Source organism: Lepus europaeus, chromosome 1, assembly GCF_033115175.1.
Source record: "Lepus europaeus isolate LE1 chromosome 1, mLepTim1.pri, whole genome shotgun sequence".
Taxonomy (NCBI): Eukaryota; Metazoa; Chordata; class Mammalia; order Lagomorpha; family Leporidae; genus Lepus; species Lepus europaeus.
The window spans coordinates 93,278,580-93,350,668 of NC_084827.1; the positions used below are offsets into that span (position 1 = coordinate 93,278,580).

The 72,089-nt window shown below is 40.0% G+C and overlaps 1 pseudogene; it reads left to right on the top strand.

Annotated features, from left to right (window-relative positions):
* Positions 1–11,387: 11,387 nt before the first annotated feature.
* Positions 11,388–39,514, top strand: LOC133762942 (zinc finger protein 596-like; annotated as a pseudogene).
* Positions 39,515–72,089: the final 32,575 nt, after the last annotated feature.

Sequence of the window (72,089 nt, forward strand, 5' to 3'; positions counted from 1 at the left end):
GAGAGGCAGACACACACACACTCACACAGAGGTCGAGAGAGAGAGGTCGAGAGAGAGGTCTAGAGAGAGAGGGAGATTTTCCATCCACTGGCTCACTCTCCAAAAGGCTGCAATGACTGGAGCTGGACCAATCCAAAACCTGAAGCTTCTGGATCTTCCAAACAAGTGCAGGGACCCAAGGACCTGGGCCATCCTCTACTGCTTTCCCAGGTGCATTAGCAGTGAGCTGGATTGGAAGTGGAGCAGCCAGAACTCAAACTGGTGCCCATGTGGGATGTCAGCACAGCAGGTGACGGCTTTACCTGCTACGCCACTGCACTGGCCCCTTGAATATTTCTAAGGTTCCTGCCAGTCATTTCCCAAAAATATCCTGACTTAGGCTCCTGCCAGCAACGTGACAGTGGTCACTGGAAATGGGCTTCAATCTGCCTATGATAATGGGCCAAGAAACCTTCAGAGGAGAAGACAGAAGAATGGCTGGGTCCATCCACCTGGTTTTTAATTTTGCTTGCCTGACCCCCAAACTCATTGTGTTCTGTTTTGTACTTTATTCTCAGCGACTTTGGGTTTATCTCTCCACAGCAAACCTATCCTTTGGCTCTGCTACAATCCCTCCACATAATTATAATTAGCTTTATAGTTAGCTTTGGTGGTTAGCTTGAATTGGTTTCTTTACTGATAACCTTTCTCCATCGTTCTTTCTCAGGTCTTGATTTTAAAAATTACAAAGTGGAGGTAGGCATTTGGCACATGGGTTAACACTTGGGAAACTTGCATCTTATATTAGAGTACCTGGGTTTGAGTCTCAGTTCTGCTTCTGATTCCAGGTTCCTGCTAATGCATACCCTTGGAGGCAACAGGTGATGACTCAAGTAGTTGGGTACCTGCTGTCTATGTGGGAGACCTGGACTGATTTCTGTGCTCTTGACTTTGGCCTGATCCAACCCTAGTTGCTTTGGGCACTGGGGGAGTGGACTATCAATGGAGGATCTCTTTCTGTCTGTCTTTTTCTCTCTGTCTTTCAAATAAATAAAAGTAAATTAAAAATAAAAATCATGTTACACATAGGCCGGCTCCGTGGCTCAACAGGCTAATCCTCCGCCTTGCGGTGCTGGCACACCGGGTTCTAGTCCCGGTTGGGGCGCCGAATTCTATCCCGGTTGCCCCTCTTCCAGGCCAGCTCTCTGCTATGGCCCGGGAAGGCAGTGGAGGATGGCCCAAGTGCTTGGGCCCTGCACCCCATGAGAGACCAGGAGAAGCACCTGGCTCCTGCCATCGGATCAGCGCAGTGCGCCGGCCTTGGCGGCCATTGGAGGGTGAACCAACGGCAAAGGAAGACCTTTCTGTCTCTCTCTCTCACTGTCCACTCTGCCTGTCAAAAAAAAAAAAAAAAACAGCACAACTGTGAAAAACAGTATGGAGGTCTCTCAAAATTAAAAAAAAAAAAAACAGACTCATTATATAATCCAGTAATTCCATTTCTGGGTGTGCATCCCAAATAACTGAGCAAAGGCTGAGATATGCCTGTGTTCATAGTACCGCAAAGCTGCAGAGTGTCTGTTGACAGGTGAATGGAGAAAACAAAACATGGTACAAATATATAACAGGATGGTATTTAGCTTTGCAAAAGAGAGTTCTATCATATGAAACATCATGGATGAAACTTGAGAACATTATATTAAATGAAATAAACCAGTCACAAAGAGACAAATACTGTATGGAGTATGGAGTTTTACCATTACAAGATGAAGAGAGTTCTGGAGATTGACTGCATAACCATATATGTAACACTGCTGAACTCTTCTCCACAAAATGGCTAAGATAATAAATTTTATGTCCTGTGCATTTCACCACACTTTTTTTAAGGAGACAAAAGGAAGAAAAATGTTTCCCTGGGGGAATCAAAACCTCCCACTGCTGTTCTCCAGAGCCTCTTGAAACTTCCTAACATTGCAGGCCCAGGTGGGCAGGCTTCCAACACAGCCCTGAGAGGAATGTGCCAGGACACTGTGCAAATCAATTGGGAGAGCCTGGCTTCAGATAGCAGAGAAGAGTCTTCATTTAGTGTCACTTGATGAGGTGCCACTACAAGGGATAGGCAGGTTGGATTCGGTGGTGTCCAATTCTATAGAAAGAACTACATTTCAAAAGTCTAAATCAGGGCTTTCAACCGACATAATGACTCGCACACATCATAGCAAAGTCCATATTATCAGATGTACCTCTCAGGGCAAAAGAATGTGACGATATAGGCACACTGTTAGGCTAAACAAATGCATCAATAACTATAACCAGATGGCTGCTTCCTGCTGCAAAGCCATCCGTCATACTCCTTACCCACAGATGTACTCAATAGCAATGGAAAGCCAACCACTGGATACAACTTTAGAATTCTAGAGCCAAAAGAGCCAGCAGAGGTCATCCATCTCAAGGAAAGAGACTAAGTTTTAGCTTTCTGGCAGGCCAATCACTTGGTAATAGCTTCCTTATATGCAGTGCTGAGAAAGCCACAGCTGGCCTCAGTGGGAAGCAAGCCTTGATGGGTTGGTTGTATCTGTCCAAGATTACTCAGAGAGACTGAAACAGAACTACAGAGCTGGAACTAAAACTACCAGTCCAGAGTATGCCCAATGGAAGAGTGTAATGACTACCCAAGTATAAAAAAGTGAATTGGGGGGCTGGCATTGTGGCATAGAGGGTAAAGCCACTGCCTGTAGTGCTGGCATCCCACAAGGGTGCCAGTTCAAGTCCTGGCTGCTCCACTTCCAATCCAGCTCTCTGCTGTGGCCTGGGAAAGTAGTAGAAGATGGTCCAAGTCCTTGGGCCCCTGCACCCACATGGGAGACCCGGAAAAAGATCCTGGATCCTGGCTCAGATCGGCACAGCTCTGGCTGTCGCAGCCAATTTGGGAGTGAACCAACATATGGAAGACCTCTTTCTCTTTCTGTCTCTCCTCTCTCTGTATAACTCAGTTTCAAATAAATAAATAAATAAACCTTTATAAAATGTGAACTGGGGAGCTATAAGATGAAATTTGTTTTGTGTATCACTGCTAAATGACAAATGGCAGAAAATAAGAAATATTCCAAGGAATAACTAAGCTATTAGATGGGATTTGAGATCTTTACATATCCCTGCCTTGTTCCTGCCCAGGGAAATAGAAATTACCAGGAGTAAGGGGGTTGTGTGGAAGAGGTGAGTTTCAAAGTATCTTCTTCAATGTAGCTAGAATTTGCACGAGTAGGGAGAGCCTCCAGTTATAGGTGAGCCCACCATAAAGGAGCCAGTAGGGAATCACAGAAGCAGTAAGTCACCACTAAGAAAACCAAAATAAAAGCAAGAGAAAGACATCTATAATAAGATATGGTCTTTAAGAACCAGAAGAGATCTTAGAATCTTCTAATCTAACATATTTGTTTTGGATTTTTTTAAGATTTTTTTTTAAAGATGTATTTTTTTCACATGAAAGGCAGAGTTACAGAAACAGAGAAATCTTCCATCCACTGGTTTGTTCCCCAAATGGCCACAACAGTCATACCTGGGCCAGGTCACAGCCTTGGAGCCTGAAACTCGATCCAGGTCTCCAACATGGGTTGCAGGGGCCCAAGCACTTGGGCCATCTAATGAGGCTTTCCTTGGTGCGTTAGGACGGAGCTGGCTCAGAAGTAAAGCAGCCATGACTCAAACCAGTGCTTATATGGGATGCCAGTGTTGCAGACAGCTTAAACAGCTATACCACAATGCCAATCCCTCATATAATTTTTATAGAGATTAAATATCTCATTATCTCTGATCTTGCATATATCATCCACTGTCATTTTAAAGTATCTATCTAATAGCTCTGATATCTGGATCACCATGGATTTATTTCTATAATCTATTTTTCTTTGGGCTTCTAAGCACATGGCCCTATCTTGTGGCATCCCAGTTAACTCCTAAATATCATACTTGGATATGGGAATTTATACAGGTTATGTTAGCTTACTCTAAAGAGTAATTTTCTTCTCAAAAGAGTTAGACCAAAGGCAGATCCAATTAGAAGTTGAGACACATTGAGCAGAGGTTTCAGCCTCTGAGAAAATTGAGCTATTCTTCATTTACACTTTATCCTATGGTCTAGTCTTCTTCTTTTTTTTTTTTTTAAGAATTATTTATTTGAAAGGCATAGTGACAGAGAGGGAGAGACAGAGAGAGACAGAGATCTTCCATCTGCTGGTTTACTCCCTAAATGGCCACAATAGCCAGGGTTGGGCCAGGTGGAAGCCAGGGACCAAGAACCCTGTCCTGGAATTCAAGAGTCCAAGCACTTGGGCTATCCTCAGGTGCCTACCCAAGTGCATTAGCAGAAGGGTAAAATGGAAATGGAGCAGGCATCACTCCAATATGAGATGCCAGCAACACAATTGCAGTTTAACCTTCTGTGCCACACCAGCCCCTAGGGTCTAGTCTTAAAGTCTCAGGTATTCATCATGAACCTTTCTCCTTAGTTTCTGAACTCAAGTTTTTTTGTTTGTTTGTTTGGAATTTTGTTTGCTTGTTTGCTTTGGAGATTTTTGTTTCTTTTGTTTTGGGTTTGGTGGTAGTGGTAGTGGTAGTGGTAGTGGTAGTGGTAGTGGTCTCCCTAGCTGCAAAAGAAAGCTGAAAACACTGAGCATCACTTCTTACCCAGCTTCTCATCCCTGCTTACAAAGCAGCAACAAATGTGGAGGAGGAAAGTAGCAGAGAATTCCAAGCTCATCTCAGTGTGTTGCCTCTTTCTCTGTCTTGGCTCTTCAAATCCATGTTTTCCGATTGCCTCAAGCAGTTATCTGTATATTTCTAGCTGTTCTGGCGGAGAGAATTGATTTGGCACAAGCCTTCCATAATAGTCAGTAGCAGAAATAGAACTTAATTTTATTAGATCAATTTTTATTGTACTGTATGGTTCAAAAAAATAATAAAAATGGAAAAATAGAAAAAGAAAAATATCTTTAATCCTATCATCTTGACATACTTAATTCAATATTTTGGTATTTCCTTAAATTTCTTTTTCCTATGCATTTGTGTTGGTATTTTTACTTCATTTTATTAGTAGTGTAAATAAACTTTACATCCTAGCAAAAGCTCTAGAAACAAGTATGCAAATTTTTAAAAATGTAAATCTCTTGACAATTCTTTAGCAGGTTGTGTCAGAACTCAGAGTAAGGTGTGGTCTTGAATACTAAAGAATTTGTAATCTCATTAAGCATATAAAAATGCAGGACATTTTACACAGATTTTCAACTCAGTGCTAAGGCAAAAGACCATTATCTATTTGATATATCAATAAATAGTGAAATTATCTTCAATTTTTTCATAAACAAATGGCCCAGAGGAACTTTAAACATAAATTGATAGCTCAAAACAAATAAAAATCCATGGGTTTTCTAGGACTGTTGCTTAACTTTATTTTGCTTTAAAAAAATCTATAAAAATTGTTTTCCTTTACCTTTTATTCATTGTCTCCTCCAAACTGTAAAAACTCTACATGTATTTGTGAGTCAGCAAGCTTTTGGCCAGCCTTTATATTTAGTTAGTTTAAGTCACAAAGGTACTTGCAGACCTCAATTCCTACTGATTAGCTGTAACCCTGTGAAGTTGATACTCTGAGGACAGAATTTCACAGTAGGGATTGCCACGTCTATGTTGCAGAAGACATTATTTGTGATATAATGGATTTTTTGCTAGGCCATCTAAGTCAGCACTTTGTAGTGTCAATGTTTAATCCCTCTTCCCTCTTAGATTTTAGATTCACACTCATTCTGCAATCAGGGCAGTCCAGCGTGACACCCTGTGAGTCATTCTTCAGACCAGAGAGACCAGGTCGTACTCATGACATTTCTAATTCTTTCACTGCCAGCCCTGATGAGCAGCTATCTTCAGAAGGGTCTCCCCTTCCACGGTAGTTAAACTGCTTAGCCTACAAATCTGTACAACATTTTACATCCATTGTAACCTAGACAGTACACACAAATCTAAAGATTCCCCAAAAGTCAAGTGTAAAATTACAAACATATTTAAAGCTAATTTCCTTCTAAATAAAGTGACAGCCATATATTTGCAGATCTAAATTGAAATTTCTTTACAAATAAAGCATGATGTGATAGGAAGTTTATGTTTCAAAGAAAAAAATTATCACTAACACCTTGAGTTTTATAAATATATCACAGCCAACATAAGCAAATGAACAAGCACATCAAGACAAATAAATAATTTATCATGAACCAGATATTTCATGTATGTCACAGAAGATTCTGCAGGAGAATAGCACTTTCACTCTCATTTTGCACGATGCCTTAATTTCTACAAAATGTCTATAAAGTCACCCTTTTACACAAGCACGTGTTCCTAGGCATTTGTGAATTCATATCCAAATTTCTGATAACTCCTGGCTCTTTTCCAAAGCATATTTTCGTGAAGAACCCCGTGTCTGGGATAGATCTTCACATCACTAAAATGTTATCCTTTTTCACACAATGGCTATTTTCACACACACACACAGAGATACACACACACACACTGTTAATGTGCTATAAAAATTAGCAGACAATGCAAAGCTAAAAGACTATGTGAATATGCAGGAGCCACGCAGCTGTCTAGACTTACTGGGAAACAAATACTGAGTTGTCATCTCTCAGCCTTCACCCAACCCCGAATCACATCTTTTCAAAACTGCAATTAAATATTTATCACGGACCTTGAAATCCAAGAGAAATCATGGCAAACCACAAATATCAAATCCTTGGAGGACAAAGGTAAATTGTCATTGACTGTTTGATAGTGATGCAGAGCTCATAGTGTGATATATAAATATTCCTATAAAGGCTTTTAAAAGGCTTCAAAGGGACTCTGACAGCTTAAACTGAAAAGATTTGCCATTCAGAAAACATAACACTGTAATTATCATAAGGTCCACTGTTAAAAATGGCTTGTACAAGTATATAGGATTAACTAAACAAGCACAGAGATTCTAAATCAAATCTCCTCCTGTGCAGGTTGTATCTTCAAGAACTCATTAAAGATGGGTGGTCCACTTAATATTAGTATAATTCTGACTTTAGAATAACCATCTTTTGTTTTCTACTCACATCTGGCCAACTCTTTCCATAAGTATATATATATTTTTTAGTATAATAATATTTTACGTGCTTTGAAGACCTTTTTATTGCTTCAGCACCAAAGGAAAAATATTCCAATGCTTTTTAAATGGATATACAATAAATTCAAATAGAAAAACACAGAAATATAACAATACTCATAGTTTACTATACAAATAAACAAGCTTTAGTTTTCACCACTAAAATCAAGAGTATATGGAAGGAAAAAGCTTCAAGGAAAATGTCTCTTTTTTGAAATAGCTCTTCCTATTCCTTTAAAATTTTCAAAGGATCACTATAGTAATCCAAGTAAACCACTGGGGAAAAAATAGGTGGCAAATGACAGTGACAAGATTATAGCATAGTTGTGCTAGACAATATAATGAAATGCAATTTTACTCCAAGGGATGGCAGTAATATAGGAACTGCTAAAGGGTAGTATTGGGTTTTTCTCACTGGCTCAAAGACAGCAAAATATCTGAATCTGAGAAACTTGTTTTGCACCTAGAATGTATTAAATCCTTAAATCTGATTCTAAGATATCAGAATAGGGAGGGAGCTTACTGCTCTAATCTAGGGGAAGATAGTTTTTAAAAAATGAAAAGACAGCACTCTCAGGGAAGAGTTAGGCAGAAAACCTCAGAGGAAATTCTATGCAAATTAGAGGGACACACGACTCAGGACCTTAGCAGCCAAGAGACTCAGGACCAGCTTTGGAGTGAGGCGAGACCTGACTGCAGCAGCCCAAGCCACTGCCAATAAAGCTGCGGGAAAGGCCTGGCCAGAGACCAGCTTGGAGCCCTGTGGGGAACAGTCTATCTACTAACCTAGAAGAAAAAATTGGGGGTAGATTTCTTTCTCCCCAGTCACCCAGCACCAGCATCCTGTAACTAGCTGGGGAGGGTGGGTGCCATTTTGGAAATATGTAACAGCTGTGCCAGATTGTGTCCATGCCCAGCCACCAGCCAAGAGGAGACACCTGAGACTGGCTAAGAGCACTGACAGCAGACTGGGTGCTCATGACTGTGGGAGCCTTGTGTGCTGGAACTGTGAAACTGTGGCTGCATGGGAGGGCACAGGGTGTGGCTGGCAGTCACTGTGGGAGGCTCTACACACTTGAGGCTCCCTGATTCCCTGATGGTGGTCACTGCTGCAGGATCCATGCTCACACCAAGGACTGCACAGATCCTTCGTGTGATTCTTGTGATGGTGTAGATGAATACTGTACCCACTGGGGCTAATGCCCAAGTATTGGTGTCCTTGGAGAAGAGGAGGTGAGCGTGAGAACACCAACAGAGGTGACCAAACCTCCCCTCGATAAACAACAACAACAAAAAAAGAGAGATTTACCACGCCCAACTTGAGTGTCATAGTGGACACTCCCCTCACCCTAGAGCACTGAACAGAGCTCCCCGGCCACAACCAGCACACACCTCAGGGTATTCACTGAGAAAGTGGATACTCCACTAAGCCACAGAGGCATAGTCCAAAGATAAAAGCCATCACAGGGAAAGATAAACAACAACAGCCAGTAGCTCCACAAGTGCCTAAAAATAGACACAGCAACTCAAGAAACAAGAATAAGGAAGACAATATGATTCCCCCAAAGAAACACAACAGCACTTAATATTTTATTTTTTATTTATTTGAAAGACAGACTTACAGAGATAGGTAGAGACAGAGAGAGAGGTCTTCCATCTGCTGGATCACTCCCCAATTGGCTGCAGTGGCCGCAGCTGGGCCAATCCAAAGCAAGGAGCAAGGATCCTCCTCCGGGTCTCCCACGTGGGTGCAGGGGCCCACGGATTTGGGCCACCCTCCACTGCTTTCCCAGGCCATAGCAGAGAGCTGTATTGGAAGAGGAGCAGCCTGGACTAGGGATGCTGGTGCTTCAGGCCAGGCTTTAACCCATTGCACCACAGCACTGGCCCCACAACAGCACTTTAATACTAGAATGTGAAGATGAATAGATTGAAGAAAGGCCAGAAACAGAATTCAAAAAATTGGTCATAGGATTACTTAGAAGTAATCAGAGGCAAATCCACGAATTAAAGAAACCCATACATGACATGAAAGAAAATTTTTTCCATGAAATTGAAATTATAAAGAGAAATCAAAATGAAATATTGGCAATGAAGATTTCAATAGATACAATTAAAAATATGGTGGAAAGCCTTAACAGACTCAGTGAAGCAGAAGAAAGAATATGCAAGTTAGAAGACAGATTGCTGGAAAATTTACAGTCATACCAAAAGAAAAAAAAAAAAAGAAATTAGAAAACTAAAAAGCAGTGTCTGAGATTTATAGGACTGTCAAGTGACCCAACATGTGAGACTTAGGAAAGACTCAGGGTGTGGAAAGAGAGAAAGGAGTGGAAGGCCTATTTAGTGAATAATTATAGGAAAATTCCCCAATTTAGAGAAAGAAAGTAGAGGAAGCATATAGAACTCCTAATGCACATGACCAGAAAAGATCTTCATCATGACACATTATGGTCAAACCCTCCACAGTAAAGCATAAAGAAAAGATTCTAAAATGTGCACTAAAGAAATGCCAGTTTAATTTCAGAGGATCTCCAATTAGAGTCACAGCTGACTTTTCATCAGAAACCCTATAGGTTAGGAGAGACAGGCAAGATATATTTAAAACCTTAAGAGAAAAAACAGTCAACCCAGAATACTGTACCCTGCAAAGCTCTCAATATGAATGAAGGTGAAATAAAGACCTTTCATAACAAACAGAAATTGAAAGAATGTGTGACCACCCATCTGGCCTTACAAAAGACGCTTAAGGATGTGCTACACACAGAAACACAGAAAGATAGTTATCACTATGAAAGAATGTGAAGGCAGAAAATCCCCCAGTAGAAATATGAAAGAAATCCAAAGTACAAAATTAGGAATATTTATGGAAAAAATGGCAGGGCCAAGTCATTACTTATCAGTAGTCACCTTGAATATAAATGGCTTCAACTTTCCAGTTAAAAGATACAGACCCAAGTGGGTACTATGTTGCAGTAGCACGCTGGCATCCCATATGGGCAACTGGTTCATGTCTCAGCTTCTCCTCTTCTAATCCAGCTCTCTGTAATGGCCTGGGAAAGCCATAGAAGATGGCCCAAGTAGTTAGGCCCCTGCACCCGCATGGCAGACCCAAAAGAAGCTCCTGGCTCCTAGCTTCAGATGAGCCCAGCTCTGGCCCTTCTAGCCATTTGGGGAGTGAACCAGTGCATAGAGGACCTTTCTCTCTGTTTCTCCCTATAACTGTCTCTCTGACTCTAACTCTACCTCTTGAATAGATAAACAAAATCTTTGTAAAAAAAAAAAAAAAAAATATATATATATATATATACACACACACACAGAGATGGGCTGAATGGATTCAAAAACAAAATCCATCTATTTTCTGCCTACAAGAAACACATCTCACCAACAAAGATATACCAAAGAAATACACAGACTGAAAATGAAAGGATGGAAAAACATATTCCATGCTAACAGAAACCAAAAAAGAGCTAGTGTAACCACCCTAATAATATCAGACAAAATAGACTTTCACACAAAAATTGCTAAAAGAGACATAGAAAGGCACTATGTAATGATTAATGGATCAATTCAACAGAAAGATGTGACTTTAATAAATGTCTATGCACCTAATTTCAGGGCGATCTATAGAAGTGAAATTGACACTCTGAGATGCGAAGACTTTGAACAGCCTTTTTCTTGACTGTTGAGGAACAATTTTTTTTCCCAGACTATTTGTTGAACTCTTTACTTAGTGTAGAGTTAATCTTATGTGTATACAGTTCTTTGAAAATAGATTTTAGTAAAAAATAAGAATGGGAATAGGAGAGGAAGGAGGAAAAAAGGTGGGAGTGTAGATGGGAGGGTGGGTACAGTGGAAAGAATCACTGTGTTCCTAAGGTTGTATTTATGAAATGCATGAAGTTTGCAAACCTTAAATAAAATGCTTCTGGGAAAAAATGTTAGACATAACAAATGAATACAGCAAAATTTCAGAATACAATAACAAATAAATCTTTATATCCATAGACACATAAAGGGGAAAAAAAGTCCTCTATGTAGATTGAAAAAAAAAATCTGGACACTTGAAATATGAAGAAAACGAAGCTTTCCTTTAGTAATTATTTGCAAGATTATGATATTTTGAAGAAACACCCAAATATGAGCAAGGAAGCTCTAACAGAGTGACAAAGCCTTTAACTCCCACTCTGCTGCTTTTTTGCATTTGACATCTGTCAACAATCAACGAATGAAGGAGGAAAAAAAAGGAGATGAAGAAACAGACCCCAGCAATTTGTCTAGGATTTGCCTGTGTCTGACACTCACAGATTCTTCATGGGGACCTCTGTCTTTCTCTGAGTGGATGGGAGTCCAGTATGTGAAAGAGAAGAAGGAGGATTTCTGTAGACTTGGAGACTTTTATGTGGTTGCTGGTTAGTTTTGATAAATCAAGGGGTCTAATAATGAGTTTCCCGATTTTTTTACAATACATTGCATCCCAGAGACTGAATTGAGGCAAGGTAGTTCAGCTCTCTGAGCTTCCACCATGCATCTATGTGATGATGAAAAGATCATAATGCCTGCTCTAAAGGAACTTCAACCTATAAACAGGAAAAGAACCTTTCATATGAATAGATGAGGCTTGTTTTTACTATTGTCTCCCTTCTAGGTCAAAGCCATTGCTTGGATTCATGTCCTCCACAGCCTAACATAGTAACATATGCAATTCATTTATTATTCTCATAAGTGAAGTAGGCTAGGTGGGAAATTATACACTAGGATTACACGGATAATTAACTAGCTTTGTCAATTGAAGTAGTGACAGCTGTTAATCATATCTTCTAATTCTTCCCTATTTTTAATCTGTTATTATTACTCTTATAACAATTGTCTGATCTCTTTACTTTCATCTTTTTTTTCCTTCAGCAAATCCTAACTGAACTCTTCCTGACCTTCTGTTGTGCTGGATAATTTTCCTCCTGGAAATGCTCATTTCTTTTCATTTCAGCCTTTTAGTTTCCTGATTCTAGCTCCCTCTGCTGATTGTAACCAATTTGCTTTCAAGGGTCTACAGAAAAATCAAATGAAGGCACTAACTCCTCTCCCGCTTTGTAACCTCCAAGGATGGGAGAGAATAACATGTTATGTGGTTGAATCTGGAGGCTTCTTTCAGACAATACAGTCTGGACTCTTATAAGAAAATTGAATTTTCCTAAATATTCCACACTGAAAATAACTGAAGTATGTGATTTTAACATTCCTTTGGTCATTAACCATTGCCACATGACGTCTGGAGGACCCTCTGAGTTCTTTCTCTGATTTTAAGTTCACAGCTCCAAGCAAACCTCATTGTCATTATCATCACTACTCCTTGAAAACTCAGGCCAAGAGAAGTTGTTTCAAGAACAGCTCTGATATCCAGGGTTTTCAGTGGAAAACAGTTTCCTCCAGGACTGATTCAAGCAGAAAAAAAGATCATTAAGGCATATTAGGTAACTTACAAATCAGAGGAAGATTTGATGTTCTCCTTCCAAGAAATGCTCTAAAGTATGCCACAGAACTAACCTAACAAAGCCAGTGATGCTAGTATTGCTGCTGTCTTCATAAATTAAAATCCAGGACAGGAGTCTTCTGTACAGGGCAAATGCTGCTGCTTCTTGCTGTCCCTGCTGTACCAAAAAGTCAGCTGCCTGCATTGCCCTGCAGGCCAGAGAATGGAAGTCAACACTGTCTGTTTCCTTAGATTCTTTCAAACCAAAGCTTCATCAAGGCCCGCCTTGATGGGAACCCAGCATTCCATGTTAATGTCCTAACTACAAGGGACACTGAGACTTCTACTATGGGAACTGCCCCAAATGTGCAAAAGCTATTCAAATGCTGATGGGCAGCCAAATATCTCACAAATGTTGATTTCAGTTAGTAAACAGAAACGGAGTCCCAGCACTCTTCTGCTCCATCTCCCTGGTCTTGGCCATTTTATTACAGCACAATGACATTCACAACTGACTCTAGCTCTGCTGTCAACAGCAAACAGACATGCTCTTTATCCACATGAACATCCAGAGCAATACTGGGCACACAGGAAGTGCTCAGCCAAACTCATCTAAAAACTGCATATGTAGCCTATGTTTATATTTACTCCAACAAATATCAAGCACCTGCTCTGTTCAGGGCTTGTTTGGGGTGCAGAGGAATGATATGCACTTGAATAATACACAGCATGACCCTGGATGAATTTATAACTTTGCTATAGGAGAACTATTTAAGAACTAAATTTAACAGATCATGTCACAAATGCTATGCAGTGATAGAAATATGTGAAATGTGTCAGGAAAATATCAGAACATGCAATTAATTCTGCCCTAGGTGAGAAATCTGGGAAAGTAGGGTTGCAACATTTGATCCAGAGTTAAAAAGAGTTGTATAGAGGGGGAGAAAGTGCATGTTTTAATTTGTAAGGCAGAGAGATATTCCATTCACTGATTCACTCCCCAAATGCCAGCAATACCAGCCAGGATCTCAACTGGGGCTCTCACGTGGGTAACAGGGACCCAAGCACTTGAGCCATCACCTGCTGTTTCCCAGTATGTGCATTAGCAAGAAGCTAGAATTGAGAATGGAGCTAGGACTCAACCCCAGGCACTCTGAGGCACTATGTGGTGGTCCCAAACAGCAGCTTAGCAGTGTCTTAACTGCTGTGCAAGTCATCCACCTGAAAAAAGTGCATTCCAGACAGAGGAATAAGTGAGAGCTAAAGCTTACAAGCCCTTAAGGATGACAGGCACTCTTCCAGTTTACATTCAACAAACTCATAGAGTAGCTCCAATTAACGTTTCCTGTTTCATATATCGGATTTCAACATTGGTGTCCTAATTCTGGCATCTGGGCTCTCCATCATGACCCCAGCAATCATTCTGCTCTCTTGCACTAGCACAGCCCAGTGACAGAGGTATGGAAAAGTCTAGTGTATCCAACAAATAGAAGACAGCTAGAGCATTCTAAGAGCACTTGTTGTATATGAAGAGATTGCAAAAAGCTTGTGGAAACAGAATTGAAAAGATAAGTTTATTTAGGTGCAAAATTTTTTTTTGAAATCCATATATTTTAGTATAATGGTTTGGGGTAAAGAAAGGGCTTAGAAATCTAATCATTAACCACTTTAAATGTCACTCATAATCAGTATGTGTGGCTTATCTTTACCAGGACAATAGTGACAACACAAAGAGTGAATGAACCTTGTGTTGAGTGATGGGGGTCCTTCTCTGTGCTTCTGTGTTGAGCGATGGGGGTCTTTCTCTGTGCTTCACTACTTCCTAAGTTAAAGTTAACCTTGGGGCCCACCTGAGTGCACTCTGCATGAGGCCACCCTCCCCATCTAACAATGTTTCTGGCCAAAGTGACCTGGGTAGATGGCTCTGTGCTTTATCCCTTACACCCCATCTCTGGGAACATCGGTCCCTTAAGATAGAACCACAGCAAATATTCTACTAAAGGCAAGTTCAGAAACCTGGTCACTTGAGGCACTTAAATTTAAACCAACCTACTTATTAGAAGGCCTCCTCAACAGAATTAATTCCTGATTAGAAAAGAAGGATCAGCTGGCTTACTTATGTGACTCATCCATCCCTGACATCTGTGACCCTGTGATAGGATTCCAGTTTGCCTTCATTGAGGGCTGTCTGCTGAGTTAATTGTATGCACTCCTTTGTGCTTGTCTCTTATGTTTATTTCATTACAATATTTACAAAGGGACTTGAGAAGTAAGTCACTATGCAAATTGAAGTATGAATACAAGATGCAGAGAAATATTAAAATTCATTAACCTTATTTACATTTAAACTATTATCATGTATATTTGAGCACAGTGCACCTGCCAGAATGGATGCTGAGCCACACAGCAACCCATTGAATAATCTATTCACTGTCTTTATTTCCTTGTCAAGTCAAGTAAAAACTTCCTCATCTTAGACACACTGAAAGTCACTACCAAGCAGATTTATTCATTGACGGTTCTTATTTCTAGAGAGTCTAGTACAAATTTCAAGTTGTCCTTTGGCATTTATTGTCCTATTCCTTTATAGAATTTTTTCCATTTTTGTTCATTTTGAAGTACAGTGTTTCTCTTCTCATCCACTTGGATATGAAGTAGACCAAGCTCATAATTTTGGAAGCTGACAAATGGCTATGCCTGCCTGTCACCCTTCCCCACTCCCCCAAAAATACCCGGTTTCATGAGAAAAGGAAAATTTGAAAGAACAGTCAAGTTGGTGGCTATGCTATTATTTAGACAAAGCTATCAGCTGGTTGGAATTTTCATTTTTCAGTCATTTCTTTGAAACTTTCTTGATCCAGTGATTGCCTAGCATCAGGTAGCAGGTAGCAGGTCAAAACAGTGAAGAGAAGCCATGATTATGTATAATGGTCTCTGTAACCATGAAAACTGAATCTCCTTTAGACAGTTCACTTGGCTTTGGGTTATATGGAGGAAAAAACAACAGAAAAAAAAAATATTATGTAACCTATAGCTGCTGCCTGCCAGAATAAAGACAATTAAAGGGCAGTATTTTTGCTCACCTATAACCTTCATGAGCAAGATGGCACATGGTAGCTGATGAGAGATAACCACAATGGCAAAATAATGCTATACTTTGTGTTTGACCCCCAAATTATCCAGACATTTAAACCCCAAAATCATACATTAATGGAAGTAAGAGGTGAAACACTTAATTTAATTGTGGTATTCAGGAAGTGGATCTAGTGGGAGGCCCCTAAGTCACTTGATGCATTCGCTCCAAAGGTACTTATCACAAGAGGGCTGGTCATAAAAGCCTAAGTCAGGTCCAGCCACTCTTTCTGCTTCCTGGCTCATCAAGTGATCCACCATTTCCATCCGCCGCCTTCACCAAAGACCAAACCAATGGGACTACCCAATCTTGGACTTGAATATCTAGAATCAAGAGTCAAAAGTAAACCTCCTTCTTTCATAAGTAGCTTTTCTCAAGTATTTTATTGGAAAAATGAAAATGTGATTTGGATAATATTCTGAAGATTCAAAGGAGCTAATGAGAAGGGAAGATTCTGAGTGGTGTATGGTGCAAAGGTCAAAATTATAGCCCCAAAACACCACCACTGAAAGGAGAGAACAGAAATTTCTTATTTTTATTTATTTATTTATTTATTTTTGAGAGGCAGAGTGGACAGTGAGAGAGAGAGAAACAGAGAGAAAGGTCTTCCTTTGCCGTTGGTTCACCCTCCAATGGCCACCAAGGCCGGCGCACTGCGGCCAGCGCACCACGCTGATCTGAAGGCAGGAGCCAAGTGCTTCTCCTGGTCTCCCATGCGGGTGCAGGGCCCAAGCACTTGGGCCATCCTCTGCTGCACTCCCAGGCCACAGCAGAGAGCTGGACTGGAAGAGGGGCAACCGGGACCAAATCCGGTGCCCCAACCGGGACTAGAACCCGGTGTGCCGGTGCTGCAGGCAGAGGATTAGCCTATTGAGCCACGGCACCAGCAGAAATTTCTAATAGACCACTGCTAACAGGTTTCCTCTGAGGTGTGTGATGTAAATACCCCTTATCATTCCTCCACATGCTCTTCTGTAAAGTCTGCTTGTTCACAAAGCCTCCACTGAGTGGCTTTTTCAGAGGGGTGTAGTCAGCCACAAGGACCTGAAGCCTGAAAGCAGAGGCCTCAGAGAAAATAGAAGACCTGGAGGATGTGTGGAAACATAGGAGATGCCATGAGCATCTCCTATGGATGTTCAAGGAAAATGTGAGTTTGCACAGCGGTTCACAATTTTTTGAAAAAGATTTATTTATTTGAAAGGCAGAGTAGGAGGGAAAGAGGGCAAGGGTGAGAGAGAGAAAGACAAAGAAAGAGAGAGGGAGGGAGAGAGAGAGAGAGATCTTCCACCTGCTGATTCATTCCCCAAATGACTACAACAGGCAGATCTAGGCCAAGCCAAAGCCAGGAACTAGGAACTCCATTCAGGTCTCCCTTGTGGTGGCAGGGGCCCAAGCACTTGGGCCTTCTGCTGCTGCTTTCTTAGCACATTAGCAACATTATCAGAGAGCTGAATCAGAAGTGAAGCTGTTAGGAATGGAACTGGCTCTCCAATACGGGATGTCAATGTGGCAGACAGTGACTTAACCTACTGCAGCACAACGCCAGCCCCAGGTCTCAATTTTTAACTTGCATCAGAATCATAAATCCCTGTGCTCACCCCCAGAGTTTCTCACTCAGTAGGTCTGAGATGGGCTGAGGAACTCAAAGTTCTTGAAAGCTGCCAGGTGATGCTGATGCTGCTGGAATGGGGGAAAACATCTCTTGACATTACTTGGGCAGTTAACGCCTGAAAGCCCAACTAAACATAAGGCAGTGATTCTCAGTTCAGGACACATATTGTAATCAACTGGGGAGCTTTTTGAAAACGTTGATGCCCAGGCCCCCTCTATCAGTTAAAACATAATTCTTACAGGTGGGAAACCAGGCCTCAATGTTCTGTGATACTCTCCAGACAGTTCCCTATAATATATGGATCAGGAGACACTGTCATGAAGAAACGATGAAGGGCAAATTCCTAGAGAGCAGGAGGTGTGCTTTCTAGCAGAGTTCAGAGGTAGAGAATAGACAGATCCAGGCAATGGAAAGAGAGGCAGCATCTCAACCATGGCACCATAGCTGCCCACTGCAAGGGGCAGCAGCCAGCACAAGGGAAATCTCTTCTGAGGAAAGGCTGGGAGCTTAGCATGGGTTACAGTAAGAGTAGGGAGCAATACAAAATGCAGGAAACTGCAATATCTACAATATCAACTAGAGAGGGAATAGTTCACAAGTCTTTGCATTAGATCTGTAGAAAAAAAAAAAGAAATCAATCTCTTTAACTAGATCTATATGTAACACTAACAACCATACTCCTAACACCATGCATACACTTTGGAAAATGAGAGCTATCAAAAGACAGTGCTATGGGGAGAAGACAGTTTGACAATTCAGAGAAGCTAATGTTCATTGTTTACGTGTGTGCATGTTTGAGCAGGGTTACAGCTAAAGCCTAAAAATATCTGGTTTGAGGAATGACATGGCAGCCCCCACCTCATGTGTCTACAACCTCAGATGAGCATGGAGCCAACAAGTCTCCTACTAAGGACATGCAGGGTATGCATACTTGTGGGAAACAATGGAGTGGAGGATGGAGAGAAGATGCCTGGCTACCAAGAACTGACTTCACAAAAGTATCCAATCATCTGGGGAAAGTAGCCATCCTAGATACTATATGAGACTTTATTTGAATCACTTTATATATATTAGAAATTCCTTTCTAAAGCAAATAATCAAGATTCCCACATTTTATTTTAGCATGGGAACATAGTCATCAAACAAAATCATATTGGAAACTAAATTATAAGGCAGATTAAAGACACAGCTGCTCCGAAGGGAAAAGTGGTAAGGTCTGCCCCTCTGGCCATCAAGTGGAGGCTCATCTTATTCCCTGCTGCAGTTCCCGCAGATCATGGATTGAAAACCACTGGATAAGTTCATTAGTGCTCTGAATCTGCATTCTTCCCTCAACAATCTGATCTTACTCTATACAAGATAAAAACAGTACTGTGGTATTTTTGTTGAACACAGGCAAATAAGAGGTTAGTATTTTGGTTTCCAAATTAGGAGAGGTATGAAAAGAAGAACCATCAGCATAGTTCAGGATGCCACAAAGAGCAATACCAGCATTGATATCCAATGAACATTGATATCAACAAGTTGGCAAACCAGTTAATGTGTCTGCATATTATATCTTCACTCTACATAAAAGGTTGCAGAAGCCCAGTTAATCTCTGTCTCAGGCTTTTCTTCTCTGTGACTTTATTATTGTTGTAAGGCCAAAGAAAGGTGGTAATACTTTTATTCTTGCACTTCAAAACCAACCTGGAACTGGATCCTGTGGTATAAGCATTTTTACAGCAGCGTAGTTTGATTTTTAGACTTAAAACCAAGTATCACCAATCAACAGACGGTCTCTATAAAATAGGAGGCATAGCAATGAAGGAAGGCAGTTGAGAACAGGAAAAAGTGTAGGGAAACATCTGGCCCACCGGATAGGTAAAATGTACAGGAGATGCCCTTTTGGAATTACGTTGATACCCTGAACATTCCTGCTTGCATCACTCTGCCCTAGTATTTCTTAAACTAAATCTTTAAGCTACCTCTACTCACTTTCTCCACTTAACACTTTTCTGTCCCCTCTACTTTCATTTTCAGGCCTCCCAGCCTGCAATCAAAATGTTATATCCAACTGGGTATGTCCAATAGTGAAAATACTTCCAGGCTCCAAGAAAATTTGGAGAAACTATATTCACTCATTTTCTTAGCCCTGGTTTCCTGGTTATACACTGTTCACATTGTGCTTATTTACAGTTGAAGGTTAAAATATTGAATGACAAGAATAGACTGGGCATCCATGACCCTACTGGTACCTGCCAACCTATTGTCAGCCTGCCATTTATGACATACACTGCTGCAGTTTTCACATAAACTTGTTGACTCCTCAATAAAATGATAGCTTTCGAGTCCAAGTGCACCACGTTAGTATTGACTATAACACTCATGTTGTACATTAAATCTCTACACTTATTCATCCTATGTATCAGTTACTTTGTTTCTTTTGACTTATATATTCCCATGCCTTCAATCATCTACCCCAATCCTGTCCCCACTGAAAGTAATCACTGTTTTTTGTTGTTGTTGTTTTAATTTTTGACAGGCAGAGTGGACAGTGAGAGAGAGAGAAACAGAGAGAAAGGTCTTCCTTTGCCGTTGGTTCACCCTCCAATGGCCGCCAAGGACAGCACATTGCAGCCGGCGCACCACGCTGATCCGAAGGCAGGAGCCAGGTGCTTCTCCTGGTCTCCCATGGGGTGCAGGGCCCAAGGACCTGGGCCATCCTCCACTGCACTCCCAGGCCATAGTAGAGAGCTGGCCTAGAAGAGGGGCAACTGGGACAGAATCCGGTGCCCCGACCGGGGCTAGAACCCAGTGTGCCAGCGCCACAAGGTGGAGGATTAGCCTATTGAGCCACGGCGCCGGCCAGTAATCACTGTTTTATTCTCTGTGTATTTAACTTTTTAGTTTTTGAAAAATTGCCAATATGTTTGTGGCAAAGCTACAGTTAAAAAGGAACAAGTAGACTTGTGCTCTTTTAAATGCATTGTTAAAGCAGATTTTCTTACAATAATGATTCAATATATATTTAATCAGCACTTACATCTCTGTATTTTTGTTGTCATATTGTTCTCCCACACCTCATCACACCAGTACATACACATAAATATACACCAGAAGAAAATTCATGATATATCATAAATTAATTTTGTTCCTAAAGTCAAACATGCTTATTTCATTTTTTTTTTAAGATTTATTTCTTTATTTGAAAGGCAGAGTTATGGGGGAGGGGTAGACAGAGAGAGATCTTCCATCCACTGGTTCACTCTCCAAGTGGCTGCAAGAACCAGAACTGGGCCCATCAGAAGAAACTTCTTCTGGGCTCCCACATGGGTACAAGGGTCCAAGATCTTTGGCCATCCTCTGTTGCTTTTCCAGGAGCATTAGCAGGGAGCTGGATGAGAAATGGAACAGCCAGGACTCAAACTGGTGCCCATATGCTACGCAAGCACCACAGACAGCAGCTTTACCCACTATGCCACAGTGCCAACCCCAAAGTCAAACATCTTAAATGAAAGATTGATTGACTCTTACTCAACATGGGTCTCAATCAGGCATTAGTTTATGTAATGGAAGCTGCATCATCAGATTCTTCTTTTGCATATACTTGCTTTCATCTTTTGTTTTAAAGAAGTCTTGAAACAGAGAGCACTTAAGATAGAATTAATCAAATAAATAAAATCAGACAATTTAAAGGTATGGACATCTCCTTTTAAAGGGTTTTTTATGAGGGTAGAAACAGATCATTAATTTTTATAGCTTCTAATAGAAGTAGATAAACAAAACTCACTATATGTTGCTTACCTTGTTAAAAAAAAAAAGTGTTGAATTTGGCTGTAGTGGTAACCTTTTATAAAGTGTTGAAGCCAACAAATCATTAACTTGCCAGAATGATTTATTGACTGTATTTTTCCTCTTATCCACCTAATAACCAATTGGTTGATGGTGGGTTTTTCACGTTCTTGATTATTGGTAGCAAATCCTATGTTTTGGCTTTGATTAGTTCTTTGAAATTAAAAAGAAAATCGACTTGCTCATGACTTGGATTGCTCTTAGCGAAAATACATAAAGAGAGATCAGTTGCTCTGTACTGAGGCCCCACTTGGTTACGTAGATTAACCCAAATTTGGAAATGTAATATTAGTGGTTCACCTAAGGCTCCTAGGAGGAAAGGACCACATCTTAGATGACAGATTAATTTGAAAAGCAGAATACCAACTTATTAATTTGCCATTACAGCATATTCTCTTTGGAGATGATCAGCAAGAGCCACAAATCAGAAAGCTATTAAGGAACATAAAATTAGGGGAGAGGAGAAACAGCCTTGGTTAGCCTTACATATGAAATTAATCTAAAGCAGGGATTCTCAATCTTCGGCTTGCATCAGAATTACCTAGAGGGCTTGTTAAAACATAGATTACTGGAACCCAACTCTGGCATTTCCAAATCAGTGGTCTGTATAAGACCTAGGAATTTTAATTTTTTTTTACAAATTCTTAGGTAAGGCTGATGCTGTTGATACCAAGAACACAAAGGTGAACATTCTTGTCCATTGATGGGCATTTTACCTGAATCACTAATATTGGTATTTAAAACCAAAGTCCATCCTCACCTGAACAATGGTGGAGTCACACATTTTTTTACTGTCCATATGAAAAATTCCTTGTCATAGTTCACAATAACCTGTTATAGCTTTTATGAATAAATAGAAGATTTCAAAGGGTCCAACATAGAGAAATGACAAGCAGAAGAAAATGTTCATTACTTTGACGTTATCAATATGTACTGTATACATGTTTTAAAATATCACATTGTGCCCCATAGATAAGTGCAAATATCACTAATCAAAAAATGTTTAAGGAGATGGAAATATAAACTGAATTATCACACATTGAATACAAACACTAAAATATCAAACCATACTCTGAATATGCACAATTAAAGTAATTTTAATTTTTTAATAAATAAACATTATCAGTTAATTGTGGAACAGATTTAGTTTGTGCTATAATTCTCAAAACTTAATGAATACTACTTATGCTTTAGGAGAAAACTTCTGTGGTGAAATTATTTGGAAACATGCTATTCTCTCATTATGAAAGCATGTTTACAATTAAAGGTGCTACATTAGCAGAATGTTACTTCCACACAATGAAAAATGAATATCAGTAGCTTCTACTTCAATATTTTGCTAATTTCAAGGCCTAAAGATACCACTTAGATGAGTAAGGATTGCATTCATCCATAATTAACAAAAACTTGATTTGCAAAAGTTCTAACCTGCATGTTTATTTCTCATATATAAGAAATCTAAACTGAAGTGTTCCAGAGCTACTGCAGCTTGCAACTATGCTGTCAGGGGCCCAGACTGTTGCTTCCTGCTCCATTGCTCCTTGAATGTTGAATTCAGTTCTCTTACTTAATTGCCTCTTTGTATCAAGATGGATGCTGCATCCCCAGATACAGCAACAGAATAAGGAGTAAGAGTACCTAGATGAGCAACTCCAAGTCTACCATGAAACCCTCAATTTAAATCCAGTAGTCTGGCACTATTAAAAATGGCCACCTAATTTTTCATAGGGTGATAATTTTTGGTGCATATAGAGTTATCCCTCTCCTGCCTAAAACTGGCATTCCACTGGGGAAGCTGAAAGGAAGAGTTCACTTAATGTATGCTCCACTGCTATATATGAATATTGCATCACACAACAGACCTCAGCTTTCACTACAATACAGGATGTCAGGTTAGTCCTGCGAGTCTTTATCTTAGGCTCAAGATAATCAGAGCATGTCACAAAGCATACACACACTCATTCTTTTGCAAGCCCTGAAAATTCCACCAAATCATTAGCATGAAATATTATTACCACCAATGATGCCAAAAATCCTACATAGCTGTGAACACTACTGTAAATAAGAAAATTCCCATCAAATATTCCTAAAGAAGCCTAAGATCCTGTTCTCCAGGTAGGCAAGACTCCAGGAAGGAGTTTCAGTCATTCTCTTAATATATTGCATGCCATAGCATTGCACTGGCTGCTGAAGCACTACAAGCTGAATATGATATCACCCATACTGTCAACGAACTTAGAAACCAATGTGAGAATAACCAGGGTATGAAGGAAGGGTGAGAAGGTTTTTGGAGTGCTTGGGTTCAAGTCCTGGCTCCACTCTCCATTCCAGCCTTCTGTTAATGCATACTCCAGAAGATGTCATGTGATGGTTCAAGTACTTGCATACCAGTGACATGGGATACCTTACACTGAGTTCCAGACTCTTGGCTTCTGTCAGGCCCAGTCCTAGATGTTGCAGGAATTTAGGGAGTGTACCAGCAGAGAGAAGATCTCTCACTCTCATTCTCGCTCTCATGCTGTCTTTCTGCCCCTGCCTTCCAAATTAATGAAATTTTTAAAAACTTTTTTAAAAGAATGAGGGACAATGGACTTTGCTCTTTCCACATCCATTACTTCCCCAACTACACAGAACAGTTGATATCTGTTAGAGAAACCAAAACGTGGTGTGATCATAATGAACAGAATTCTTCTTCCATGGCAGCAAAGAGTCCCTGTTCAATCATTGTTTCTCCTCTGTCCCCAAGAGCGAACCACCCCCAAACTCAAGGTGGTCTTGTGATGCAAGGCACAAATTCTCAGTTGACTCCAACTCTCCTGCCTACCTGTCTGAAGCCTGGGTATGTGCTTAACCTCTGAACCTCAGTCTTTTCATCTGAATATAAGAGTACTGATAAGTACTCAACCTCATAGAAATTGTCATAGATATCCAGTAGATGGGCTCTTAGAACTATACATGGCAGAGAACCACTAGAGAAGTACTGGCTGGCACTTGTACACACCATCCTGTATGAGCAGCTAGAGTTTCATCACACACAGCACCATATACTCAGACCCTGCCTCATGCATTGCCTGGACCCTTTTAATCCAAACCTGCAAAATTTTTCCTCAAGAACTTTCTCTGTAGAAAGAAGATTCTGTTCCACATCCCAAGGCCTGTGCCTGAGATCAGTCTCAATGGGCAACAAAGCTTTTGTTTTCCAGAGTAGAAAGCCAGAGGGATGGCTTTTTTTTTCTTTCTTTTTTTTTTCTTTTACAATAAAAGTGTTGGTGGGACCCAGGGAAAACAGTTTCTCTATTTAGGGGAGAATCTCAGATACAAAGCAATTGAAGTAGAAACTTGACTTCATTAGAATTCTTATGACCACCTGAGCTCATTTCTCTACGTACTTAACCAAGGCAAAATAAGCCACCAGGGAATCAGCCTGGCAGAGGTTGAAACACAAAGAGTATTGTGTTAACCTTAAACTGGCAACCAAAATCTCTCATACAGGCTGTCCTGAGTAAATCTAGCATTCACACCCAGAGATTTGGGATTTGGCTGGAGCTAGTTCCAGGAGATTGAGCTGAGGCTTGGGAGCCTGAAATACCCTCACTAACCATGCCCAACAGGTCCAGCACTCATCAGCTCACTCCCAGGCATAACCAGCTCCCAGAGGAGGAAGGTTCTCACAGTCCAGGGAAGTCCAAGACAAACACAGAAACATTTTCATTTTTCACTAATGCACCACAGAGTCCCTTCCAGTCTGCGTTTCATGTCATGTGTTCATCCATCCTCCCCTTTCATCCTCCTGAGTCCAGGGTGGCCTGTTGCACTCTCGCTCTCTTTTACTCTCTCTCTCTCTCTCACCACTGTGGAACCTAACCCTGCATCTTGAACACTGTGGGTGTTCAATAAATATTTGCTAAACATATAAATAGCTCATAATCCAAAGGCCACCTTGGGTGTGCTAACTGCTTGCTGATTATCTCTCATTGAGATCTTCCCTACTGCATTCTGTTCCAAAAAAGGATTAGAGACAGCCTCCATGGGCACATGAAGGGACCAGGGCCAAAAAATCTTGGCCCTGACTTCAGCATTTAGCATCACAGAGAGCAAGCCTTGGAAGCCTGACAAAGAATCTATACCAAGAATGGTGCCAAACCATTGTCTGATGAAGCCCTCAAGGATGCAGGAGGAAGAAGTGCCAGATTGGCTCAGCTGTTTGGATCCCTTCAAATCATCCTCTCCTTGATTTGTCAGGTTAATCACAGCTGCCTAAATCCTGCTAAAATTGGGAAACTAAAGCACTGTAGCACTGTTCCATTATCCCATTAGGGATACATCCCATTCCTGTTTCTAATCCAGCAGGAAGATGGGAGTGCTCATTCATCACCCTTAAAAGGTGATCATTAAGGCCAGACACCCATCTCAGTTTTTTGCTTTCCCTTGATAAAAAGTATAAAACTGCACATCCCAGCTATCACCTGGTGGAATCCCTCCAGCTCTGGAGGCTTCTGTGGTTTGCTTCCCTCCAAACTCAGGACAGGGATCTTCTTAATCCTCCATCCCAGACCTATTCTATTCACTTGGGTACCTATCACATAGCATTCCTGCACTTTGTGGTGGCCTTAGTATGGGGGCTTTGCACCTCTATGGACATTTGACATTCATTTTGGCTGCTCAGAGTTTAACTCCCTTCTAATATTTAATGTATTCCTATCTGAAAAACTCACTATCAATGCCAAAAATGCTAGGTATTTGCTCTCCTAACATAATTTATAACTCGACTCCAGCTTGTAACCAAGACTTCAGCAAAAGGAGACCCATTCCACACTGGACTTAACTCAGGATCTAGGCACTCAAGCAGAAAGGACAGGGAGTCTCTCCCCCCCCCCCCCCATAGCAGTGACTACAAATCCGAGTTCTTCACACTGCAGTGGTAGTGGAAATGGCGGTGTCAGCATTGGTTAAGTTAAAATCACATTCTGGGGCGGAGTGGTGCAAACATTCTTTTTCTATATTCTGGCAGCTGAACACTAGTTCTGATGCAGGGTAGATGTTGATTCTGGCTGCTTTATTTCTTGTTTTTCACTGCAGCCCTCTCAAAGATTCTGTAAATAATCTTTCTCCTGAATCACATGGAGTTGATGTCAATTATTTGCAAATAGGAGTACTAAAGAATACAGTAAATCTATCAAAAACTCACTTTTTCTAAATTCCCCCTCCCAAAAGATTAACAGTTTTGATCCACATGGGTCTAAAATCGTCATTCAGATATTGCTTTCAATCACCCAGAGGGCACACTGAAATGGTCCAGGGGAGGCCCAAGTTCACTCACATTGTAGGTGGAAGAGCTGAGACTTGGATTCAGGTTTTCTGCCTCCTGATGGTGTGCTCTTTACACTTGTCTGTTTCTTGCAGCACAAAAGAAAGTCCCTCTCAAGTTGTCAAGTCTGCTTAATCAAGTGCTGCATTTTACATTCACTTGAAATAACTTTCTTATTATATTAAAGGATGAGCTGGACAACCCCACCTCATGAAAACCTCATGTTTTGTTTCTCATGGTTGCACAATGCAGGTCATTATTACACCACAGCTTTGCAGGCCATCCAAGGCACAGCTTGCACAAAAACTGCAAAAAACCAGTAAACTTAAGCACAACCATATAAAGTGTTTTTAGTTTCTTTCTACTAACAAGTTTAAAACATATGATACAGAGATTCAGGTCACACAAATTAAAATGTATCTTTGATTAAATCTAGCAGCTTAAATTTACGGGCAATCTAATCATAAGCCAATTAAAATAAAACTCTTAATAAAATTTTCCCATGTGGACATACAATATATACACACATATAACATAGCATAATAGTCCAATATAGCAATTTTAAAATAGCTTTTAAAATCTTTAACTCTTTTTGTAGATTGCCAATTGATTTGAATTGCTTTTTGTTTTTAGTAACCTCAGTTAACCATACTTTCTCTCAGTTGGTACTGTCAATACATTATTGGCTTCATCTGTTTACAGATCCATCCCAAAGTACTGAATACAATAGAAGTGGCTGGAACTACAAACTAAACAAATTACACCATGTTAGATATTTAAGAGGTGTTTCCAAATACATGATTCTTAAAATTTATAGAAGGCATTGGACCTTCTGGTAAATGTTTTCTTAAGTTGTTATCTAATGGCTGAAACCGTTTGCTAAGTATTCATGTGATATTGCTATTGTCAGCAAGCGATCTAGGACTTGCTCCCTCATTTCTCTATTCTAAGCCCAACTTGTTCTTTCATTTCTCTATTCTCTTCAAGGTAGGAAACTAATTCTATTATGAAGGAATCTGTAGGACGCACAATTTAATCTTTAGACCTTATAAAAGAGATGGCTAACATTTTTCTGTAATAGCATAGCCAAAATAAGAACTTAAATAATAATCTCATAGCTAGATTGACTTCGCCATCAGTGAAGTATACAGTAAGTAGAAAAAAAACCTCCCTTTCAGACCAAAGGGAAAGAAAGTTTTAAAGTGAGAATATAATTTTCCTCATGGGCATTGTCTACCTTAGAAAAACTACTACAGTACATGCCTGTGACTATAGACTCGTAGTTCAGGCCACCAAAGATTAGAGATGGGAAACGGGCACTCCCTTGACTTGCATCCTCTGGTCTGCTTTAACACAAACCAGGAGGAAAAGAAAGCTAGGCATCAGAAGCAATGGGTGGCAGGCCTATTACTGGCTGATCTGTACAGTGATCTGCCCTCAAGGAGACCCAACAGGCCAGTCCACTGCAGTGGCTTTCAATGTAGTAAGCCTGGGCTTCAGCAGAAATCAGCTTGTGAAGAGCCCTGGCAGCTCTGCCAAGAGTTGGATCACTGGAAATGGACCTGCCCTGGAGTCGAAGGATGCCCAGGTCAGAGCCACAGACCTTATTGGCTCTAAGCTGAAAAGCCCTTCACTCAGCCCAACTTCCAAAGTGACCACTGCAGCTGAGGGGACAGCCAAGTAGGGCCAGCAACATTGAAGGCAGAACTGTAAATTTCCTGTTAGAGATGCCACCTGCCTTTACCTGGCCAGCTCTCCTCCCAGGCCAGCCAAGTAATGAAAGTCAACAGAGTGCCTTCCCCTAGGAGGTTCACACCTCCCTTAGGATATACCCCAAGTGAAGAGATAGGTAGGTCTGGGCCTCTTAACTTACAAAGCCTAAAGCCCAACAGATTATTATCAAGCCCCTTCTATCAGGTTCTACTTGCCTCTCAATCAGAAAACTTAATTGTAGCCTAGACAGCACCTTTCTTAGCTCCTCTAATAATGACTCTGTCCTTTGTTCTAGACCCTGTCTAGCGTACTTGGGCCTCATTCCTTTGTAATCATAACCTCTACTCTACCACCAATGGCTCTACTCCCAACCTGTGTGTACTGATGGTCCTCTTCCCCACTTAATGCTGTATAATTGTTCAGACCTGGTTAATGCCTCTCTTAGGATCATTGGTTACTATCCTCACCCTGTCTTTTATGACCTTATCTAAATATGAGCAGAGTCGGAAAACTTGGAAGGCTTCCATAGCCTTGGCAACTCATGACGACAGCCTAGGGTGGTTACTGGCACCATAAACTAGAGTGTCAATTTGTTGGGTTAACAACAGGAGCCACTGTGCACTTGCTCCTCATGTGGGATCTCTGTCCATAATGTGCTGTACATTTTGATTTAATGCTATAACTAGTTCTCAAACAGTATGTTTCACTTTGTGTTTCTATGTGGGTGCAAACTGTTGAAATCTTTATACTAAATTGATCTTCTGTATATAAAGAGAATTGCAAATGAATCTTGATGTGAAAGGAAGGGGAGAGGGAGCGGGAGAGGGGAGGGTTGTGGGTGGGAGGGAAGTTATGGGAGGGGGAAGCCATTGTAATCCATAAACTGTACACTGGAAATTTATATTCATTAAATAAAAGTTAAAAAAAACTGCAAAAAACCCTTTTCCCATTTATGATTGGCTGTTCTGCAGTGCGCATTGCATTTCTGCTCCAACATGGATCTATATTCCTATCAAGAATCAGATTGTTCTAAAACCTATTTAGGACAATGGGACTTGTGGCTGTAATTCCATAACTTCACAAAATTTTTGGAAAAAACACAATATATGCACATAAAAGGAATTTATTATTTTGAAAAGATTCAGTAGAAGAACATTACAAAGACAAATTGGTGAGGAATGAGAAGGTTTATAGTCTGTAGAGCTGCAAAAGTCACTGAAATATGGAAAGATTTTGACCTCAGTATGCTTTCAACTCTCTTTACATTCTCAGTTCAGATTCTCAGTCTGAATCTTACATGCTCTCAACTGAGAGACACAGACACTGGAAACTATGGTAGATGCAATATGGACAATGCATTATGTAAGAAAGAAATAAAAGTATTCTAATTAGCAGAACAATTCTTAAAGACTGTTCTAACCCTCCCTCATAACACTGAAGAATGAATATGCATGTTCATACTATACAGAACATTTAGGCAAAAGTTATTTTTGCATCCTTTTTGTGACTCTCTGCTTTTAGCTGGCTTAGGTGACTAACTCTCCCCCTCCCAGGTCCAGACACTTCAGGCGTGAAGCCAGGTTCTGTTTGTAGTCAGTCCCGTTAGAGTGACACACCTGATGTGGGAAAGCAGTCAAGCAATAAACTTGACTGTCAGTGGCCTGTGTCAGGATGCTGGAGATCCAGAGTTTCAAGGCCATTTGTTGGATAGACCAGCTTCCATGAAGTGGACCATTCCTCCTGGTCAGGGAATTGAGAATTCACTGCATGCAAGAGAACTCCCAGAGACTTAGCTCTCTTAAAGAAGTCATCAATTGGGGCTGATATTGTGCAGAAGGTTAAGCCACTGCCTGCAACACTGGTATCCCATACCAGCACAGGTTTGAATCCCAGATGTTCTGCTTCCAATCCAGCTCCTTGCCAATGCTTCCAGGAAAGCAGCAGATGATAGTTCAAGTACTTGGACCATTGCTATCCATGGGGGAGACCCAGATGGAGCTCCAGGTTCCTGGTTTCAGCCTGGCTCAGCCCTGGCCATTGCAGCCATGTAAGGAGGGAACCAGAACGTTGAAGTTCTCTCTCTCTCTGTCACTCTGCCTTTCAAATAAAAGTTTTTAAGAAAAGAAATCACTAATTTATATTTTATCCTATGCAGGAAGAAAGTTCTGAAACAACACTAAGCATATGAAATTTTAGCATCCCAATCAATCCAAATATAGCAGATTAGAATCTGGAATTTGAAAAGAGTGGCAACTTTTATCATCTTCTATGGATCACAGTAAGCGTTGGGTAGGAGCATGCCTAATTTCCCTACCAGCAGTCACTGTCATGCAAGTACATAGTAATTCAGAATCTTCTACCAACAAAATATAAACAGGCACTCATATATATATATATATATATGTGTGTGTGTGTGTGTGTGTGTGTGTGTGTGTAAAAGTTATTGAAACCTATTATGTGCCAGGAACTATTCGTTGTTTTTTGTTTTTTGTTTGTTTGTTTGTTTGTTTTTGGCAGACAGAGTTAAACAGTGAAAGAGAGAGAGACAGAGAGAAAGATCTTCCTTTTCCATTGGTTCACCAACAGATGGCGCGCTGCACCAATCTGAAGCCAGGAGCCAGGTGCTTCCTCCTGGTCTCCCTTGTGGTGCAGGGCCCAAGCACTTGGGCCATCCTCCACTGCCTTCCTGGGCCACAGCAGAGAGCTGGACTGGAAGAGGAGCAACCAGGACAGAATCCAGCGCCCCAACCGGCACTAGAACCCGGGGAGCCGGTGCCACAGGCGGAGGATTAGCCAAGTGAGCCATGGCGCCTGCCAAGAACTATTCTAGAGCTTGGTAAAACAATGGCAAACAAACAGTTCAGCTCTGGTGGAGGTTCTATTCTAGAAGGATCATCTAACAATCTGTGAGCTCCTAGAGAATACAAATAGTACCTAAATCATCTTTATTTCCAACACTTAGCACAGTGTCTGGTTAAACGTCTAGTTAGTAGAATTAAGTAAAATTGAATCAAACAAAGTCTTATTTTCTGAAAGCAATATTTTACCAAAGTTTGTAGGTTTTTTTCTGTCGTATTATAGTTGCACGTAGTTCCCAATTTTTCTAAATTTTATTTGAGCGTAATATAGCAAACTTGTTTGAATTAAGCCCCAGTGGCACCCAGACAATCCTATTTCCCAAAGAGGGCTTTTGCCAAGTGAGTAAAAAAAATTCTGTCAAAAGCAGAACTCTCTTCAGAAAATTGAATTCCAAAAGATTACATCAGGACTTGCAAAACAATGTTTCAATATGGCATGTTTTCACACCGGAAACGCCAGAGCCAGTTCCAAAGCAAGCAGTGGAGGCAGTCAAAGAGCAGGATCTATAATAAGAGAATTTCATCCAATCACAGCAAAAAAGGAATACATGTTAAATCTCTGCCAACTCTCCGTAAACACTTGAATGTGCACATGCATCCTCATTTGTCTTCTTCCTACAACAACCGTTGTTGGAACTTTACAATTAAAATGCTATTTTAATTTTTCTGGTCCATAGGTTGGTTTCAGTACAGGCATTTTAATTCAGCAAACATTTAAATGCCTACTTCTTGCCAGGCATTGAGCAAGGGATTCCAAATGGCTTTACGTCACTCCGGTTTCCCCCTGAAGAGATAGAAACAGATGTTCTCTTTTAAATCTGTTCCACAGTCGAGACTTTTCACAACTTGTGAGAAGAAAGTTGTCAAGCAATTCTCAGTACTCATCTCTCTATCACTCCCAAGAGGGGATTATTTTCTGGAAACAGTAGAAGAAAAGCACCCTGCCTCCATGAAATCTGATCATCTGTTCAGAGTCGTGGTTTTCTAGAGCTGGCAGCTGTACAGTCTGCTTGTGGAACTGCAGAAATCATGGCAGGTGAGGCCAAGTAAGGAGGAAGGTTCTGATCAGTCACACCCAGCAGCCCTTTGTGGGCCAATAGACAATATAACCAGCAGAGTAAAAGCACAATTTTCTCCATACTTCAAGAGCTTTCTATGGAAGCACTCATCTACACTTTAATAAGTATAGGGAACTGCAGTATTATTAGGGCTACTATTCCCAATATTGGCTTTAAAAAAAAGGCAGGAGACCTCTGGGAGTTTGCAGGGGGAGCAAATGGGAAAATTGTTGAAACTTACAGAAGGTACCACAAGACCAAACATCAAAATGATAGATTGTAATCCATGGTAGATCAGCCACGGCTTCCAAAGACGTAAACAGAATATGCTGATCTTGTTACAGTGGTGAATATATGTCAGTATACATTTGTGCAGATCCATAGGAAACACAACCCCAAGGATGAAGCTAAGATAAACTATGAACTGTGGATGACAATGATGCATCAAAGTAGATTCCTCAGTTGTGACTCATGTACCCACCTGGTGGGGGATACTGATGACGGGGGAGGATGTGCATGTAGGGGGCAGGAAGTAGTTAACAAATTTACAAAATGTTGCTGTAAACCCAAAACTACTAAAGACTAAGGTCTATTTTTAAAAATTCACTGATCTGAGGCCAGCACCGTGGCTCACTTGGTTAATCCTCCACCTGCGATGCTGGCATTCCATATAGGCGCTGGGTTCTAGTCCTGGTTGCTCCTCTTCCAGCCCAGCTCTCTGCTGTGGTGTGGGAGGGCAGTGGAGGATGGCCCAGCTGTTTGGGCCCCTACACCCTCATGGGAGACCAAAAAGAAGCACCTGGCTCCTGGCTTCGGATCGGCGCAGCGCTGGCCATGGTGGCCATTTGGGGAGTGAACCAAATGAAGGAAGACCTTTCTCTCTGTCTCTCTCTCTCTCTCACTGTCTGTAACTCCTCCTGTCAAATAAATTTAAAAAAAAAAAATTCACTGATCTTCGGTGACAACTAACTGAGCACTAAAAGGAAACCTGTTGAAGTGAAATGGACACTATGAGAAATAATGTCTTGATCGGCCCTTGTCCTGATTGTCGAGGAAGAACTTATTATTTTATTCCTTTTAGTATTTTTTTTTTGTTCTACTTAATACCATTGGTTGAGGGCCGGTGCCGCGGCTCACTTGGCTAATCCTCCACCTGCAGCGCCAGCACCCTGGGTTCTAGTCCTGGTTGGGGTGCCGGATTCTGTCCCGGTTGCTCCTCTTCCAGTCCAGCTCTCTGCTGTGGCCCGGGAAGGCAGTGGAGGATGGCCCAAGTGCTTGGGCCCTGCACCCGCATGGGAGACCAGGAGGAAGCACCTGGCTCCTGGCTTCGATTCAGCATAGCGCACCGGCTGTGGTGACCATGTGGGGGGTGAACCAACAGAAGGAACACCTTTCTCTTTGTCTCGCTCTCTCTCTCTCTCACTGTCTAACTCTGCCTGTCAAATAAATAAATAAATAAGATCAGAGTTGGAGAACTCAAGAGGCTCTCATAGCCTTGGCAGCTCATGACAAGAGCCTCGGGTGATTACTGACATCATAAATAAGAGTGTCAATTGTTGAATCAACAATGGGAGTCACTGTGCACCTGCTCCTCATGTAGGATCTCTGTCCTTAATGTGTTGTACTATGAGAATTAACAGTAAAACTACTACTAAAACAGTACTCTATACTTTGTGTGTCTTTGTGGGTGCAGTCTATTGAAATCTTTACATAGTATATACTAAGTTGATCTTCTGTATATAAAGATAATTGAAAATGAATCTTGATGAAGAAGGGGATGGGAGAGGGAGTGGGAGATGGGATGGTTGCAGGTGGGAGGGAGGTTATGGGGGAAAAGCCATTATAATCCAAAAGCTGTACTTTGGAAATTTATATTTATTAAATAAAAGTTGAAAAAATAAAAATAAATAAATAAATAAAATAAAAATACACCTTTGTATACATCACTGATAGTCCTATGGAATTTGCCAAAATGTATACTGAGAGTTTTGAAATCGTTTGTTGTCACAAAATAATGTAATACATCCTGACGGACACAAATCACTAATTATGGATTAGATGGAGAAGAGGAAGATTATCCAAATAGACATAAAATAATACAAGCAAAGGTAATGAGCTCTGGAACTGTGCAAGTCACTGCAGTGTCTGAGACCCTGAAGATGCTGATCTAGCTGCAATAAAAGGTCTATTTTGTGATGATTAATTACAGCCCTTGTCTCTTCCATTAAGGAACGGTGGTTTTTTTTTTTTCTTTCTTCACACTATTTGTTGAACTCTTTTACTTAATGTAGGACTAACTATACGATCCTTAAGTAAACTAAAAATAGATCTTTATAAAAATTAAGAGTGGGAATATGAGGAGGAGGAGGAGGAGAAGGAGGGGTTGGAATGTGGGTAGAACAGAGAGTAGGTGAAGGAAGTATCACTATGTTCCTAAATCTGTATATATGAAATACATGAAACTTGTAAAACTTAAAAAAAATTTTAAAATAAAATACAAAAAAAAGTCCAAAAAATTCACTCATCTTTAGAAATGTCTTCTTCAAACAGATTTCTCTGTAGCTATAGCAGCACTCAAGCCTTCCTAGGTTGATGTAATAATCATCAAGAGAATAAATGGAAGAAAGTACAACATATTTATCAGAAAAACTGAGAATATGCGGTCTCAGAATAAACACAAAGACATGGGATCTGTTTACCTGAGCTCATCCGTTTTGTAACCTTTCAGAAACAAAACAGCAAAGAGTGAAAATCATTTGTGCCCTTAGGACAACTGCCAGCTTTTCCCTGAAGTCCCTAACTACAGGAAGCTAAAAACATGGACAAAAACAAATGGAATGAGGTTTTGTTAAATGCTTAAAAAAAAAAAAGTGGCTTTCCCAATTTGAGTTACTTTTCCTCCCTGTATGTACAGCTTCTCCTGGATGGAGTTATGTTACATAATGGCACTTGCAAAACAGAATAATTTGCTGGTCCCAAAGGAGTTCTTGGAATACTGCAAGAGTATGTTATAAGATGGACCTGAGAGGAGCATCTGGCTGCCCTAAATGTAATGCTCACAGCAGAGAAATTACCATCAATAGCTTTAACAGAGACCAAATCTGTACATTGTAATACAGGGTTTTATCACCCACTAAGGGAATTTATGGGGGTGAGGGAGGAAGGGGGAGTGAAGTCATTTTAGCAGGCCATGGTTCATAACACTTTTATTAGGACCAACAGGTCAAGGTCTTTAATAGCTGTAAGATGGAAAGTTAAAGTCATTGTTATCCAGCCACACTTGAAGAATGAAAACTAAAAGAAAACTAGTGCCTCAAAAAATTGGGGGAAAGAGGAAAGATTATACTTAAAAGGTGGCTTGCATAATTAGAGTGTAAAGTTGTATGCATTTTTTTGCTTCATCAGAATATACTTTGGTTGGTGGGAAAAATCTTAACAAAATTTCATTAATAGTACTATATTTTGATCCTGATAAATTTGGGATTTTCTTAAACCATATCAAAGAAAATAAGCTGAGGGCTCCAGTTTTAGGAAAATTAGCATGTACCAAAAGAGAAATAACAGGCATCTGTCAGAGCAGGAATGTAACTATCAGGCATCCTGGCTTGCTGCAAATTAACAAAAATCACAGTAAACAGTGGGTAATTCAAGTGCATGTCTATGCAAAAATTGTGCCCATGTTTCAGGATTATTTATCCCTTTCAAACAGTAATAAGTAGTCATATGGCATGGAGAGGATAAAAGATATCTTACGGCATGAAAAAAACTGTGTCACACACCATTTGTGAGGAAGTGGGAGGAACTCTACAAATAAAAACCAGTGGATCGAGTTCTGGTGAAATACAAGACTATCTCAAAGGGAAACTCTGGCATTCCATGGAGATCCTCCAAAATCAACTAAATCACTGGCATTTCTTCTTGTTAGAGGTGGCAGGAAACACTCATGTACCACTACTGCTGGAAATGCTTCCCAGCGTCCCAGTCATTGCTAAAATCCTCTTGCTTTGGAAATTAATCTGAATGTGAACAGGAAACTCAATTATTGCACTCTCTCCTTTCTGCCTCCTTCCATGATTCTCTTTTAACTACTCTGAATCCTTAACCAGAGAAATCCTTTTTTAAAAGATGTATTTATTTGTTTGAAAGGCAGAGTTACAAACAGAGAGAGAGAGAGAGATCTATCTGCTGACTCACTGCCCCAGTGGCTGCAAAGGCCACCAGGGCTGGGTCAGGCCAAAACTAGGAGCCTGGAAGTCCATGCAGGTCTCCATGTGGTTGGCAGAGACCCAAGTGGACAATCTTCTGCTGCTTTCCCAGGTACATTAACAGGGAGCTGGATTGGAAGTGGAGCAGCCAAGACTCCAACCTACATTCCTATGGGATGGCAATGATGCAGCCTCCAGAGAAATCTTTTCTTTTCTGCTGTCTTATGCACCAATTTGCATGCACTTTGATTTAAATAATGTTGTACATATGGAATAAGAAAAAATTGAGCCTGACATACAGGCAAAATGGAGACTTCTATCTTATTCCATCTTCCAATTAGTCTTTTTAGATCCTATCAAGTGCAGATAATTTAAATCAGAAATAGCTTGAGTGTTCCCCCTGCTGCACTCCCACCATTCTTATAATGAATGCCCTAAATGCTATCCTCATCAGCATATTGCAGCATGCAAACAACCCAAACCTTACTACAGATGATTGATTGAACCAGCGAAGGCATCAAAATCCTATAATTGAGCTGTCTGAACAATATCAAACGCCTACAGAAATGTGGTGGGAAAAGAACTCAGACCTATCTCATCAAAAAATAAATGCTGTCTAATTGGGATCAACAACTGCCTTGCCTTTGTCTCATCTTCTCACCCACTATGTCAACCACTATGAACTCCTATCTCTGCCTTGCCCTGGCAGAATTATTTGATTGAATGAAAGGTCAACAACTTGACCTGTATTTGGGACACCCTGTATACTTCCTGCTATTGAACACATGCCTCTCCCGCCATTTGACTCACTAGCAGTTGCCTTTGATGTCTGTAACCAATCCTGCATTTGTTGAATAACAATTACCAAACTTGCCTTTGTTGAATAATATTTCTACAAAGCTCTCTGACCTCTACCACATCTGACATTTTTCCCTCTGGGTCATCTTGCTGTCCTTCATTGCAGATGTCAACTATAATTTATCCCTTTTGCTAAAGCTGCAGGAAGCCAGGTCGCTCTGAAGCTGGTGCAGCATCCTGAGTGAATTGTAGTTGTAGTAAACTGCTGCCCACCACCCACTCACTTCCACCCTCCCCCTCCCTCCTCCTCTTTGAGCTGCTCTTTTGCTGCCTGCATGTCTCTACTCAAAATAAAATCATTACAGCAAATGTTGCTTTTGTTAAAGGAAAGTCATGTGGTTACAGCTGGGTTTGGGTGATGTGTTTTCTTTTAAGAACGACAGCCCTGATGGGTGTTCTTTCTTCCTATCACCTTAAAAGGGGCCTAAAGAAAAGTGGGGGGTAATGGAAATGTTTTATTAGGGGTAGTGGTTGCCAGAATATACGCTTGTCAAAAATCAACAAACTCTACACTAAAAAAGGTACATTTATATATATATATATATATATATATATATACTTAACAAACTTGTAAATAGATGACTATAGATGATAGAGGGAAAGGTAAAACGAAACAACAGCCAAGTGAAAAATCAAACTCATCCAACTAACAAACCACTCCAACAATTTTCTAATCTCACACCTAGAATTAAATTCTCTAACTGAATATAATTTGGAGTTTTTATTTCATTCAGAGAGTTTTAATGTAAAATTCTAGAAAGCTGCTATGTTATCTAAGCCCTGCCAAGAGTTTGACCAGGCAGCATAAGTTATTACCTTGACACAGACATAGGAAAATCAGGCAGTTTAATTTCTCCTACACACACAGTGCTAGAGGCAAGAAATTTGGTTGTAACAGAAAATTTAAGAGAATCTGCATCCTCTACAACTTTCACTTTGCATTCCGTGTAAAGTGAGGTTGTCGTGCAAAGTGTGGCTAAGTTTGGAAGGATTCCCAGTTTAGGGATGGCCAGAGCCTTAAGTGTAAAAGATGATTTAGAAAGACTTATGAGGAGCTCTTGGTTCTTCTCTCTTGGCTCTCTCTTGGCTCTCTCTCGGCTCCTCTCTTCTCGTCTCTCTTCTCTCTGCTCTATCTTCTCTCCTCACTAGCTCCTCTCCTCTGGTTCTCTCTCTTATACTATTTCTCTCTCTTTTTCCTTCGCCGCCCCTTCACTCCAGTCTGTTGGGTGTTTCCCAATAAACCCTTTCCCTTACTCCGGTGTTTGTTGTGTTTTGCGACGGCTAACAATATATAACATTGGTGCCGTGACTCGGATAACCTTACATTGGTGATCCAATGTCCCCCAGTGATTTTGCTCTCCCTTTGGGGACCTCTGAACGGCTCTGGGGTCCTGGATTTCTGCCGATTGCAAAACACACCCCCAGAACTCCTCCCATGCCACCGAACACTCTGCGATCTCCATCCACACATCGACCTTGCAAATTCTGAGGAATCCATGACTTTTGAGGATGCAGCCGTGGACTTCACCCAGGGAGAGTGAACACATCCCAGAGAAAGATGTTCAGAGATGTGATTGTAGAGAACATTAGTCATCTGATGTGTATGAGATCTCATACTCTAGAGAATTCTTTTGAATGTCGTGATTTCAGGGAAGATTCTACTGAACATATAACATTGACTCAAAATGTTATAACTGGCATAAGAAAGAAACCCTATATAAGCAAAAAAAAAAATAGGAAATCTTTCATTGGCTTGTCATCTTTTAATCAGCATAAGGAAATCCATACAAGGTATAAGTCATATGAGAGTCATCTATGTGGTTATGCCTTTATTCAAAGCACTTCCCTTATACAGTACAAGAAAATGACAATGGAGAGATAACATTTGAATGCCACATGTGTGGAAAAATCTTCAGTAAAAGTTCTAATCTCAGGCAACATGAGACGATTCACACTGGCAGAAAGCCACATGGATGTCGTCTGGGTGGGAAAGCCTTCACCCATTGCTCTGACCCTAGAAAACGTGAGAGAACTCACACTGGAGAGAAAGCACCTGGATGTTGTCTGTGTGGAAAAGCCTTCCATCTTCATCTGTCCTTAGACAACACGAGAGAACTCACCCTGGAGAGAAGCCATATGAATGTGATATATGCGATAAGGCCTTCAATAGAAGTTATAACTTTAGGCTTCATGGGAGAGTTCACACTGGAGAGAAACCATATGAATGCCCTCTATGTGGGAAAGCCTTCAGGAATCATTTTAACCTTAAACAACATGAGACAACGCACACTGTACAAGTCATATGACAGATTCATCAGCAATAACTTCAACTAATAAACACACCTGGGACTAACACACAGAAGCAACTTTGTTTTTAATCAGTGTGGAAGAACCTTTATTGATCATTACTGTTTCACTTAACCTATGTTAATTCAAAGTGGAGGGGATCCATATATATATTTCACCTACATGGCACAGACTTTGGACATTCAGTTACCATATATGATACAAGAAGACCAAAACTGCAAGTTAAATAAATGTGGAAAATCTTTATCTACAACTCCATTAAAAGGGAGAAATTCTATGCCTGTCATCAGTGTGGAAATGCCTTCATTTATAATTTATTCCTTAAACAAATGAGTAAAATCTAAAGTTTATAAGCCTTCAAAAAAAAGACTTATGAGGAAAAATCTCAAATGCAATGTCTGTAGAAGGCAATAACATTTATTTTCTGCATTGTGCAAGGATATGTTTAAGGTAAGAGCCAAGCTCAGCTGCTGCTTGTAAATCAAAATTGTTCTCTCATTTTGACCTAACAAAAAGAACTGGAATAAAATGAGATTACAAGGTGATACTTTCATTGAGTGAGAATACTAAAAGGAATGCTGCTGTTGTCAAAATGTGCAAGGGATATCAATCACATGGGTGACAAATAATAGGGCATGCAATTAAATATAATGTTGGAAAAGCATGTGTTTTATTTCACTCGGTTCAATTGTTCAATATAAACCTAGTAAAGAACTAATATGAACAAGGAAAAAAACAAAGGGAATCTAGAATGAGGTTTTCTGAACATCAGATGTTATAGAGCAGAGCAAAAGTCCGGCAAAATATTCTGTGATCAGTCCTTGATTAACCAAATCAGTGGTGTCTAGGAATGGCATATACAACCCATATTAGTAGGTAATTAGGAAAAAGCTGTATTTCATTTTAGAGGGTACACATATAAGGACCCCTACACATACACACACACGCACACACACACACACTCATGTTTTTCCACTGCTCTGGTCATAACAGTGTTCAGCCTCCAGCCTATTGTTCACAATGTGGGTTCCAGCTGAGGGCTAGAGTGGAACTAGTCTACCAACAAAAGCTGTGTGCAGTGTTCCATGAGAATTTCTGTCTTTCCAGGAGGGACGTTGACAAATGGCTTTAAAGTAGCTCAAAGAGATAGGTATCGTTTCTTGAAAATGATGCTCCTTTGTTCATAGGACCTAACGTGCGACAACATTCATTCTGATTTAACAAGCTGACAGCTCCTCAGCTGTAAATTAGGAGGCACTTTTAAATCAATTGTACTGAGTCTTCATCAATGCAGTTTTTGGCCATTCAAAGGATTGCTGACTAACCAATCAAGTCAAGAGAGTCGGTATAATCAAATACACTAACATCCTTTAAAAAATTTTTTTAAAAAATAACTTCCATGTGTTAGCATTTAAATGTCAAAAAACCCAAACCTTTGGAATATACTATTCTCTTCCTAGCATACTTAACGGCCCAACTGTATTATATTTATAAAGCATTAAGAACCGATACATGTGCCAAACACTGTACATAGATGCATACAAGCATACATACATCAACCTATTCAATACTCACAGCAACTCCATGAGGTCAGTATTATATCATCATATAAAAGACAAAAGAACTACGGTTTCCAGAGGAACAGTTATGTCACAAGGATAATAAATGGTAGAGACATAATTCAAATTCAGAAATCTGAAATCTTGGGGCTGGCACTGTGGCACAGCGGGTTAACACCCTGGCCTGAAGCATGGGCATCCCATATGGGCACCAGTCCAAGACCCAGATGCTCCACTTCTGACCCAGCTTTCTGCTATTGCCTGGGAAAACAGTAAGAAGATGGCCCAAGCCCTTGAGCCCCTGTACCTGTGTGGGAGACCCAGAGAAGCTCTTGGATCCTTGCTTCAGATCGGCGCAACTCTGGCCATTGCAGCCAATTGGGGAGTGAACCATCGGATGGGAGACCTCTCTCTCTCTCTCTCTCTCTCTCTCTCTCTCTGCTTCTCCTCTGTATAACTCTGACTTTCAAATAAATAAATTAATCTTTTTAAAAAATAAAAAATAAACAGATACCTGAAATCTAATCCCATGCAAGTGTAAAAAGCAAAATTGGATATTTATATTCAACAAGATTACCCATCTTAGAGCATAAAGAACTCTAAAAGCTGAAACATTACATGCATTCAGAAAAAATACTATTGTATTTTTTTTATTTGACAAGTTAATATATCTAAGTGATTAAGAACACAGAACAAGGAGCCCACATTATGGCACAGGAAGTTAAGCTATTACTTATGATGCCAACATCCCAGACATCCCATATCGGAACACTTGATGGAGGCCCAACTTCTTCACTTCTGATCCAGCTCCCTGCTAATATACCTGGGAAAGTTGCAGAAGATGGCCCAGGTTCTTGAGCCCTTACCACCCAAATGTGAGATCCAGATTGAGTTCTATCTCCTGGCCAGGCCGCCTGCCACTGTAGTATTTGGAGAGTGAACCAGTGGATGGAAGATATTCTCCCTCTCTCTCTCTCTCTCTCTCTCTCTCTCTCTCTCTCCCCCTCCCTTTCAGAAGAATAAATTAAATCTTAAAAAAAAAAGAACACAGAGAATATAGCCAAACCCCTTACTTTCAAATTATACCTCTGTTATTTATAAGCTCTGTAAGTTACTTAAATTCTCTGTGACTGGTTTCTTTATCTATGAAAACCTTTAATACATAAGGCTTTTATAAAAGTTATGTTTATGTGTAATACTGGTATGGTATTTTTCAAAAGGTCTTTATCTTTTTGAGAAGTATATTGAACTACTTAGAGAAAAAATATCCAGACAGTAGAGGTGCAGATATGTAGACAAAATTATCTGTGAGTGGATACTAGACAAAAATGTATCATGAACATTATGGAGTTTCATATATTATACATTTACAGGTATTCATGTGTGTTTTTGGAATATTCCAAAATATAAAATTCTCCAAATTTTTTTATACCTAAAACACAGTAAACACCATGTAACAGTTATTAAAACATTGAGTCCCATTTTAAAAACACTTAATGAATCTATTCTAAATTGGCATTTAGCCCCTTTTTAGCTCTTGTACATAGGGAAAAGCAAACAATAAAAGATATGATTTCTATGTGTAAAGCTCAAGGAAATATTATCAACAAAAATGGAAAAATGAGGCACTGTTCAGATGAGTGTTAAGGTGAAGAATATGACTTAGTGTCCAGGCCCATGAGCAACAGTTTCTATGTCACAAGAATAAAATTCAAATTGAGATTTACGTGCACAATCTGAGAGAGTGGCATGAAATAGCGAAAAGAGAATGAAATGTGGTCAAGTAATAAAAATAGTAATAACAGCTTCCAGGTGTTGGAGTATAACTTACTGTCATAAGTGGTCTTATGTTTATTACTTCATTCAATCCTCTCAACCATACAACCTATAGAGTATACATAATAGCAATTATCTTTATTTTATAGGTATGAAGTAATTGGGCAATAGCAGTCAAATAACTAAAGCTTGCTACAAAAGACTGAAGCAGGGCGGAGCCAAGATGGCGGATAGTGAGGACGTGCGCCGTAGTTTGGGAAAATAAAGTTTCATAAAAGTGGAATCACTGTAGCCTCAGGAAAAGACTCAAGAAAAAAGCTGCAGAGGAAACGCTTCCGGATCTAGTGGATGTGACACAGAGGACCTGCAGGCAGCCCACCGCGTGGAAACTCAACCGCAGGAGAGGAGCCACAGTCTCTCGCCAGCGCGGGAACCGGAGGGAGGTAAGACAAAGACAGCAGAAACCCAAGACATTGGGGGGGAAAAGCAGAGGCCTCTCTTGTCATCTCAAGGAGCAAAACAAAGAGCGCCATTTTACATATCTAAAGCGCAGCCACAAACTCAGTAACTTCGGAATTTGGTGAATCTTGTGAACGCCTTGAGGGCTGCATAAACTCTTTGTGTGGTCCCAGGGGTAGATCAAATGAATACTCAAAGAGGCCAGATTTCAACTACCCTCAATTTCACTCACCATTCGGGATTACTTCCCAACTGAGTCAAAAAAAAAAAAAAAAAGAGAGAGAGAGAGAGAGCAATCCAGTAAGGAGCAAGGGAGTGAACAGTCTGGGTGAGTCGCTTTTTGCACAGCCTTAAACCTGAAGAATCAAGCATAGCTCTCTGGCCACACCCATCACAGCCCCTAAGGATCCATCAAAGCAGACAGCCCACTTAGAGGCATAGTATAACAAGAAAAAAACACCACAGCAAAAAAAATAAATAAATAAATAAAAATAAAAATAAAAAATAAATTATCTCCAACATGCCAAACAACAAACGTAGAAGCCGAGGTAACAAGAGCAAGGAAGACACTATGATGCCTCCAAATGAACAAGACACGCCAATGCAAGATTATGAAGATGAAGAGATAGAGGAAATGCAAGAAGCAGATCTCAAAAAATTGATAGGAACAATAAGAAGTTCTCAAAAACAAATTCTTGAACTACAGAAATCCTTAATGGACAAGATAGAAAATCTCTCTCATGAAAATGAAATATTAAGGAGGAATCAAAATGAAATGAAAAAAACTAGTAGAACAGGAAACTGTGATAGTGACAAAAAACCACAATGAAATGAAGAACTCAATAGATCAAATGACAAACGCATTAGAAAGCCTTAAAAACAGAATGGGTGAAGCAGAAGAGAGAATATCGGATTAGAAGACAGAGAACAGGAAAGGAAACAGTCAAATCAAAGAAAAGAAGAAGAAATCAGAAATCTAAAAAATACTGTCAGGAATCTACAGGATACTATTAAAAAACCCAACATTCGGGTTCTAGGAGTTCCTGAAGGCATGGAGAGAGAGAAAGGATTAGAAGGACTTTTTAGTGAGATCCTAGCAGAAAATTTCCCAGGTTTGGAGAAGGACAGAGACATCCTAGTACAGGAAGCTCATAGAACCCCTAATAAACATGATCAAAAGAGATCCTCACCACGACACGTCGTAATCAAACTCACCACAGTGAAACACAAAGAAAAGATCCTAAAATGTGCAAGAGAGAAACGCCAGATTACTCTCAGAGGATCTCCAATTAGACTCACAGCTGAATTCTCATCAGAAACCCTACAAGCTAGAAGAGAATGGCGAGATATAGCCCAGGTACTAAGAGAGAAAAACTGCCAGCCCAGAATATTATATCCTGCAAAGCTCTCATTTGTGAATGAAGGTGAAATAAAGACCTTTCACAGCAAACAGAAACTGAAAGAATTTGTCGCCACTCGTCCAGCCCTGCAAAAGATGCTTAAAGATGTGTTACATACAGAAACACAGAAACACGGTAACCAATATGAAAGAAGATAAAGGAAGGAAACCTCAGAGCAAAAGATCACAGGAGTCTCAAGCCATATATTAGAAAAAATCTTTGGCAAATGACAAGACAAAGTTACTCCTTCTCAATAGTCACATTGAATGTTAATGGCTTGAACTGTCCAGTTAAAAGACACCGATTGGCTGATTGGGTTAAGGAACAAAACCCATCTTTTTGCTGCTTACAAGAAACTCATCTTTCCAACAATAATCCATACAGACTGAAAGTGAAAGGCTGGAAAAAGATATACCATGCCAACATAAATGAAAAAAGAGCGGGCGTAGCCATCTTAATATCGGACAACATAAACTTTACCACAAAAACTGTCAGGAGAGACAAAGAGGGGCACTATATAATGATTAAGGGATCCATTCAACAGGAAGATATAACGATTATCAATGTATATGCACCTAATTACAGGGCACCAGCTTATTTAAAAGACTTGTTAAGGGACTTAAAGGGAGACTTAGACCCCAATACAATAGTACTGGGGGACTTCAATTCTCCACTCGCAGAGATACACAGATCAACAGGACAGAAGATCAACAAGGAGACAGTAGATTTAAATGACACTATAGCCCAAATGGATCTAACAGATATCTACAGAACATTTCATCCTACATCTAAGGACTTTACATTCTTCTCAGCAGTACATGGAACCTTCTCTAGGACTGACCACATACTAGGCCATAAAGCAAGTCTCAGCAAATTCAAAAGAATTAGAATCATACCATGCAGCTTCTCAGACCACAAAGGAATGAAATTGGAAATTAGCAACTGGGGAATCCCTAGAACACGTGCAAACACATGGAGATTGAACAACATGCTCCTGAATGAACAATGGGTCATAGAAGAAATTAAAAGAGAAATCAAAAATTTTCTGGAAGTAAATGAGGATAAAAGCACAACATACCAAAACCTATGGGATACAACAAAAGCAGTGTTAAGAGGAAAGTTTATATCAATAGGTGCCTACATCAAGATTTGGAAAAAATGATGCTGAGATTCATATGGAGACACAGAAGACCTCGAATAGCCAAAGCAATCTTGTACAACAAAAACAAAGCCGGAGGCATCACAATACCAGATTTCAAGACATACTACAGGGCAGTTGTTATCAAAACAGCATGGTACTGGTACAGAAACAGAAGGATAGACCAATGGAACAGAATAGAAACACCAGAAATCAATCCAAACATCTACAGCCAACTTATATTTGATCAAAGATTCAAAACTAATCCCTGGAATAAGGACAGCCTATTCAATAAATGGTGCTGGGAAAATTGGATTTCCACGTGCAGAAGCTTGAAGCAAGACCCCTACCTTTCACCTTACACAAAAATTCACTCAACATGGATTAAAGACTTAAATCTACGACCCGAAACCATCAAATTATTAGAGAGCATTGGAGAAACCCTGCAAGATATAGGTACAGGCAAAGACTTCTTGGAAAAGAACCCAGGAGTACAGGCAGTAAAAACCAAAATTAACATTTGGGATTGCATCAAATTGAGAAGTTTCTGTACTTCAAAAGAAACAGTCAGGAAAGTGAAGAGGCAACCAACAGAATGGGAAAAAATATTTGCAAACTATACTACAGATAAAGGGTTGATAACCAGAATCTACAAAGAAATCAAGAAAATCCACAACAAAAGAACAAACAACCCACTTAAGAGATGGGCCAAGGACCTCAATAGACATTTTTCAAAAGAGGAAATCCAAATGGCCAACAGGCACATGAAAAAATGTTCAAGATCACTAGCAATCAGGGAAATGCAAATCAAAACCACAATGAGGTTTCACCTCACCCCGGTGAGAATGGCTCACATTCAGAAATCAACCAACAACAGATGCTGGAGAGGATGTGGGGAAAAAGGGATACTAACCCACTGTTGATGGGAATGCAAACTGGTTAAGCCACTATGAAAGTCAGTCTGGAGATTCCTCAGAAACCTGAACATAACTCTACCATACAACCCAGACATCCCACTCCTTGGAATTTACCCAAAGGAAATTAATTTGGCTAATAAAAAAGCCATCTGCACATTAATGTTTATTGCAGCTCAATTCACAATAGCTAAGACCCGGAACCAACCCAAATGCCCATCAACAGTAGACTGGATAAAGAAATTATGGGACATGTACTCCATAGAATACTATACAGCAGTAAGAAACAATGAAACCCAGTCATTTGCAACAAGATGGAGCAATCTGAAAAACATCATGCTGAGTGAATTAAGCCAGTCCCAAAGAGACAAATTTCATTTGTTTTCCCTGATCGGCGACAACTGAGCACCAAAGGGGAAACCTGTGGAAGTGAAATGGACAATATAAGAAACTATGACCTGATCAGCTCTTGTCCTGGCTCTAGATGTACAATGTAATACTTTATCCTTTTTAGTATTTGTTGTTATTGTTGTTGTTGTTGTTCTAGTACTAGTGGTTGAACTCTGTAATTAACACACAATTATTCTTAGGTGTTTAAATTTTAACTGAAAAGTGATCCCTGTTAAATATAAGAGTGGGAATAAGAGAGGGAGGAGATGAACAATTTGGGACATGCACAATCTGACTTGCCGCAAATGATGGAGTCAGAAATGTACCAGGGGATTCCAATACAATCCCATCAAGGTGGCATGTACCAATGCCATCTCACTAGTCCAAGTGATTAATTTCAGTTCACAACCGATGGCTCTGATAGGTCTAAGAATCAAAGGGATCATACAAACAAGACAAGTGTCTGCTAATACTAACTGATAGAATCAAAAAGGGAGAGAAAGATCCAACATGGGAAATGGGATACACAGCAGACTCATAGAATGGCAGACGTCCTAAACAACACTCTGGCCTCAGAATCAGCCCTTAAGGCATTCGGATCTGGCTAAAGAGCCCATGAGAGTATTGTAGGCATGGAAAGCCAAGACACCATGGAAAAGAAAAAAAAAAAAGAAGAAGACCTAAATGAAAGATCTCTGTGAGTGAGATCCCAGTGGAAAGAACGGGGCCATCAAAGAAGGAAGTACCTTTCTCTGAAGGGAGGAGAGAACTTCCACTTTGACTATGACCCTATCGGAATAAGATCAAAGTCAGCGAACCCTAAAGGCTTCCATAGCCCTGGCAACTCATGACTAGAGCCTAGGGAGATTACTGACGCCATGAACAGGAGTGTCAAATTGTTAAGTCAGCAACAGGAGTCACTGTGTACTTACATCCCATGTGGGATCTGTCCTTAATGTGTTGTCTAATGTGCAGTGATGCTATAACTAGTACTGAAACAGTATTTTTACACTTTGTGTTTCTGCGTGGGTACAAACTGATGTGATCTTTACTAATTATATACTGAATCGATCTTCTGTATATAAAGATAATTGGAAATGAAAAAAAAAAAAAAACCCTGGTGTTAAATTGGAAATGGCATAGAAAATTAATTAATTTTTTTTAAAAAAATATTATGTAGGATCTCTGTCTTTAATGTGCTGTGCACTCTTATTTAATGCTATAACTAGTACTTCAACAGTATTTTTTTTTCACTATGTGATGCTATATGGCGGCAAACTGTTGAAATCGTTACCTAATATATACTAAACTGATCTTCTGTATATAAAGAGAATTGAAAATGAATCATGATGTGATTGGAAGGGGAGAGGGAGTGGGAAAGGGGAGGGTTGTGGGTGGGAGGGAAGTTTTGGGAGGGGGAAGCCATTGTAACCCATAAGCAGTACTTTGGAAATTTATATTCATTAAATAAAAGTTTAATTAAAAAAATTAAAAAAAAAAAGAATAGGAGAGGGAGGAAGAGAAGGGTAAGAGGGTGGGCAGGAGAAAGGGTAATGTGGAAACTATCACTATGTTCCTGAATCTGTATATATGAAATATATGAAATTTGTGTACCTTAAATAAAATTTTAAAAATTCAAAAAAAAAAAAAAAAGACTGAAGCAGGTGCTATATTTTTCTTCCGCAAACATAATTGGCTCAGGAAGAAAAGGATTCTAAGTCTTCAGCAGGATGACAAACAAATAACATGTCCATCATCACCCAACTAGATAATTAATGTAGTAGCCGACACAATCAAGCTGACAATCTGACTCTAGAACCTTCACTCTCAACCATGTCACTATAGAAGACTTGAGTTCAGGTTCTGACTCTATCTAGATTTATCACCTTGTGCAAGTCACCTAATTTTGAGACCCTCTGAAATAATTCCCATTGTTTTGTCTTTCCTGAAGCTGTAGATGGTAACCTTTCACAAACCTCAACATCTATGGATTCCAACAACAATCATGGAGGGGGAGAGGGGGTACAGGAAAGGTAACAGCAAACTCAAGAGCACCATGTGGTTGCGGCTCCATCTTGCCAATGGTTGTCAGCACAGAGAAAAAGCAGTAGTTGCCAACCCTGACTGCAAATGAGATTCACCAAGAGGGTGTTTAAAATTTACCAATGCCGAATGATGAGTGGGCAATTCCAAGATGGCAGAATAAGGAACAATGCACTGCACTAGACTGGTGATAAATGGTAAAAAAAAAAAAAAAAGTGTAAGTGCTCTCTGAGGGGAGAATTAGAGACAAAACCACACTGGAAATTCTACAAAAGAAGGAAGAATGTTTGGAAGGTGCAGACGTGAAGCACAAACATGGACAAAACACACAACTGCAGCAGCTCAGAGATGGACCGCAGAAAACTGTGGTGATAAAGCTGAAGGGAGGGCATGGTGTGAGTCTGGTCTAGAGCCGCAGGAGCTAACATCTACCCACAGACCTACTGGAAGTAAAAGAGGCATGTTTATCTCATCCCATGCTCCCCACAACAGTGCCTGTAGATTATCTGTGAAAGGGTGGGTGCCATTTCTTGCTGGGGTGGAGTTGTAAAAGCTTTTGTGCAGATGTGGAGCAATGATTAAGACAGAATGCCATTTTCTTGGCAGTACTCATGGCAGTGTCAGGGAGAGGGCAACATGCAGCCAGTGGCTCTTGTGTACATGTGTGATATGGAAATTCTAATGGAAGGAAAAATCCACAGTCCCCACTGACTTTGAGCTTGGATGGGATGATTGACAGGGGACTGAGAACCCACATAGGACTGTGAGGTACCCCCAGCCTCTCAACAAACCACAGGCCCCAGGGCTCAAGCTGCCTAGGTGGGGAATGATCAGGGAACATATATCTCTCTGCAGACCAGAGAGGCTGGAAGGGCACAGCAGAACCTCTGCACTCAGTGATTGTGGGAACTTTGCATGCTAAGACTGTGGAGACTTGGTGGCGCATGAGAGGGTACAGGGTGTAGTTGAGTCTCTGGGTGATCACTGGGTGTGGCTCCATGTGCTCAGAGCTCCTGAGTTACCTGGGGCGTCCTAGGTTACAAGGACATCATTGTAGTGGGCACAATACTCACGATGAGGACTACACAGATCATTTTTGTAGTTCATAGGTCTATGAAGCCTGCATAACCTTAATTCCTAAACCTGAAAAAGATACAACAGAGAAAGAGAACTATAGACCAATTTCCCTGATGAACAAAGACACAAAAAGCCAACAAAATACTAGCCAATCAAATCCAACAACACATCAGAAAGATCATTCACCCAAAGTAGGATTTATCCCTGGTATGCAGGATGGTTCAACATTTGCTAATCAATAAATATGACACATCCCATTAAAAAACTAAAGAACAAAACCATATAGTTATCTCCATAGATGCAGAGAGGGGCTGGTGCTGTGGCGTAGCAGGTAAAGCTACCACCTGCAGTGCCAGCACCCATATAGGCACCGGTTCAAGTACTGGCTACTCCACTTCCAATCCAGCTCTCTGCTATGGCCTGGGAAAGAAGTAGAATACAGCCAAGTCCTTGGGCCCCTGCACCCACGTGGGAAGACCCAGAGGAAGCTCCTGGCTCCTGGTTTCGGATCAGCGCACCTCTGGCCATTGTGGCCAACTGGGGAGTAAACCAGCAGATGGAAGACCTCTCTTTCTCTCTGCCTCTCCTCTCTCTGTATAACTGTCTTTCAAATAAATAAATAAATCTTTTTTAAAAGATAGATGCAGAGAAAGCATTTGATAAAATACAATATCTTTTCATGCTGAAAACCTTAAGCAAATTAGGTACAGAAGGGACATTCCTCAACACAATTAAGGCAATTTATGACAAACACACAGCCAGCATCCTATTGAATGGAGAAAAGCTGTAAGCATTCGCAATAAGATCCAAAACCAGACAAGGACGCTGACTCTCACCATTGCTATTTACTATAGTCCTGGAAGTTTTATCCAGAGCCATTAGGCAAGAGAAACAAATCAAAGGGGTATATGAAAGGAGGTATCAAACTATGCCTATTTGCATATGATATTATTCTATATATAAGGGATCCAAAAGACTCCTTTAAGAGACTATTGAAATTCATAAGAGTTTTGTAAAGTGGCAGGATATAAAAAATCATCACACAAAAATCAATATCCTTGGTATACACAGACAATGCCATGGCTGAGAAGAACTTTTTAACTTTTATTTAATGAATATAAATTTCCAATGTACAGCTTAGGGATTACAACGGCTTCCCCCTCTCATAACTTCCCTCCCACCCGCAACCCTTCCCTCTCCTGCTCCCTCTCCCCTTCCATTCACATCAAGATTCATTTTCAATTCTCTTTATATACAGAAGATCAATTTAGTATATATTAAGTAAAGATTTCAACAGTTTGCACCCACATAGAAACACAAAGTGAAACATACTGTTTGAGTACTAGTTATAGCATTAAATCACAATGTACAGTACATTAAGGACAGAGATCCCACATGAGGAGCAAGTGCACAGTGACTCCTGTTGTTGACTCAACAAATTGACACTCTAATTTATGGAGCCAGTAACCACCCTAGGCTCTCGTCATGAGTTCCCAAGGCTATGGAAGCCTTCCAAGTTTGCAGACTCTGAACATATTTAGACAAGGTCATAAAAGACAGGGTGAGGATAGTAACCAGTGATCCTAAGAGTGGCATTAACCAGGTCTGAAAAATTATACAGCATTAACTGGGGAAGAGGACCATCAGTACACACAGGTTGGGAGTAGAGCCATTGGTGGTAGAGTAGAGGTTATGATTACAAAGGAATGAGGCCCAAGTGCGCTAGACAGGGTCTAGAACAAAGGACAGAGTCATTATTAGAGAAGCTAAGAAAGGTGCTGTCTAAGCTATGATTAAGTTTTATGATTTAGAGGCAAATAGAACCTGACAGACGGGGCTTGATAATAATCTGTTGGGCTTTAGGCCTTGTAAGTTAAGAGGCCCAGCCCTATCCATCTGAGAAGAACTTTTAAGATCGATCCGATTCACAATAGATACAAAGAGAATTAAATACCTTGGAATAAATTCAACTAAGTATATCAATCTCTACAATTACAATTATAAAACATTAAAGAAAGAAATAGTAGATGACACAAAAAAGTAAAAATCTTCCATGTTCATGGATTGGAAGAATCAATATCATCAAAATGTCCGAACTGTCAAAAGCAATTTACAGCTTCAATGTGATTCCAATTCCAATACAATGACAATCTTCTCTGGTCTAGAAAAAGATGATGCTAAAATCATATAGAAACATAAGAGACCCCAAATAGATAAAGCAGTCTTATATAACAAAAACAAAGCTGGAGGCATCACAGTCCCAGATTTCAAGACATACTACTGGGCAATTATAATCAAAACAGCCTGGTACTGGCACAAAAACAGATGTGTAGACCAATGGAACAGAACAGAAACTCCAGATATCAATCCACACATCTACAACCAACTTATCTTTGACAAAGGAGCTAAAATAAATTCCTGGAGCTAGGACAGTCTCTTTAACAAATGCTGTCAGGAAAACTGGATGCAGAAGTATGAAATTAGGCCTTACCTTACACAAAAATCCTTACATCTTATACCTTACACAAAATCCACTCAAAGTGGATCAAAGACGTAACTCTTTAACCTGATACCATCAAATTACTAGAGAACATTTGGGAAACTCTTCAAGACACTGGCATAGGCAGAGTTCTTAGAAAAGACCCCAGAAGCACAGGCAATCAAAACTAAAACTGACAAATGGGATTACACCAAACTGAAAATTTTCTACACTGCAAAAGAAACACTCTGCAAAGTGTTTCATTTGCAGTGCAGAATAGGAGAAAATATTTGCAAACTATGCAACTGATAAGGGTTCATATATAGAATCTACAACAAGCTTAAGAAATTCAAAACAATCCACTTAAGAAATGGGCAAAGGACTTCAACAGGCATTTTTCAAAAGAGGAAATTGAAATGACCAACATATACATGAAAAAATGCTCATGATCACAGGCCATCAGAGAAATGTAAATCAAAACCACAATGAGATTTCACCTCATCCCAGTTAGAATGGCTCTCACACAGAAATCAACAAACAGTAAATACTGATCAGGATGTGCGGGGAAAGGTACCCTAATCCACTGTTAGTAGAAATTTAAACTGATACAATCACTCTGGAAGACAGTATGGAGATACCTCATAAATCTGAATATAGACTTACCATATGATTCAGCCATCCCGCTCCTGGGAATTTATCCAAACCAAGAGAAATCAGCATATGAAAAAGTTGTCTGTATCTCCACATTCATTGCCACTCAATTCACAATAGCTAAGAAATTGAATCAATTCAAATATTCATCAACTATTGACTGGATAGAGAAATTATGGTATAAATACAATTTGTAGTACTACTCATCTGTAAAAATAGAAATAAGTCTTGTATTATGCAACAAAATGGATGCAACTAGAAACCATTATACTTAGTGAAATAAGCCAGTCCCAAATAAACAAATACCATATATTTTCTCTGATACAAAGTAACTAACAGAGTACCTAAAATGTAATGTATTGGAACTGATAGATCCAAGAGTCAAAGGGATCACACAAACAAGACTAGTGTCTGCTGATACTAACTGAGAGAATCAAAAAGGGAGAGAACGATCCAACATGGGAAGTGGGATACACAGCAGACTCATAGAATGGCAGATGTCCTAGATAGCACTCTGGCCTCAGAATCAGCCCTTAAGGCATTCAGATCTGGTTCAAGAGCCCATGAGAGTATTTTAGGCATAGAAAGCCAGGACACTCTGGCAAAAAAAAAAAAAAAAAAAAAAAAAAGAGGACCTAAATGAAAGATCTCTGCGAGTGAAATCCCAGTAGAAAGAACGGGGCCATCAAAGAAGGAGGTACCTTTCTTTGAAGGGAGGAGAGAACTTCCACTTTGACTATGACCTAGTCTGAATAAGATTGAGGTTGGCAAACTCAAAAGGCTTCCATAGCCTTGGCAACTCATGACTAGAGCCTAGGGTGATTACTGATGTCATAAACAAGAGTGTCAATTTGTTAAGTCAACAACAGGAGTCACTGTGCACTTACTCCTCATGTAGGATCTCTGTCCTTAATGTGTTGTCCAATGTGAAATAATGCTATAACTAGTACTGGAACAGTATTTTTACACTTTATGTTCTGTGTGGGTGCAAACTGATGAAATCTTTACTTAATATATACTAAATCGATCTTCTGTATATAAAGAGAATTTAAAATGAATCTTGATGCGAATGGAATGGGAGAGGGAGCAGGAGATGGGAGGTTTGCAGGTGGGAGGGAAGTTATGGGGGGGGGAGCCATTGTAATCCATAAACTGTACTTTGGAAATTTATATTTACTAAATAAAAGTTTTAAAAAATGTAATGTATTGGAGTGAAATGGATTTTTCAGTTCAATGATTGTCTCTTTGTTAAGAAACAGTGTTGTTTTTCTTCATGCTATTTGTTGAACTCTTTTATTTAATGTAGGGTTAACTATGCAATCATTAAGTAAACTTAAAGCAGGTCTTTGTAAAAACTGAGAGTGGCAATGAGAGATGGAGGAGGAAGAAGGGTTTTAATGTGGGCAGGAATGAAGATAGGATGGGAAGTATCACTATGTGCCTACATCTGTATATAAGAAATACATGAGTATGACTTAAATAAAAGTTTAAAAAAAGAAACAACAAAAATGACGAGAAATCTCTAGGTGTGACGAATGTAAAGCTACTATTTTATTTTTGCTGGCTTCAATTTCCAATATATTTCTATTCATTTTTGTAAGAAAAAAATTTGGTTCATCCTGTGCCTTTATGAAGAAAGACACTTATCCAATAAAGCTGAATAAACACTCTTGAAAAAATAAAATAAAACCAAATAAAATAAATGCCAGCCCCACTCCAAGACCAATTAAATCAGAATCTCTGTAGATGGAGCCTGGGCACTGGAATTTTTTATAATTCCCCAAGTAATTCTAATTATCCAGTGTTGACACCTTTGAGCTAAAAAAAGAAGCCAAATAATTTAATACTCAAGTAAACCCTTCAAAACACTGCTTCCCTATCTTACTATGTTGTTCTTCTTTGAAAATCCTAATTCCAAGGTTAAATATATAAGTACGCCATTCATAAATTTACAAGATATGCATGCATGTATATGCACATATGCATTTGTATAAGCATATATATGATAAGTATACTTGTGTAAGCATATTATTTTTATAATACCACAGTTCCAAATTCTATATATCCAGTTTTCAAACAAAATTTGTATCCAAATGTCATTAGAATTTTCATTTACCACTGTACACACAACACCTCCTGCTAGTGCTTTGTAAGGTTGAAATCTCAGCTTCAAATCTTTCTAAGACTGAAGAATGGAAGATGCCATTCAAGCTGCCTCAATTCTAGGAATACTCATACATTAGAAGTAAATGTCTTAAACTCTGCTGGCTTATGATTGTCATTTAAATTGCAAAATTTTAATTTTTATAGCAATTTCTGCTGGGTTTTTATGTAGGCATATGTTTAATAATTTTTCACATGTCACACAAAGAGTTTAACGTACACAGTTGAAAGTAAAAAGGCAATGGTGAAAAGAAACTTAAAATAAATGTAGCATTCTTTCCACATTTTTCTGGATGACTTACCTCCCTAAATTACCCCTTTTACACTATGCCATTTGTTTCCCCCAACTGTTTCTATATGGTGCAGTAATTACATGCTCCATTGAATTCAAACAGCTTAGCGAAAAGTAACAGAACAAACATAAGTAAATGTAAAGGAAAAGCTGAAGTTTGGTCTTTGCTGGTACACAGATAAGGAAAATGTGAATAGGAATTTCATGGGAAGGAAGGAAGACACTATCATCCTGTTCAGATTGTAATTTACAGAGAGATCTATGTTAGAAGATGTGCCTTTAAGTCACCTTAAAAACTGGATCACTTTCCTGTTTATCTCTTTCCTTGCATAAGCAGTAGAGGAGCACAAAATCATATTACAAGTGTTTAAAAATCATTCTAGTAGTCTATAAGAACAAATAGAATATTTGCACTTTAAAAATGAAAGATAAAAATAAACAGGATTGATGATCTGTCTTCATGAAATTCTGAATTGCATCAAAGTGCATCCTTTACAACATGTCCAGTTTTGTCTTAGTTTCCTAGATGTTTAAAGCAAAGAGGCTTATAAAGCTAATCTAGTGGAAAAGTCAATAGATGCCAACAAAACTTCAACAACTCATATATACTGGTCAGCTTCTAGATCCCCCTCTAACCTCTGCCATTAATTAGTGATGTATGCTGCTGTGTACTTCCTTATGTTCCACACATGCTGTGCTCTGGGAACCAACTTTCAAGGTTGCCTTAGGTATTCTTTTCCTCTCATCAAAACTTGTCAGGTGGGAAGAGAAAGTATAAAACACACACACACACACACACACACACTGATTTGCCCTAGACCTTAGATCCCCTATGAAGAGCCCAGTATGCTCCAAAAGCATTTATGCTGAATTCTAAATAGATTCCTGATAGAATAAGAACTAAAATCATTTCATTCGCAAACAAAAAGCTTATGCATTGAAATGCCGCAGCTCCCTGCTCAGGCAGCTTGTTGTCAGAAGGATGCAGAGAGTTTCCAGCAGCAAATTGGTTTTGGGAACTTGCCCAATAGTCCAGACACAAAATAAACTTCACTAACTCTTTTTAACAGGCCAGGACCACTGGGATTCACCCTGCTCCATTCAGCAGAGCCCTGGACTTCAAATTTAAGAACCCAAACTAGCTAATCCCAATCATGCTTCAAATGCCAAAGACTGGCATTGCTTTCCGGGATGTTTCTATTTCTTCAGTGGTTTTATTCAAAAAATTGCTAACTATCACAAACAGACAGCATTCCTTAATGAAGCCCCAGTAGAACTGAATTTAAGCTATTACGTGACAAAATATATTCCACTGTTATTGAAGAATCCAGTTTGCTACTCCTGGATGTAAATTGCTTGGTCTATTAAATATGCAAGTCTGAGCTATTTTTTTGCCCTCATTTAAGTACAATACATGTGTCCTTTATAGCTATCATTTGAATATGGGTAGAGAAACTCATGATTTGGTGATACATTTCTTTTAAAAAGGAACTTCAAAAATTATTTTTAATTGCACTACCATATGCAAGTTTAGCTACTTCCTTATGACTCTATTCAAAAGAGAAAGTACTTGAAGTAGACAGTCTCAAGACTGCCAATTCATAGATGTTATACACTTGCAAGTGACACCTAGGAACCTGGAAAAAGCTGCTAAGAGCAGTCCATCACTCGTTCATCGATAGGATGGAGGCAAGAGATCCCTGCTCCCCTCATAAAACTGTTAAGGTTTTTAATTTCATAGGCATATATTATTTTAGAGAAAATCTGCAACATAAAATCCAAATTAATCAATAAGGAAGCATGGCTTATTTTGCGAAACAAGAAATCTTTCCTTTACTAAGCATTTCACTAGAGTTTTCTCTGAAATAATGAATTCCCTTCTGATTAATAAATATTCTAGTAAGGTACAACTTTCACAGATATTTTTCTATTGTGCTAACCAAGATGTGCTTCTACACTGTTGACTCCAGTGAATTCTAAGTTATTCTCTTATTGTAATTAGAAGCAAAATGTAAAGTGTGAGATATTCTTCAATACCACCAGCTCAAAGAACCTATTGTTGGCTTCTGTATCTAATTCTGTGCTCAGTGGCTAAGAAGTCTGATAGTTGGTCCTGAGTTGACCAACACAGCAGGGCATGAGGAAGACCTGAAGACTGCAAAGCAGGTTCACTGTGCAGTCATTACCACTTGTCTGAGTCCAGTGAGATAGTTAGACTCAAGCATAACTAGTTACCTGGAGCAGATGTATCACTTCTGGATAGGCATCAAGAAACAAAAGCCTGGGACCCATTGTAAGCCAGTTCCTCAAGGATCAAGAAAGCTGTCAGGGCAGATGGAGTCTCAGCTCTGCATGCCCCACTTGTACCACAGCTGAGAGATTCTGAAAGTCAGTCTACCCTAGATTGTGTTCTTCAGGGGCATGTGACTCATTGGCTAAAGCTTTGAAAGACACCTTGTTTACAGGGGAGAAAGGAAAAAAATCTCAGGCTGTCCTGAGTAGCTTCTGCTGAGACAAAATGCTATATTCCCTAGGAAGGTCAAGGATGAGGCCTGGGTTATTTCAGGCACTCCCTGTCTATCTCAGGATATTGTGTTCCTAGCACATTCTACAGTTATGCTTGAGAACTACAAGCAAAGAAGTGTAGAGAACTGGTCAACTTAAGGAAACCTGGAGAACTATTCTGCAAAGATGCACGTTTAGATTCCATCAGATGTTTAGAACAAAGAATAAAGTATCACATAGAAATGGCCCAGAGCCCTGGTGGCATTCCATGTAGCCTGGAGCTTAGGCCTGCAAATAAAAGGAAAAGAAAAAGATACCACACTTCAGAATGGAATTTTAGAGAAGGCCTCCCAAGATCTCAAATTCTATGCCAGCCCTAGAGATCATGGTCCAGGCAGTGGACCAGCATTAAAAGGGCTTTTGACAGTGATATAGGAAAGCCAAAATTACAGGGCCCAACGGATGTATATTCTCAGTGTCCCTAAGCATACTCATAAAAGAGAGGTGACTGAGGCAGTCTCAGAGCTGCCACCTAGAAGCTAGAAATACCATGGGAATGTGGGGGAGAAGACAATTGGTAGAGTCAACTAGGGGGAAAATGACATTTCTCCACCCCTGGGCTGGTGTCCTCAAGAACTGCAGGTGGTAAGTGGAGTATAAGAGATGGAAGAACAGAACAAGAAAGCTATTGCTTTGGTCTAATTGGTCCAGACCTGTCCTCCTAGCAACCAAACTCCATTCAGTCTAAATTATTTTATCCCAAAGGCTTAATAATAGAACAAATAGCTAAATCAAGAAACACGAACATCATCCGCCCACATAGGGGACATAGTTCCTGAGAGTCTATGTATGAGAGTAATCATCAGGCTCTCAAGATGTCTATTATCATATTAAAAGAGGCCCATTACTTCACTCTAGCAAAGAGTCAAAGGATTTCTAATTGACAGAGTTCTGGTAAACTTCATACTACAATCTGAATCGGTACTTGCATGGGAAATACCACACTTAGGGTCCATTTAGCCTCACTATATTCCTATGAACTCATTTGTGATCTTTATCCTCCCAACTCACTGGTATGAGTGATATGAACCCCTGAATCTGACAATAGCCCATTTATTATCCCATATTAAACATAATTGGCTTTGCATTAAAGAAATGGCATGTGAGTTATCTAATACCCAAGTCTAGGGCCAAACCATCCATTACTGTTCAAATGTGACCATGGTTTCCCAAAACTCAGACAATGTACACAAGCAAAAAAAGAATAGATTACAATCATAGTTGTCAATCAAACTGAATTCAGCCAAGGAATTATTATAGACACACATGTATGTATAAGACATTTGAGTAGTAAATTTCATTCATATAGCCTAACACTTCCTTCCTTATAATCTAATTCCTGAGCATGAATTCAATTCAATGAATTTGTTTATCTTTTCATTATTGATATAGTCGGCTCCATTTATATCATTGACATAAGGAAAATATTTGGGATAGGACATATTTTTAAATTTTATGAAGTTTCTTGGTCCAGTAGTCTTTTAAAATTATTATTATCTAACATATTTTGTGCTGGGTTAATGATGAAATATTTTGGCATTAAAACAAAAGGAATTTTGCCTCAAGCTTTTCTCATTTGCAAAATGAACTGAAAAATAAGCCCAACACTCTTCTTATTCCATAATCCTATTATGGGTTCAACCAGACAATAAAAGGTATCCAGCTGGGTACATGAATTGGGGTACAACCTTAACTTATTCAGGTTGACCCCTTTCAATTAATCACCTCAGTACAATAATTTCCAATTCTTCCTTCATTTTGCCCCCAAAAAAAACCATCCTACCTGACCATTTTGGAAGAAAATGGCTCTTCTACAAATCAACCAGGAAACTTCCTCCATAAGATAAAAAGCAAGCAGAATGAATGTGGTAATTCACTCAGGTCCAAGAGAACTTGTTGTGTCCTGCAATAATTTAGCTTTATACCTGTGTTGTATCTGGGCAAGGAGCACTCACCTGATCATTGCACAAAATACCAAATTCTCAAAATGTCTGCAAATACATTGTAGCTCATTTGGGTAGACTTTTTAAAAGAAGGTTTTCCTATTATTCCCAAAGCAATAATGTGTTCATTTTAGAAAATCCAGAAAGTATATACAAGAAAAAAGAAAATTAAATCATTCATATTATCTTCTAAGATATAGTTTGTGATTTTTTTGTTCTGTAATCTTACAGTTCTCTCTGTCTCTCTGTCTATGTGTGTGTGTGTGTCTATGTGTTTGTGTAAACTAGAGATTCAAGAGTTAGGATAATTTGCCTAGCCTACATTAATTGCTTTAGCCACAGGAACCCATTTATTCCCACCACAGGAAGATAGTATATGGTCTGTCTTGGGAAGTTTTAAGGTCATATCCTAAATTTTGAGCTGAGAATCTTTGCTGTTTCTCAGCCCCATAATAATTACTAAATTTCTTTCTCGGATTCTGACCTCTTTATTTCTAACCCCTTCTTCATCCAACTCTCCTTGCTTTTAGTTAACATGTTGTTTTCTTTCTACCTGTGAGATTGGCAGGGCTTGCCTTATCCCCTGGACATCTGGCTCTGCCATACCCTTTTGGTAGCAGTCTCTGCCTCGCTTCCACTCTCTCTTTTATCTCCAACTCAACCCCACCATGGCTTCCTGTCTACACTATCTTTCACTCTATCTGGACCTTAGTCTTTTGGTCAACTTCCTAACATCACATTTTCTTGTTGCACATTCCTAAGCGGGTCAACCTAATCTGCTGATCTTAACTCTGCTGGTATTCCACATCCCTCCACTCTGACTCTTGATGTGTGTAAACAGTCCTTGTGAATACTGTCTATTTATCATTGAAGCCCTAAATTTTTTACCCTTTTCTTTCTGATATCAAAATGCAATCTGGGGCCGGCATTGTGGCATAGCAGGCAAAGCCACTTCCTGCATTGCCAGCATCCATATGAATGTGGCTCATGTCCCAGCTGCTCCACTTCTGATCCAGCTCCCTGCTAATGGCCTGGGAAAAGCAGCAGAAGATGGCCCAACTGCTTGAGCCCCTGCTACTATGTGGGAGACCTGGAAGAAACTTCTGCCTCCTGGCTTTGGCTTGGCCCAGCCCTGGGCATTGCAGCCATCCAAAGAGTGAACCAGCAGATGGAAAATCTCTCTGTCTCTCCCTCTGTTTCTATAACTCTGACTTTCAAATAAGCAGATGGATCTTTGAAAAAACTAAAAAGTAAAAAATGTTAAAAATGCAATCACTTTTGTAGAGAATATTTTAAAGCAGTTATCTGCACACTCAAACATGCTAAACTTTAGGCATTTGTAAAATAAACATAATTTCCACTCTTGGAAAGCAAGACAGAGATACACATAGTTTATGATATTCATCCTGGCAAAGAAAGACTGCTACATATGCTACAAGCTCAGGAAGTTGTGATAATATCCTGCAATGACAATGGTGTTATAACAACTTAATGGACTTAGAAATAACTTTTCTATTTTCATTAAGACTCTTTATTTTGTTCTGGCTTTGGCCCTTCAGATCATCCTATAGTATCATCTTAAATTCCCTAAGAGGCTTTCCAACTCTAAGAGTTTCCAACTTCTAAGAGTTCCAATTGTAGAAGAGATTTTAATTTTTTCTTAAGAAAACAAATATATCGCCGGCACCGTGGCTTAACAGGCTAATCCTCCGTCTTGCGGCGCCGGCACACCAGGTTCTAGTCTCAGTCGGGGCACCGGATTCTATCCCGGTTGCCCCTCTTCCAGGCCAGCTCTCTGCTATGGCCCGGGAAGGCAGTGGAGGATGGCCCAAATCCTTGGGCCCTGCACCCGCATGGGAGACCAGGAGAAGCACCTGGCTCCTGGCTTTGGATCAGCAAGATGCGCTGGCCATAGCAGCCATTGGAGGGTGAACCAACGGCAAAAAGGAAGACCTTTCTCTCTGTCTCTCTCTCACTATCCACTCTGCCTGTCAAAAAAAAAGAAAGAAAGAAAAAAAAGAAAACAAATATATCAATCTAACCACAACTACTTGAAGCTTTTATTGTTGTATCCTAGTTGGATGTTACTACTTTTAACTCACAAAATAAAGAAATCCAGTAGGTCCTAAATTTGGGCCTCTCAAGAGTTCTGATTTCTTCTCTTATACACAATTAATCCTCTCAGCTACATTTTTCATAGTGTTGACTCAGTGAGTGGGCAAGAGAACAAACCAATAAATCTCCCACTGAAAGACAAAAACAACAAAGTCCAAACAAACAGACCAGAGCACTAGTTCCCCTCTACATTCTGTTTCAGGAATTGCTTCAGCAATTGTCTCCCAACTCATGCATCAGATTTTCTCTCCCTGTTGGATCATCTCCATCAATGGCAATTTGAGAGGTAGAATAATGACTGAAGCTTCCCTTCTCCCTGAAAGAATTCTCTACTTCCAAAACAAACACTCAATAAACATAAAAATAAACATAAACAGAGAGAGAGAGAGAGATTAAAAACTGCCCAATGCAGGGCTGGCGCTGTGGCGCAGGGTTAACACCCGGGCCTGAATTGCCGGCATCCCATATAGGTGCCAGTTCGAGACCCAGCTGCTCCACTTCTGATCCAGCTCACTACTGTGGCCTGGGAAAGCGGTAGAAGACGGCCTAAGTACTTGGGCCCCTGCACCTGCATGGGAGACCTGGAGGAAGCTCCTGGCTCCTGACTCCTATCAGCACAGCTCCAGCCGTTCTGGCCATCTAGGGGGTGAGCCAGAGAATGGAAGATCTCTCTCTCTGTCTCTACCTCTCTCTGTAATTCTTTCAAATAAATAAAATAAATCTTTAAAAAAAAAATGCCCAGTGCACACTAGCCAATGCACACTTACTAGTTGTAAGATAAAATCAGTGAGGGTTAGACACACCGCTATTTGTGCAAAGATTCCCCACCCCACCCCACCTCCGCCCCGCCACTGCTTCCAACTGTGGACGGAAATAAGCTGCATACAGAGCACCTGCTCACCAAAGGGAAACACGGAGTCATGGCAGAACCCCATGACTCCTCTGAAAACTTTCTAGGGAACTCACTTTGTGCCTCTTCAGTCTTCTCCCTACAAATAGGCTGCCCACTCTGGAAGCTGACTCATCATGTAGCTGCTGTCAAATAACCTTGCACCCATCCATACACTGCTCTCACATTTCAAAAAAAAAAATCTGAGAAAAAGTTGCATCTATATCAAACCAAAAAAAAAAAAACAGTGAGGGAGAAGATATGCAGAATTGTTCTCTCCTCCTATTCCTCCCTTCCATGGGACCAAAATAAAGCAAGTGGGGAAAATGCCTTGGAGAAAAAAATAAAAATCATATTTGTGGCAGCTCCCACAGAACTTCCTCCAGTCATCCTGGAAAGAGAACAGAGGCCTAAGAGAATCACACCCTATAGAAGTGTGAGCATAGTTTTTTAAACTTGTTTATTTATTTTCATTTTAATTTAAAGGCAAAAAGATGGACAAAGAGATATCATTGGTCTCCTGGCTCATTCCTTAAATGCCTGCAATAGCCAGGGCTAGACCAAACCAAAGCAAGGAGCCAAGAATTCAATCTGAGTCTCCAATAGTGGTGTTAGAAATCCAAATACTTGAGCCATCACCTGCTAACTCCCAGGTGTTCATTAGCAGGAACTTGGGTCTGAAGGACAGAAGCGAAGACTTGGACAAAGTACTCTGACATGGATGTGGGCATCCCAAGTAGATGCCCACCCCATGTAATTTTAAAAGGAGGGGATTGCTAACCACTTTCAGCAGACCCAGCTGGATGCCTGATGGGACATGGGAAAAGAGTCAGTGGATAAATAAGACTAGGCAGAGTTAAGCAGGATCAATTCTGGTCTCTTAGCCAAGTCTGCTGGATTGAGGATAGCTATGTTTCCTGTGTACTTACGGTATGCACTTACAGGTATCTAGAAAGATGATGCAGCTTGCTGGCCCCAAAAGAGGATATCCAGGAGAATGAAGGGAACCATATTTGTGAAAATTGGAAAAGGGGGGAGGAGTAGTGGTCACTCCATAGAATCACTGTAAGGGGCTCCAGCTGGACACCAAAGATCATTTCATGAGATACAAAAGAGATAACACTGGGACACTCAACCACAGACATCAGGAGCTGGACTGCATCAGCAGCAGGGTGAGAAATGAGACTAAGGAGTGGCCAATATTTATGTTGCTACACCATATACCCTGCTACATAAACAGCATCCCTCCTTGCTGTCTTCCATATGTGTTGATGAAGTAGCAGCAGGACCATGAGTAGGGAAAGAGAAGAATCAGAGAGGGATATATGAACAGTGATATGACAGAAACAATAATATGTAAATTTCACTGAATACTTGCACAATAGAAACATCTGAAATGTAGTTGACTAGAATATATCAATGTAACAAAATTGTTTCACAGTCCAATGAGAGTAGTAGTTTAAAAAGGAAATAAATTATAGTAAAGAATCTGAGCTTCATTTTTTCTATTTAATTCAAGATCATTTAAGTCATTTCTGATGTCATGCATACATAGAAATCAGGAGGTAAAGAGCTAATGTATTATGAAGTGGACTGAGAAATGAGATAATGAATGGGGTGATATCACAATGACAACATCACTCAGAGGGTGTTAGTCTGAGCTAAGACTAACTTCTAGGTCCAAGGTTAAGTCAAGAGCAAGTTCTCTTCTACCTAAGTCTGTGTTCACACAGGAACAAGATGAAAGCAAAAGCAGGCTCTAACGCCTTCTTCTACCTGCTCAAATCCAGTGAGAAAGGAAAGTTGTACTTCTAGCCAAAGTCAGGAGATAAATTGTTCTCCACAAGTCCATACTAATTGTTGAGCAGTCACACAGGGAGACTGGTGCAGTGCAGCAGCCTCAGGTCCTCAGGAAGCTGGGCTGTTTATCATCCATCCAGCCTGAAGGAAGTCTTTTTGACAACAGGGTTGAGGCAATGCAATGCAAAAAATATTGGTCAAGCATGGCCTAATACCTAATATTGCTCAGAGACAGAGTGTCTCCTCTTCTAATAAGCTAGCTGAATTTAGTCCAAATTACCAAGAGCAGCCAGGCAAGCAGATGATAGCCTAGATACACTGAAGGAAGCCAGCCCCACTCTGAACACAGTGTAACTGATTAGGAAGACAGAAGCTGAAGTTTCCCAGGAATGGAAATAGAAGATAAACAACAAGTCTTTTTAAATACATAATTACAAACCAGTAACACAAGACAGATGTTTGGCCTAGTAATTAAGATCTCTGTGTAGGTTCCTCCAAGATGGTGGAATAGGGAGGGACCACACTGATAGTCCAGGAAAACATAGTTTAATAAGAGTGGAGATACTGTAGTTTAGGGAAGAGTTAGGGAAAAAACTGCAGAGAAGACTCTTCCAAAACTAGTGGGACACAGTGGACCTGCATGGAGGGCATGTAGGCGCCCACAGCTCAGGACCTCAGCCGCCAAGTCTACGCACAAGCACTGGAAATAGAGCCATGCAGAATTACTTCCCTTCCGAGTTAAGAGAGAGAGAGAGAGAGAGAGAGAGAGAGAGAGAAAACAACTTGGGTGAGTCAACTTTGGCACACCCTTAACCCTGAAGAACCAAACAGAGCTCTCTGGCCACACCCATCTCAAGCCTCTAAGGATCCATCGAAAACAGACAGTCCACTTATTCTAGAGTCATAGTATAATGAGAAAAACCACTACAGCAAAGAAACCAAAGAATATCTCCACAATGCCAAGCAATAAACACAGAAACTGAGGAAACAAGAACAAGGAAGATACAATGATGCCCCCAAATGAAAAAGACACCCCAATACAAGATTATGAAGATAATGAGATAGAAAAAATGCAAGAAGCAGATCTCAAAAAATTGATAAGAACAATAAGAAGTTCTCAAAAACAAATTCTTGAACTACAGAAATCCTTAATGGACAAGATAGAAAATCTCTCGCACAAAAATGAAATCTTAAGGAGGAATCAAAATGAAATGAAGCAACTAGTAGAACGTGAAATGGTGATAGTGAAGAGAAATCATAATGAAATGAAGAATTCAATGGATCAAATGACAAACACATTAGAGAGCCTTAAAAACAGAATGAGTGAAGCAGAAGAGAGAATATCGGACTTAGAAGACAGAGAACAGGAAAGTATACAGTCAAACCAAAGAAAAGAAGAAGAAATTAGAAATCTAAAAAATATTGTTGGGAATCTACAGGATACTATAAAAAAAAACCAACATTCAGGTTCTAGGAGTTCCTGAAGGCGTGGAGAGGGAGAAAGGATTAGAAGGCATTTTCAGTGAGATACTAGCAGAAAATTTCCCGCAATACCAGATTATCAGACATACTGTAGAGTAGTTATAAACAAAACAGCCTGTTACCAGTGCAAAAAATAAACATGTAGACCAATGGAACAGAACAGAAACTCCAGAAATCAATCCATCTATCTACAACCAACTAATCTTGACAAAGTAGCTAGAATTAATACCTGGAGAAAGGACAGTCTATTCAACAAATGGTGCTGTGAAAACTGGATCTCCACTTGTAGAAGTATTATTCAAGACCCATACCTTACACCTTACACAAAAATCAATGAAAATGGATCAAGGAGCTAAATCTACAAGCTGATACCATCAAATTTCTAGAGAACACAGGGGAACACTATAGGCAAAGACTTCTTGGAAAAGACCCCAGAAGTACAGTCAATCAAAGCCAAAATATATAAATGAGATTACATCAAGCTGAGACGCTTCTTCACTGCAAAAGATACACTCAGCAAAGTGAAGAGAGAACCTACAGAATAGGTGAAAATATTTGCAAACTATGCAATTGATAAAGGATTAACATCCAGAATCTATAAATAGCTCAAGAAACTCAATAACAACAAAATAGACCATCCAGTTAAGAAACTGGCAAGGGACTCAAACAAGCATTTTTCAAGGAAGGAAATTCAAAAGGCCAACAGACACAAGAAAAAATGCTCAGAATCACTAGTCATCAGTGAAATGCAAATCAAATGCACAATGAGGTTTCACCTCCCTCCAGTTAGAATTGCTCTCATACAGAAATCAACAAATAACAAATGCTGATGAGATTGTGGGGAAAAAGGTACCCTAACCCACTATTTGTTGGAATGTAAACTGGTACAGCCACTGTGGAAGACAGTATGGAGATATCTTAGAAAGCTGAAAATATATCCACCACATGACCCAGCAATCCAACTCCTGGCAATTTACCCAAACAAAATGAAGTAAGCATATGAAAGAGTCATCCGTACCCCTATGTTCATTGCAGCTCAATTCACAGTAGCTAAGATAGGGAACAACCCAGATGTCCATCAACTGATAAATGGATAAAGAAATTATGGTATATATCACTACAGAATACTACTCAGCCATAAGAAATGAAATCATCTCTTTTTGCACAAAATAGATGTAACTGGAAACCATTATACTTAGTAAAATAAGCCAGTACCAAAGATACAAATACCATATGTTCTTCCGGATCTATGGTAAACAATAGCATATCAAAAGTGTAATGTACAGGAGTGAAATTAACATTTTGAGCTTTGATGATTGCTCATAGCCCTGAGCAGTGTTCTTTTCTTTTCTCCTTCTTACTATTTGTTGTAGTAATTTGTTATAGGGTTAATCTTATGTGTTTAAAGTAAACTGAAAGTAGATCATTGTAAAATTAAGAAAGGGATTAGGAGAGCAAGGAGGAGAAAGAGTGGCACCATGGACTGGAGAGAAGGTAGTATGTGAAGTATCATTATGTTCCTAAATTTGTATACATGAAATACATGAAATTTTATATCTTAAATAAAATTAAAAATAAAATAGAAAAACAAAAAAAGTAAAAATTGGCCGGCGCCGTGGCTCAACAGGCTAATCCTCCGCCTTGCGGCGCCGGCACACCGGGTTCTAGTCCCGGTCGGGGCACCGATCCTGTCCCGGTTGCCCCTCTTCCAGGCCAGCTCTCTGCTGTGGCCAGGGAGTGCAGTGGAGGATGGCCCAAGTGCTTGGGCCCTGCACCCCATGGGAGACCAGGAGAAGCACCTGGCTCCTGCCATCGGATCAGCGCGGTGCGCCGGCCGCAGCGCGCTACCGCGGCGGCCATTGGAGGGTGAACCAACGGCAAAAGGAAGACCTTTCTCTCTGTCTCTCTCTCACTGTCCACTCTGCCTGTCAAAAATAAAAAAATAAAAAAATAAAGTAAAAATTACAAAAGTCTACCACAATAAATGAGGAACTGGGAGTATGTGTGTTGATAAATGACTACAGGTAGAAATGACACATTTCACAAAGGGATCACATAAACAAGACTAGTGTCTGCTAATACTAACTGACAGAATTAAAAAGGAGAGAACAATCCAACATGGAAAGTGGGATACACAGCAGACTCATAGAATGGCAGATGCCCTAAACAGCACTCTGGCCTCAGAATCAGCCCTTAAGGTATTCAGATCTGGCTAAAAAGCCCATGAGAGATTCTCAGGCATGGAAAGCCAAGACACTGTGGAAAAAAAAAATGACCAAAATGAAAGATCTCTGTGAGTGAGATCCCAGCGGAAAGAACAGGCCATCAAAGAAGGCAGTACCTTTCTCTGAAGGGAGGAGAGAACTTCCACTTTGACTATGGCCTTGTCTAAATAACGTCAGAGTTTGTGAATTCAATAGGCTTCAATAGCCTTGGCAGCTCATGACAAGAGCCTTGGATGATTACTGACATAATAAATAAGAGTGTCAATTGTTAAATCAACAATGGGAGTCACTATGCTCCTGCTCCTCAAGTAGGACCTCTGTCCTTAATGTGTTGTACTATGCGAATTAATGGTGAAATTAGTATTCAAACAGTACTTTATGCTTTGTGTATTTGTGTGGGTGCAAACTGTTGAAATCTTTACTTACTATATTATCAAGTTGATCTTCTGTATATAAAGATAATTGAAAATGAATCTTGATGAAGAATGGGATGGGAGAGGGAATGGGAGATGGGATGGTTGCAGGTGGGAGGGAAGTGATGGGGAAAAAAGCTACTATAATCCAAAAGATGTACTTTTTTTTTTTTTGACAGGCAGAGTGGACAGTGAGAGAGAGAGAGAGACAGAGAGAAATGTCTTCCTTTTGCCGTTGGTTCACCCTCCAATGGCCGCCACAGCCAGCGCGCTGCAGCCGGCGCACCGCACTGATCCAATGGCAGGAGCCAGGTTCTTATCCTGGTCTCCCATGGGGTGCAGGGCCCAAGTACTTGGGCCATCCTCCACTGCACTCCCAGAGAGCTGGCCTGGAAGAGGGGCAACCAGGACAGAATCCGGAGCCCCGACCGGGACTAGAACCCGGTGTGCCGGCGCCGCAAGGTGGAGGATTAGCCTATTGATCCACGGCGCCAGCTCAAAAGATGTATTTTTGTAATTTATTAAATAAAAGTTTTAAAAAATGAGACACTTCAAAATGTCGTCTAATTTATATAAAAATATTTCTGCCTCTTACAGACACCAGTGTACATATATTTAGTCAGGCATGGGATATGAGTGAAGAAAAACAGACTATAAACATACTGGCAACCCAAACAAATATTTACATAAATAATCTTAATATTTATGTTGTCAATATGGTTCCCCAAGTACAAGTACAAAAGGTTTGAAATAAAATGAATCATTTAATCTTAATCTCTATTGTAATCAGCCATAATTTCTAAGATCTTTAACTGTACTCCCACTTGGCCTAATTTATTGTTATATAAAGATGTTCACTGTAATTTTTATAACTTTGAAAATGCTGCTTTATAAATATTTTATCAACAAGAAGTTTTAGTGCTCTCTCTCACCCATTCTCTTTATGAGAAAACTAAACTATCTTCCTTAAGTTGGAAGAAAAATCTCCATAATGTTGACAAACATAGGGAATTTATATTAAGTCATTCTGCATTGAAGCTTCAAAATTCCAACTGTGGGAAGCTTGTAATGAACACTAGTTATTGAGCATTTAGGACTGAAATTCTGCCTATTATTTTTTTATTCCATTCTTGGTCATTTTGGTCATCCATAGCTAACATACTTAGGAAAGCCACAGTCAAATTGTGCTAAAAGGATGGGTGTTTGTTAGAAATTTTATGTATTTTCCTCCTATAGAGTTAATAGCTTTAAAAAATAATGAGGCCTAGAATAGAGAAATGAGGGAGCAAGTCCTAGATCACTTGCTGACAATAGCAATATTACATGAATACTTAGCAAACCGTTTCAACCATTAGATAACAACTTAACAAAACATTTACCGGAAGGTCCAATGCCTTCTATAAATTTTAAGAATCATGTATTTGAAAACACGTCTTAGATATCTAACATGGTGTAGTTTGTTTAACCAATAAACTTAAGCACAACCATATAAAATGTTTTTAGTTTCTTTCTACCCAACTTGTTCTTTCACTTCTCTATTCTCTTCAAGGTAGGGAACTAATTCTATTATGAAGGAATCTGTAGGATGCACAATTTAATCTTTAGACCTTATAAGAGATGGCTAACATTTTTCTGTAATAGCATAGCCAAAATAAGAACTTAACTAATAATCTCATAGCTAGATTCACATCGCCATCAGCGAAGTATACAGTAAGTAAAAAAAAAAACCTACCTTTCAGACCAAAGGGAAAGAAAGTTTTAAAGTGAGAATATAATTTTCCTCATGGGCATTGTCTACCTTAGAAAAACTACTACAGAATATGCCTGTGACTATAGACTTGTAGTTCAGGCCACCAAAGATTAGAGATGGGAAACGGGCACTCCCTTGACTTGCATCGTCTGGTCTGCTTTAACACAAATCAGGAGGAAAAGAAAGCTAGGCATCAGAAGCAATGGGTGGCAGGCCTATTAATGGCTGATCTGTACAGTGATCTGCCCTCAAGGAGACCCAACAGGCCAGTCCACTGCAGTGGCTTTCAATGTGGTAAGCCTGGGCTTCAGCAGAAGTCAGCTTGTGAAGAGCCCTGGCAGCTCTGCCAAGAGTTGGATCACTGGAAATGGACCTGCCCTGGAATCGAAGGATGCCCAGGTCAGAGCCACAGATCTTATTGGCTCCAAGCTGAAAAGCCCTTCACTCAGCCCAACTTCCAAAGTGACCACTGCAGTTGAGGGGACAGCCAAGTAGGGTCAGCAACATTGCAGGCAGAACTGTAAATTTCTTGTTAGAGATGCCCCCTGCCTTTACCTGGCCAGCTCTCCTCCCAGGCCAGCCAAGTAATGAAAGTCAACAGAGTGCCTTCCCCTAGGAGGTTCACACCTCCCTTCGGATATACCCCATGTGAAGAGATAGATAGGTCTGGGCCTCTTAACTTACAAGGCCTAAAGCCCACCAGATTATTATCAAGCCCCTTCTATCAGGTTCTATTTGCCTCTCAATCAGAAAACTTAATTGTAGCTTAGACAGCACCTTTCTTAGCTCCTCTATTAATGAGTCTATCCTTTGTTCTAGACCCTGTCTAGTCCACTTGGGCCTCATTCCTTTGTAATCATAACCTCTACTCTACCACCAATGGCTCTACTCCCAACCTGTGTGTACTGATGGTCCTCTTTCCCACTTAATGCTGTATAATTGTTCAGACCTGGTTAAGGCCACTCTTAGGATCATTGGTTACTATCCTCACCCTGTCTTTTATGACCTTGTCTAAATATGATCAGAGTCGGGGAACTTGGAAGGCTTCCAT